Source organism: Numenius arquata, chromosome 6 (assembly GCF_964106895.1).
Source record: "Numenius arquata chromosome 6, bNumArq3.hap1.1, whole genome shotgun sequence".
NCBI lineage: Eukaryota > Metazoa > Chordata > Aves > Charadriiformes > Scolopacidae > Numenius > Numenius arquata.
The window spans coordinates 35,889,648-35,961,736 of record NC_133581.1 but is presented as its reverse complement, the minus strand read 5'-3'; the positions used below and the strand labels follow the sequence as shown (position 1 = coordinate 35,961,736).

Here is a 72,089-nt window from a genome sequence, read left to right as displayed (position 1 = left end):
TGGTCTGTTCTCGTTGGGCACGACTTGAGTTTAGAATTAATGATCCAAGGCCTAAGTGGAAAATTCAAGAACTGAAATAGATCAGGATTGGCGTTTTGTTCTAAAAATGTCTTTCTTCAATATTTTTGCTGGAACTGTCAAGCAGCATCTTTTCTAGAGTAACCCAATGGAAATCACATCCCAGGTACAGTGAGAATGATCACACATAGAATCATAGAATCATTCAGGTTGGAAAAGACCCTTGGGATCATCAAGTCCAACCATCAACCCCACTCTACAAAATTCTCCCCTACACCATATCCCCCAACACCACATCTAAACGGCTCTTAAACACATTCAGGGATGGTGACTCAACCACCTCCCTGGGCAGCCTCTTCCAGTGTCTGACCACTCTTTCTGGGAAGAATTGTTTCCTAATGTCCAGTCTAAACCCACCCTGTTGCAGCTTGAAGCCGTTCCCTCTTGTTCTATCGCTAATGACCTGTGAGAAGAGACCAGCACCAACCTCTCCACAACGTCCTCTCAAGTAGTTATAGAGAGTGATGAGGTCTCCCCTCAGCCTCCTCTTCCTCAGACTAAACAGTCCCAGCTCCTTCAGTTGCTCTTCATAAGATTTATTCTCCAGGCCCTTCACCAGCTTTGTTGCCCTCCTCTGCACCCGCTCCAGCACCTCGATATCTCTCTGGTATTGAGGTGCCCAAAACTGGACACAATACTCCAGGTGTGGCCTCACCAGTGCTGAGTACAGGGGGACAATCACCTCCCTACTTCTGCTGGTCACGCTATTTCTAATACAAGCCAGGACGCCATTGGCTTTCTTGGCCACCTGGGCACACATGATTACCTTTAAGGCATCAGTGACGTTTTCAATCATCTTCGGCACACTCTTCTGTTTTTCAGAGGGGTTGGGTCTTGGCTAATTGTGATGCTGATCCCAGCAATAATAGAGTTCCCAAACCATCTGTCTTTACCTTTCAACAAGATGAGAACTTTTTTTCCCTCTTGATGAAGAAAGCCAAACATTAAAAATAGAACCTTAATGCAATCAAAATACAGTAGTGTGAACGCATTATGGTTTTGCTATTTTTCACTTGGGTGAACTAAAAAAGTACATAAATGCATGGCATTTGTGATGATATTTAAAAGAAAGACATTTAAACGACAAAAAAGGGGTTTTTTTGCATAATCCCTGTTTATGGGAAGGTAGAGGGCTACACTGGACCAACACTACCACAGACACAACAAGCAAAAACGTGTTTGTACCAGGAGTGTGGAAAAATAATACGTTTTCTTTCTCAGATACATTTACTGAATGCAGTGAGTTAGTTAAGCCTGATGGTCACAGCCATGGTCACTGAAGCTACTGTCCCCAGCTGGTCCAAAAGGCTGGCAGGTACCAGCTGGGACCAGGGAGGGGCAGGGACTGAGCCCTTCACCGCATTGGCTCCCCCAGTGAGCCACAAGCAGATTCGAAACCTGTCCTCGATAAAGTCAATCGTTAGTGAATTAAGTGGTGCAAATTGCACCACTCCACCTCATGCCAGGCAATGTCACACAACCATTCTGGTTACTGGCTCTGCCATTCCGGTCAATACTAAATATTTTTACTGGTACACAAGTCTAGAGAGTGCATCTGACAGTGCTCCTTGCATACTGATGTTTTCCAGCCCAATTCTGTCACAATTCAAAATGCTGGTTATTAAATCCAAGACTTCTAATTAAATTAAATCTCTAAATAATGTAAAATGCACTAGTTCAGAACGTACCAGTCCTGTGGTACGGCACTCACAGCGAGGATTCTGCCCCCCTGACATTGATTCTAGCACAGATTCACCTTCACACTGCTGCCAGAAAGCTCCCTCTCCCATCTCAAGTCTGCCCCTAACCGTAGTTACTAGGTTCCTTTTATAAAAACCCTCACCAGTCGGCTCTTCTCTAAGAAATCAGAAAGAACAGAGAGCGTGTAATGTGAGCATTGTTCCTCACTTGTACAGATTTTATTTGTCATTGTTTATGGCCTTGGGATATTAGAAAAAATGCGTGATAATATTTTATCAGAGTTTAGAAAGCTATGAGTGAATTCATAAGAGAGATTCTCTGCTGGTGGATTCTTGCCTTTATTATTCAGCTCTTGGATATTTGATTCTAAAACTCACCAGGAAAGACCCAGCAGACCCCAGTATGAAGAGCACGGTGCAGGTGAACACATTCCCAACAGGTGAGATCCATCAGAGGAAGTGACATGACGAAGCCCTACCGGTTCGGCAAGACAAGAAAACGTACGTTATCAACGGAGACAAACCAACAAGATCATTAATATTGTTTTCTTTCAACAATATAATGAAACATCATTATACAGAACACACATTACTTGTAAAAAAAAAAAAAAAATAGAATGTGTTGTTTCTAGTTACATTTAGAACATTGGAATTAATACTGTCATTTAAAAATCCTATTCTCAGCAAACACAACAAATGTAATTGTTTTTGGCTAAGACCTTGAGGCAAAAATTGGTGCTACTACAAATTCGGTATTGATAGTTCCTAGCTGCACAGGAGTTTGAGGATCATCTGTCAGCACATGACACACAGAATCTCTTCCACTCCTCATTCCAGCCCAGGACCAACAGAAAATAGATCTGAATTCTGAATGTTTCCAAAGCGGGTACTGTCATAGGGGGGGGTTTAGTTCCATCCCCGGTGTGGGTACAGGCTCTGAAGTTTAGCTCAGATTTCTCCAAATTTTCGACCAGAGGAGACATTTCAGACTCTTCACCGAAACTGGCTTTTTGTTTACTCCATTTAGCCTCTCTTCTGTATAAAGGGCCCTTAATAGCTTTTATGTCACATGCTCTGCAGTGAATGGATAATTGCGTCAACCCAGCAAGAGCATGACTCACTAAGTGAGCAATATCCATTTTCAACAGGGCAAAAATATCGGTGTAGGCCCACTTAATTGTTCCATGATACAATTTAGCACTGCTATAGCATGTATTAAATTAATTAAAAGGCTTTCCTTCCCGTCAAAGGTATAATCAAGGCAATATGCTTCCAAACATAATCAAGAAACTATGCAAGGAAAGCTTAGCAATATGAGCTATTTTTTCATGTGGAAAGTTAATTGATTTTCTATCATTTTTCCCCTCTGGGATTCAAATGAAGCTTTACAAAAGCTGTTGTTCTTTTATGTGTAATTGGTCCACTTGAACTTTTAGAGGTTACTTGAAACTAGGCCAGCAAAGTACTTTTTTTCTCCCCTTCTTCTGAGAGATTGTATCAACCATCATGTGAAAAAAAATGACCTAGAGGTCACAGAAAACACCTGGGTGCTTAGAACAATTAACATTTAAAACAGAAAAACTTCACTGTGAGGTAGCAATCAGCTTCCTCTCCCACTGGATACATCAGCAAACATCTTTCTGAATGTTAATAAGATGGGGGTGGTTTGAAGAAACACACAGTTTCGTTTCTCCATGCTTGGCACCAGAAGTAAAATCCCATCTGGCAAAGAAAGGCCAGGGGAGGGGAACTGAAAAGCCAAGAGCTGAACACTCAGTTAAACCAACCAGCGGTGCCCAGTCCGGGCACTGGTATTCTCCATTAGCCGTTCCTTTGGGGAGGGCAGGAGGGTGAGGCGGCGTGACGCAGAGGCATGCTTCGGAACAGAAAATGAATAAAAATTGCATTCTTCCCCTGGGAGCCCCTTGGTAAGCTGCAGCTCCCTGGAAGCGTCCCCAGGGACGGGCAGCATCCCACGGGAGCCGGCAGGGAGAGGCCCTGGGTTTGCCGTGTTGGTTACGACAGAGCCACGGCGGGGTGGGAGTACCCAGAGGGGTTCACAGCCACCAAAGGACAGACCACTTCGAAGCTGATTGAACTGAGGAAATCCCTAATTTGTTAGGAATTATTTCAACCAGCAGCACCTCCCTGATCTGGGTAACACAAAGGCTTCATAAAAATATGGGCTGAACTCAACACATGTCTATTCAAATTGACAAGCGGCCAACCAAAGGCTTTCAGTGGCCTCATCAGCTCCCAGTAAGGAGAAGAGTCCCTCTTCCTGCTGAAAAATGTAGCAATGCCATACCCTGTTCTCTGTATATCACGTCATATTATATTGATTGCTGTATAACGTTACAATTAAGACCAATAAAGGCAAGGAGAAAAAACAGTAAAAGAAGCATGCCCTGCAAATACAAATTTGACAGTGGTTCTGGATTCTGGAAAAAATTAACCTCACATATTCCAAGGTAAGATAAAATGTGACGTCATTTACTTTGGCAAAGAGATGGAGGCTGAGCCATGAAGTTATGAGGCACAGATCTACTCGCAGACGTAGGTTTTCTCAAAGCCCTAAATATGGTTCTGATCAAACATTCCACTTCAAAATTCTCATCTCTAAATTAAGCTGCTTTTTTAAGAGCAGGGGAAAAAAAAAGCCTTCGTCCTATCTTAGTGTGCAATTGTAACGCAGCCAGACTGTTCGGGAAAGCAGAATATTTAAATAATACATCATTTCTCATTTTTGCCAATGCCGGCAGTGATGCTGGGTGTATGGGTTACCAGCCTGTGCACAAACCAAGGGTCTGTGGAGACGCTCTGGAACCACAACACCCAGGCGGAACGCGCATCACTGCAACGGAACCATCCCTTTTTCCATCATCAGAGTTGGAATCCCAAGATGATAACATTTCTAACAAGTAAAATTCTTCACACATCAGCCATTCATTCTCACACACTTTAGTCTCAGAGGAAAGCTATTAATCAAATCCAGCTCCGGGTTGATCCAGTATTTTGTTCCTACAGCATATTCACCAATACTTTTTTTTTTTTTCAGTTTTCTTCTAATTGACCTTAGCAAATCAGCTCCACTCACTTCCCTTGAGGCACTTGTACACTCCAGTACATCTGAATTTCAGCAAGTTGTTTTTCCTAAACTTAACATTACTTAATTTTACTTCATTCTCACTTTCATCATTTCTGTTCAGAGCACTCCAAGTTATGTTTTTTCAGAATCACCTTTGAAGGATGACTTTGCTCTGTTGGTTGTGGGGCAGCAAGTGAAAAGTATCAACGGAATATACACTTGACAAATGAAATTTTGGGGAGTATAGTATTACAAGCAGGGCCAGATAAACACTCATTTGAACATGTGAACATGAACATTGTGAACATTGTGATCAGAGTCCGATTCTGTCAATGAGTAACTGCTCTCAGTCGCAAGCACCTTGTAAAACACACCCCAGAATGAATAATATCACCCGTGGAACAGTAGCCAACTGAATTGGGATCCCTCATTTGCCAGCACGTTCATCCCTGTGGGTGTGGGGTGGGGAGGGGTGTTATTCAGCCGGCTCTTCCAACAACCAAGATTCTCATACAAATATTGAAAAAGAATCAAAAGCAAGACATCAAATATCACGTTCAGAGCACAGGCAATATTTGGCTGCTCGGCCAACCTCCCTTCCCACTAGCTCCCTCCATCCCGCTCGCACCAGAGAGATATCCACGGGGCCATTCTTTTCTGTACAGTTTAGTTGATTAATGTTTATGAATGGCAAATAAATCTGTGGAATTCAGGAAGTGTTTCGCAACCCGAAACAAAGAGCCTTAAATGGATCATGATTTCATTGGGGGACACGCTATTCAGCCAGCGCGAGCTGCCAGTGCTTCTGACAGTCTGGGTTGTGAATATGTGAGGCACTGGAGTCCTCGGTGGGCAGAGGAGCTGGGTGTAAGCAGCTGACTTAAATAAAGACAATTTGGAATTAAATTTTCATTCAGGAAGCAGGCTGACCATCATTTCTATTTTCCCGATTTTTTGTTTTTGAAAGCTTTGCAAATGCTAAGCTCGTGCCTAGCACGCTAACGGTGCTTTGATGTTCCCTGGCCCAGACACCAGCCCGCCGTCTTCTTTACTTCAACATTTTATCCAGCATGAAAGGAGCTCACAGGATTAACGTAGTGTCTTGGCGAGTTTGGGAAAGCTAATTGCAAATCTGACGACAAAAACAAAAATAAGGAAAAGAGGGTGATAAAATGCATTTCGAAATTTCTCTCTCAAAGAACCAATGGGCAATCTGCAGCAGATCTGAATGGCAGAGTCAACGCTTCGAACTAATCAGTAGAATTTGGCCTCCAGCTGAGTTAGTCTGAGGAGCATGAGCAACATAACAAATGGCATCCTGGGGTGCATCATGAAGAGTGTGACCAGCAGGTGGAGGGAGGTCATCCTCCCCCTCTGCTCTGCCCTGGGGAGGCCCCATCTGGAGCACTGTGTCCAGTTCTGGGCTCCCCAGTTCCAGAAGGACAGGGAACTGCTGGAGAGGGTACAGCAGAGGGCTACGAAGGTGATCAAGGGAATGGAGCATCTCTCTTAATGAGGAAGGGCTGAGGGACTTGGGTCTTTTTCATCTGGAGAAGAGGAGGCTGAGGGGGCATCTGATCAACGTCTATAATTACTTAAAGGGTGGGTGTCAGGAGGATGGGGCTGGTCTTTTTTCAGTGGTGCCCAGGGACAGGACAAGAGGAAATGGGCACAAACTTGAACATAGGAAGTTCCCTCTAAACATGAGGAGGAACTTCTTTCCTGTGAGGGTGGCAGAGCCCTGGAACAGGCTGCCCAGGGAGGTGGTGGAGTCTCCTTCTCTGGAGACATTCCAAACCCACCTGGACAAGTTCCTGTGCAGCCTGCTCTGGGTGGACCTGCTCTAGCAGGGGGGTTGGACTAGATGATCTCCAGAGGTCCCTTCCAACCCCATGTGATTCTGTGATACTTGCTCTTTCTAAGAATCATGCATATCATATTCCATATTACAAGGTTTTATACATATGGACAGAAAAGCAGACGGATTCAAGAAAACTTATTAAACTTAAGGCTTACTTGCTACAAGTACACACCTGCAGTGCAGGAACAGTGTCAACAGAGCCCTCAACCACAGCAGCCACAAAAGAACAAACTGTTGTAACAAATGACAGAATGAGGCTAAAGCCTTCATTTATGGTGTTAGCTCTGCCACAAAACACACTGAAGAATCCCACACGATTTTTAATCTCATTTTAATGGCTCAAGAGATAACCGTGTGGTAAATCCACATGAATTACAAAATGATTACACTAATTTTTCAGTTGGGCATTCAAAGGTTCTCAAGAATTGTATTGAGTCAACAGAATATTTTAATATGCTTCACTCTCTACAAAAGTATCATTTTCCATTTAACTATACTATCGTTAAGAGTCCTTTTATAGAATAGCATTATCTATAGAGATAGACATTGGCATTATTTCTAATGATAGAGATAGCATTGTCTATAGATATAGAGAGCAGTTATTCCGATCTATAGGTTCCACAGGTTCTTTGTATATAGGGAGGTCCCTGACAGCTTTGTTTTCTGTAGTCCAACAGGTACTGTGTGGTTGCTTGAGAAATGTTTGGTCAAAGATTTTTAAAGTAGAGTATCTACTTCCCCAAAGTTCGGGAATATTCAGATTGAAGAGGGATTTGAATATAGAGAGAGTTTCTCTGACCTGAAATTTGGTGAGAAGTTAGATTTAGGGATTTTGCTCAGATCTATCTTTGCTAATTATTTCGAAGCGTTTATGTGGATAGATGTACTGAAAAAGACACCACAGAGCATGTAAAATTATAGAATCGTTAATCAGGGGGATTTTATGATCTGTCTTTTTTTGGAAGTGCTGTAAATGAGACAAATATTTCTGCATTTTCATAAGGCATTACAATTGATTTCCATTTTAACTGTGGGGCACTGCAATTGCAAATAAAGTAGCCTGTCTATAAAAATGACCGCTTGCTTTTCTTCTTGCAAACTCGTCATAAACAAGCACTAAACCGACCTCCAGTCTAACTCCCTGGCATTTTACAGCTCAAACACCTGCAACGCTGGTTTACAGTAAAACACAAGGCGTCACCTCCAACAGTCCGCAATCACAAATTCACCAAACCCATCATCTTTTGAGATGTTCCACAACTCAATGCCATTTCAGAGAAACCTGTCTGTCTTGCGTTCCCAAGGGATGGGCAGACATTTAGCACCTGGGAGAACTACACGTACCCGAGACTGGCAAAGGACGCCTCTCGGTGAGAGGGGACATCCCCGCAAGAGGAGCCCAGGGCACACGTGGCACCTCGCACACACCTGTGCCAACTGCCACCTCGCCACAAGAAAGCACGTGGCTGTGGGAATGCCCTTCACCATCCCTTTGCAGCACGGGGAGCTCGCCCCCCCAAGGCCAGCCAGAACCCTCAGCGTTGGTCTCCTCACTGTGCTGGGCAGCTCAAACACCCCGAGTCCTTGTGAAGGAGGGCAGTAAGTCACCCGTTCAGCACGGCCCCAGTGAGTGAATGGGGTCTAACGATCCATACTGGAACCAGTGCTGTTTAATATCTTGATCTTAATCAATGATATAGACAGTGGGATTGAGTGCACTCTCAGCAAGTTTGCCAACGACACCAAGCTGTGTGGTGTGGTCAACACGCTGGAGGGAAGGGATGCCATCCAGAGGGACTTTGACAAGTTGGAGAGGTGGGACCATGCAAACCTCATGAAGTTCAACAAGGCCAAGTGCAGAGTCCTGCACTTGGGTTGGGACAGTCAATACAGGCTGGGGGATGATGTGATAGAGAGCAGCCCTGCAGAAAAAGACTGGAGGTACTGGTGGATGAAAATCTGGACATAAGCCAGCAACGTGCACTGGCAGCCCAGCAAGCTCCCCACATCCTGGGCTGCATCCCCAGCAGCGTGGCCAGCAGGGTGAGGTGGGGGATTCTGCCCCTCTGCTCCGCTCTGGGGAGACCCCACCTGGAGTACTGTGTCCAGCTCTGGAGTCCTCAGCACAGGAAGGACATGGACCTGTTGGAACAGGTCCAGAGGAGGTCACAAGGATGCTCCAACGGCTGGAGCACCTCTCCTACAAAGACAGTCTGAGAGTTGGGGTGGTTCATCCTGGAGAAGAGAAGGCCCCGGGGAGACCTTAGAACCCCTTCCAGTCCCCAAAGGGGCTCCAGGAGAGATGGGGAGGGACTGTTTGCAAGGGCATGCAGCAACAGGGTGAGGGGCAATGGTTTTAAACTAGAGCAGGGTAGGTTTAGATTAGACATCAGGAAAAAGTTCTTTACAGTGAGGGTAGTGAGACACTGGAACAGGCTGCCCAGAGAGAGGTTGTGGAGGCCCCATCACTGGAGACATTCAAGGTCAGGCTTCATGAGGCTCTGAGCAACCTGATCTAGTTAAAGATGTCCCTGCTTGTGCAGGGGGGTGGGACTAGATGACCTTTAAAGGCCCCTTCCAACCCAACACGTTCTATGATTCTATGAATCCCTGCCCCAACCCTTGATATCACTTTCTCATTGCATATCTTCCGGAGTATCGCGTTCACGATGGCTGTAACACAAACCTCGGCTGAGCAGAGGTGAACAGCCCCACTCAACTAAATCATTCAGGAGGCTGGAGTGGGCATGGAGTCCCAGCACTGGACTGAGAGGTTTCTCTGGTCAGAGTCACTGAATTGTCTTGCAGTCTCCTCGCAGGGCTCTGAGAACTCACACCCAGGTAGGACCAAGCTACTGCTGAGACTCCTGAGGAAAACTGAAAGTCGAGGACAAGGGGAGACAAGCCAGCCTGTTCTCCACGCAGACACTTTGATCCCAAGTGGCTGTTTAGTCACACCATGACGTACATGAAGTTGCTGAATAAGTAGGAATTTGGGCCTATTTTTATTTCTGCACTTATCGTTGCATCACTAACAGAGTCCGTCTTTGTAACAAAGTGTACGTTTCTACAACCGATGTCAGATCTTTTTAAAACAATTCCAAGATAAAGCAAAGTCCATTTCCAATCCTTGCCAAGATCCAAAAGGAAAAAAAAAAAAAAAAAAACAAACCAAAACACCAAACTTTAAAGGAGGTGGGAATTTTTGGTAGTTATGTATGTAATGAAGTTTCACGTTTTGATTAGGACATTTGAAAATGCATGCAGTATTTTTGTTAAAGCAAAAAGCAACGTTCCGAGCACACACCACCAGAGAAACTCCATAATGCCCTGTGTAAATTAGTAACTGAACAGTTAAAGATGTTTTTTTACATTTCATTTGCATTAGCTCTGCATTTAAATATTTTCCCATAATGATAATGGGTGACATACATAGCTTTATATTCAGTAAAGTTAAATCAGGAATTGATTTGGCTCCGTATTCTCTCAGCTAAGACTGTAAATACCGGGGCCCTGTCTGCTCTGTATGAATATAAATGGCCTCAGTGGAGTTCTGCCAGTTTAGAGCTGCAGAAAATCAAGGCCAGAGGATCAAAGGGTCTTTTCCATAAAAGCAGGGATTTGTTTCCATGCCATCTTCTTCAAAAGGTTCTGAATTATCTGGTGAGCACTCTCCATATTAGAATTATTTTCTTTCAGTGGCACTGTGTGTATACAAGTGTATATAATGATACCTTTGTGCATTAATAGAAATATATTTAGAACCATAATAATGTCTGAGTCAGATTTGTCTGCCTCTCTTTTCATTTCTTCAATTTTTATCTTATTCTTTCACAACCATTATCTCAGCAGATAATTGCTCTTCCTTTTACACCCACAAGGAGTAACTCTGAGCATTCGTAACATCTGAGCTTACACCACACCAGCCAAGGAAACAACCCGTCAGATTCCAGCCCCGGTGGAAGGGCTGCTATACTCCCCATAAAACGCAAGGAGTTTCTCCCCATAACTCAGGATCTACCAAGACTGTGGAAAGAAACAGTCAATATCCTTCTGGCAAGACCTAAGTAAGCAACAAGTTTCACAGAATCACAGAACGACAGAATGCTATGGGGTTGGAAGGGACCTCTGGAGATCATCCAGTCCAACCCCCTGCCAGAGCAGGTCCACCCAGAGCAGGTTGCACAGGAACGTGTCCAGGTGGGGTTTGAATGTCTCCAGAGAAGGAGACTCCACCACCTCCCTGGGCAGCCTCTTCCAGGGCTCTGCCACCCTCACAGGAAAGAAGTTCCTCCTCATGTTTAGGTGGAACTTCCTATGTTCAAGTTTGTGCCCGTTTCCTCTTGTTGTAAGTTTAACACAGGTAAGCCCCCTGACTGGTACGGATGCGCATCTCTGTTGGTTGCACTTTAGACATCAAGGAAGTCATGAATAGAAAGGCATCAGAGAGACACATCACAGAGTTCTTCACTTCCAACAGGTTCACACCACATCAGAGATTTTGCAGTCAAAATCCTCGTCATTGTGGAAGGGAGACAATGCCGTTTCCTACTGCAGGAGCCCCAAGTCGATTCCAAGCAGCACTCAAAGTTTCCTGTTCCATGGGTGAGTTTTGCCTTTAATTCTTTTGGAAAACAAAAGAAAGTGTTTAGAAAAGACCATAAATAGAAAAGGATAATGTCCCTCACCAACCCCTGCTGAAAATATTAAATATTAAAGAGAATACAAGCTACAAGAGGAAAAGATATATATTATTCAGACTCTAAACCACCTCACAAACACTGAAACAATTCCAGGTAACTAACTCCATGTACATGTATAAAATTTAACACGCACATAAAGTATGTTCTTAAAAATGACAACCTGGTAACGGAGAAGAGAAAAATATGCCTCCTCTTTGAAGGATAATCAAATGAAAGGTACAAGCCAGAAACAACCACAGGGGCAGGCCAATAAAGTGTCATGTTCAGAAAATGTAGCCTACATTGCCTAATCTCCACTGTGAGATCCATCTCCGTTAACAAAGAGCAAAAATCTAACTGATGAGTGGTGTAAATGTAAGTGAATTATTCCCATTTCTCCGTGTAAGATGGATGTCACTAAAGAGTTCCAATTGTGTTGGGCATTCTGCAGCAAAGTGTTTCTTTATATCAAACGGAACCATATAATGGCTATGCTGAATGACACTTATGGAGCATAATAGGAACTCTGAACATTTGCTAAGAGAATCAGCTGCCTGGGAGAGAAGAAACTGAATGGCTGGACGTATCCCTAATGTACAGGGAAAAAATGGTAATGAAATGAATAGAAAATGCACTTAGAGATTCCAGAGCCGATTTGACCTGAAGATCATTATGAACCCCTGGACCAGCTTTCTCATTGACTCCACTGGCAACAGGATTCCAACAGGACTGATCTGTAGTTTGTGTGTCTCATATCCTTCTAAAAAAACACACAAAAAAAGTGTTGAATTCATCATTCCACAAACCCACTGAAGTCCACCTTTATTGACATTTGATTCTTTGTCCACAGGTTAGCAAGATCCCTACACAGAGGTCTCTTAGACTGAAGGTTCCTTACTTTATCTTTGCTATACATATGTTCATGAGGTTGTCTCCCTCATTTTCCTGTTGAGGCTTTTCAAGGCTGACCTTGCTATCTTTGTACAGCAATTCTCAATTTCTTCCTCCCAGATTTGCTGGTGGAGCTCTTCCAGAACTTACTTTTTATCCCTCACATTTATACACATTATCCGTGTCCTCCAGTCCTCCTGAAGAAGATGAATTAATAAATAGATCTGCTTAGGCCAGCTCAGGCATCCTTTTGATGTAGACATAAAAAATAAATTTCTCATTACCTTCTACCAGCAAGGTCCTATGCAGACCAGTTTCACTATACAATATACTTGTAGTTTTATATCACTCTCCTTAAACATCTTAGACGCCTGAGACCACTTGCTTTTCTGTTTTTTGTTAATTCCACTCTTAAATTATGTCCACCCAATCGAGGTAAATACCGTTCCTCAAAACAAATGCTATTAGATTTCAGTGGTGTGTGATTATGTTCTACAAAATTACCGATCCAGAAAATTTCCTTTGGAGCATCAAAGCGCCTTTCTTTGCTTTCATAAATTGCTGACAATGGAGCAGCCAACCAGCTACAGGGACTTCATCCAGAGCCTTTAAACAACTTGTCGTTCCGTCCCAGGCACCCTTCCCACATTCACCACGTTAATCACCCACCTCAGAAATAATGGAGATAGGCCAAGGACAAAATGTTGGTCAATAAACTTTAGCTAATGCAGTTATACCAGAAAAAGACCAATAACGCAATTCAGTGTTGTGATGTTAAACTGTCCCGGTTTGAAGTAAAACAGAACAACTTTCCATTCTGTAATTTTACATCTTAGCCAGGCCTCTTCTAACTCTCTGAAATTTAACGGTGTATTGTGGAGAAAACTGCTCGTTCTCAGAGTGGTAACACCAATGTTTGTGCTCCGTGCCAAGGAACGGTGTGCAGAGAGGCCCTTGCTTATACTTATTGCTGTAACAACCAAGGGCAGCCAATTTCGTTATTTGCCCCCTTAGAGGGTCGGAAACCGAAAAGCCTAGAGGGGTCCCACCTGTGGGGAGGAGGGGACAGGAGAGGTGACCCCAAACCTGACCAACTGGGTGTTCCATCCCATCTGCCCCACGCTCAGTATAAAAGCTGAGGGATCAAAGGGTCAGCTCCCCTCCTTCAATGGCCGGTGTCCAAAGAGGACTCTGTCTGTTCGTCTGCCTTTGATCTCGATCTGTGTGTTCCTGACTCCAGAGCTGGAACCCAGTTCCCATCCATCGCTGAGTCCAGTCTGGGACTTCCCCAGTGCCCGCTGGTGACATGATTGTCATCCTGAGAGCTTGATACGGTTTTGTATATATTGTATCTATTTCATTATTTTCTTCTTTTTGATTTTAGTATTAAATTTCTTCATTAAAGTAGTTTAGTTCGTTCTAAACTTCTAAGTCTCCTTATCTCTTCCTCTCCTCTCTTTGGTGGGGGCGAGGGGAGGCAGGGGGAAGGGCCTCTGTCAGTCTCGTTTTGGTAAATTTGGCCAAAACCATGACATAAACCAAGCGTCAATAGCAAAGCTTCTGCAGTAAGCTCAAAAAGATGGATTCTAAACACCTCACAGCAAAAGTACATCCTACCTGGTGTCAGAGATGCACACTCTTCTCTCCCACCCATTTACCTGACCTGTACTCAGCTCCAGAGCTTGCAGTACTGCAGTGATGCCGAGTGTAAGCGGTGCATTTGGAAACATCTCCTGTAAAAAATGTCAAATCTGACAGCCCTTCAATGCCAATTCCTTTAATGGGTGAGATCACTATTTTTTCCTCTGTGTGGAAGGCTTTTTGTAGCAGTTCATGTTTTAATTGTTAGGAATTGCACCACATCAATTTTGACCAACTCAAAAAGTTTATTGGAAACAGGAATATTTATTTCTCTGCAGAACTGAGGTAACCCAAAAGACAGAGAAAATAACCCAACATTCCTGGATTTATTCATTCACATAACTCTGTATATTTAACTCTTATAATGATAGGGAAAGGGTTTATAGACTGATTTGTCAGCTGCAAAAAGCACTTACTTGCACTACTGAAAGAACCAGGTAAAAGGCAGCTTTAGGTCTGGCTTTGCACCAGTCAGGAACTGAGTCAGTTCCAAATCTAAGCCGCAGTGCTATCCTGAATTCCACCAGCTTGTTTTGGTCCTATGGAGCAGTTCGTCCAGCATACCTTGCCTGAGCCAATACAGGATTCACCCCGCCCAAGGGTTTTCCTACAGAAGGGAATTTATGACTGTCATTTGAGACGTCCTTCCAACTGCTTCGTACCACCTGGAAAACAACAAAGTAGCTGAATACTGGGGCCTAAAAATATTAAAGGTCACTGATCTATACTAAAAATCCCATTGGGTTTAGGGACAAATACAGACATCGTTAGCCAACCTTAACGCCTAAGCAAATCAGCGTACAGACTTATAAAGAGGATGGAAACACCTCCTGGCTGAAGGGCTACTACACAAGCAACTCTGGGCAAAACCATCTTCCTATTCTGTGTTTTCCTTAGGATGAGGAGGAGGTTCAGCAAAAAGCAACCTCCGGCTCCAAGGCACCTTGGTAGAAGAAACAACCAAATCTCCAGGATGTCATTTACTGGCCACAGAGATAAGAACATTAATTAAGGCTACAATGAAGAGCCAGATTTACCCAATAAAAATGTTATTTCAACAGCACCACACGGAATGCCTTTGACTTGGTCTTCAGCTCATGCTGACTTGACATCAGTCCCCGTTTTCTTCTCTTCAGACAGCCCCATAATGGCCTTCAGCTCAGCTTCAGAGAACTTAGGGGTCAGTGCCACATTGTCATAATCAAATTCTTCATCGAGTGAGAACGGTTGAACATCATCCCCTAGTAGCTGCAATGAGGAAAGAGACACATAAATAATATTGCTGCAAGTGATGATAAGGAAGCTCAAAATATAAACTTCTAATTAATATTTAATTAAACTATTTTTTTCTGACTCTAGCACTCTCAGCTGATTAAGCTCTTTTTAAGTAAAAGAATAAATTCAATTATTCAATTTGACCTAATTTAAGCCATTTAATGTGCCCCATTTGTACTGTATCTGAATTAATATCATTATCTAATTTTGCTCAAGGCAAGGAATCTAAAAACCTCCCTTGCACACATCTATTACATTTCTGCCACTTGTAGCAGCAGGGCTACAAGTTGACAGGGACAAGTTATGTACTGTGTTACATGCTGTACATGTATGTACAGCTGTGTTAAATTTCAAAGACAGATTCCATATCCTTAAAATTTGGGCTAGTATTGCATAAAGCTTCAGCGTACATGCATCTGATACTAACGCCACATGCTTCCCAGAACAGTTTCAGCAAAGGAAATGCCTGGAATGAGCAAAATGACACATAACCAATTTTCAGACTCTACCAATTTCTTTTCAGCATCTCGGAGGTATGCAGCTGGCTGGTTTGGATTTCTTGCATGATGACTCTTACTGGATTTGACAATATTTCTTTTGTGGACATAGTGTATAGCATTTCTGTACTGTTTTCGTTGAAGTATCTTAGAATAAATGCTCTGCCTATAAAATTTCACTGAATTTCACTGAATTTTTAGAGTCGGAAGGGACCATAAAGATCATCTAGTCCACCTCCCCTGCCAAAGCAGGATTGCCCAGAGCATGTCAGAGCATGTTACTCAGGACTGCATCCAGGTGGGGCTTGAAAATCTCCAGAGAAGGGGACTCCACACCCTCCCTGGGCAGCCTGTTCCAGGGCTCTGGCACCCTCACTGTGAAGAAGTTTTTTCTCATATTTGAGTGGAACCTCCTATGTTCCAGCTTGTGCCCATCAGCTGCATGCTGATGGGGCACTGCAGAGGGCCGTGACACAAAAGGCTTATGGTAACCAGTTACATAAAATGAATTACAGAGCTACACAGGAGAAACACCTTCACTGCCCAAACTGCACAGGAATGCTCTCTGTCCTTTGAGAAGTTAATATAAAATGTCTAGAAATTTCAATCATCACAAATAGCACAACTCCTCAAGGGCTCTGTGTTTCAAAGATTTAAGTACTTGAGCATCAAATCAGCAAAACCTTTAAATATATGCATATTTTTTTAAACTTCTGATGAATCCTCAGTGAAGCCAATGACTACTGAGTTATTTGAGGATAAGAATATAGTTATTTTGCTGAAAGGGAGGAAGAACACAGCACATCATGATCACTGCTCAGTTTAGAAGGCACAGTACCCCACGCAGTTTCTGGTAACGTGTTGTAAGAAGCTGTATTGACACAGCTAATGCTGACAACTCAGAGAAGTGGTAGCTGGATTCCTCACAGCAGCAAGTATCATGCAAGTATCTACACCTTCTATTAATAAACTGTAATATTCCCTGATTGATCAGGAAATATTTTTGCTGGTTTTGTATAATTTTATTAATCATCCGTATTGCTTAATGTTCTAGGGCCTGGCTTCAATAGGTGCTGCAGCATATAAATCATCTTAGATGCAGACCTGTAGGGCATGGGCTTTTATAAATGAGGAAAACACACTTTGTAGATAGAGCTGGTCCAGAAAAAGGCATTCATTCTGCATGCAAAGATTATCTTGCTTACGTCCATAGACCATCCCAGGTAAACCATCATTAACTTTTATAAATAGCCCATTCGAGAAATACATTTACATGAGACTCTTTACCTGAGCCAGAGCCTGTCCACAAGCTCTCTTTCCCATTAACGCTAAGGTCAGCTCCTTGACCTCCTCACCATAGTCATATCCACTTTCATCTGTTCCAGAGGCAAAGCCTCCTAAAATTCCATGCCAGTAAGGGTACCAGCAACTGAGGTTCATTATTACCTGTCTCTCCTTTGCAGAAATACAAAGCACTCCTCTAAAATATGAGGCAAGGTGAAAATATTTTTCATTTAGTTTGGTTGTAACAATATTTGTTACCACATCTATAGGTAACGAAGAGTTTCAATCACAGTGAGCCTTCATAGGGATTCTACAAAAACAAATCTATTCTTCCTCTGCCAACATAGCTATGGACATTATACACACACTCACTACGCCCCGGTGTCGACCACGTCATTCCAGGAACATTTTATGCACGTGCAGAGAAAATCTGGAAAAACTGTTGTTTGAAAAACCTGACCCCAAAATGCCAACTGAAATTAGATGCCAAAGTAGAACATACCCAACTTCACCGTTAACAATTTTTGTTACCCACTCATTGCACATTTGAAAAGTTTATTCACATTGCATATTTATCAGTGTGCTTCAGCTCTCAAAGAAGTACTCAAAGCACCAGAGATTCTTTTTTTGCTTCCTCTCCCAAGAAGCCGTTCACTTCAACATTCCACGCAGACAAGCAATCTAAAATTTTTATACTGCAAACTGCAATTTTGATCTATTTCGAAAGGAAGACATTTTGCAATAGAACACTGACTCCTCTGAGCTGATCAAGTTATTATCTTGTTATTTTTGCCTAAGGACCTGAGAGAAATATGTGGATTTCAGGTGTCTAATTTAACATCTAATTGAAATCCTTTCGAGAGCTCTCTGGGAATAGAATTTTGCTCTATTAGAAAACTGCCAGTTTGCTTAAGAATGCTCCTGTGATTCACTCTCTGAAGAAAAAATTACTTTCATTTACAGTTCCTGCATGTCCAAATTAAAGGGGAAAAGAATGTAATGTTCATATTAATAACTGAAGTATTTTGCTAGAGGATGTGTTACAAAGTAATGTTGTAAATAAAATACCTCAAAGTTGAGACTTTCAAAATCTATTAATAATTGGCAGCTCAGTTCTTTTTATTAATCTGTGTGGAGTTACAGCTGAACAGCTTGTCTCTGATCTTTTAAAACCTTTATTTCTGTATAATGGCACTCTATGATTCACTTGTTCAAATTATGTAAAGGATGCGCATACACTCACCAATGATTTGATTGTATACTCAAGGGAAAACTTACTAATTCAATAACAATAAGTAAAAGGGTGGGGGGAGAAGCATGTATCCTATTATTTCATATAAGCTTAATATATAATGGGGTACTTGGGAGAGAAAAAAAAAAGTTTATCTTGAGCTCAGGGCACTGGCTTGGGAGTCGATAAATCTTGACCAGTTTTCCACTTCTGTTTCATCATTCTGGACAAGTCACTCAATCTCTGTGTCTTTACTGGCCTCTGTAACCCTTCCATCTTCTTTCATTTAGTCAATCCTCTCTTTAAGTTCTTCCTGGTTTTTTATGCATAGCACTTCGCAGAAACAAACCTCAGTTGACACCTATTAGTAAAACCTTAAACCAAAGGAACTCAGCAGAAGCTGTATTTTAAGTTACAGATGCTGCCATTCCATAGCTAAAGATAAAATGCTAGGCACGGTAAATACTTTTTTGAATGCTCAAACTAAAGACAAACAATGGAGAAGGGTAGAATTCATCTTTCCTAATCCCAGCCATATAAAAATTAAGCTTCTAGATTAAGGTAGGCAATTAGCTAAAAAAGACACCAAGGCTGAAAGTCAGCCTGTGGACAGAGGCTATTCGTCTTCGGACAAATGACTACAGCAAGTGGGATGAATTACGTTCTGGTGGTGCTTGTCTCCCCCTCTTGATGACAGAAGGACTAAATTAGACTAAATTTAAAGCTGAAGTTAGATGAGATGAACCCCACTTTGAATGCATGCTTATAGTCAGTGAATAGAAAATATGCATTCAAGCGCACTCATATGTATGCAGGGGGGGAAATAAGAACACATAAAGACCCTCGGAAGCAGAGATTAGGACATAATGTTAGTAAAAAAAAAAAAACCCATTATGTCTTTTATGAAAAAAAGTATTAAGAAAATAAAGAAGAGAATAAGTATCTGGGTAGGGAAGGTAAATGTTTTACGATAATGTACTTCAACCATGGAGTGAATGTTGTTTCAATTTGCAGTGGCCTGTGGGATGCCATGGATGCTGCCCTGTCAACACTGAAATCCAGGAATATATTTATGTCTAAAACCAAGAAGAAAGATGAAGCAACATTGGTAGACAACACAAATAATTTGCTGTGTCATTTGCTAAGTCTCTTCCTAACACCTTTTGACAGAAAAATATTTTCAGAGAGACAAGTTGTCCTCTAACAATTAGCCAAGTTATACGCTGGGTCTTAGCAGAGCTTATTTTTCTAAACTTTCCCTAGCAATACGTTCAGAGATATACACCTTCCCCTGATGTCCTCCACAAATATGTCCATAGCATAGACATTTGACATCATACATTGCACTATTTCTTTTTCATAGAATCATAGAATTGTTCGGGTTGGAAGGGACATTAAAGATCATCCAGTTCCAACTCCCCTGCCATGGGCAGGGACACCTCCCACCAGACCAGGTTGCTCCAAGCCCCCTCCAACCTGGCCTTGAACCCCTCCAGGGATGGGGCAGCCACAGCTTCTCTGGGCAACCTGGGCCAGGGTCTCACCACCCTCACAGCAAAGAATTTCTTCCTGAGATCTCATCTCAATCTCCCCTCTTTCAGCGTAAAACCATTACCCCTCGTCCTATGGCTCCCCTCCCTGATCAAGAGTCCCTCCCCATCTCTCCTGTAGCTCTCTTTAGGTACTGGAAGGCCACTATAAGGTCTCCCAGAGCCTTCTATTCATAGGGAACTTCTATTCATAGGGAATAGTTTTCTGTTCTCTATGAAGACTGACCAGGCAGCCACATTCTGTTGCCTTACCCTAACAGATTTGTTTTGGTGGGTGGAGAGCAGTCTCATTTCAAAGCAGGGATGCCTCCAGGACTTTGGCCTGTTCAGGAGCCTGACTGACAGAGTCCCTTGGGAGGTAGTCCAAAGGGCAAAGGAGTCCAAGAAGGCTGGACATTCTTCAAGAAGGAAGCCTTAAAGGCACAGTAGCAGGTTGTCCCCATTGCTGAAAGATGAGCCGATGGGGAAGAAGACCAGCCTGGCTGAACAGAGAGCTCTGGCTGGAAATTAATCTGGCTACTGCAGTAAAAGACAATAAAAAATGTTTCTATAAATGCATTAATAACAAAAGGCAGACTAAGGAGAATCTCCATCTTTTATTGGATGCGGGGGGAAAATAGTGACAAAGGTCGAGGAAAAGGCTCAGGTACTTAATGCCTTCTTTCCCTCAGTCTTTAATAGTAAGATCAGTTCTTCTTGGGGTACCCAGCACCGTGAGCTGGAAGACAGGGAAGGGGAGCAGGATGAAGCGCCCATAATCCAAGGGAAAATGGTTAGCTACACCACTTAGACACGGTTAGCTACACCACCTAGACACAAACAAGTCTATTGGGCAAAGGTACTGAGGGAGCTGGCAGAAGTGCTCACCAAGCCACTTTCCATCATTTACCAGCAGTCCTCGCAAAGTGGGGAGGTCCTTGTTGACTGGAGATTAGAAAATGTGACACCCATCCACAAGAAGGGCTGGCAGAACAATCCAGGGAACTCCAAGCCTGTTGGTCTGACCTCGGTGCCTGGGAAGGTCATGGAACAGATCATCCTAAGTGCCATTATGCGGCGCATGAAGGACACCCAGGTGATCAGGCCCAGTCAGCATGGGTTCAAGAGGGACAGGTCCTGCTTGACAAACCTGATCTCCTTCTATGACAAGGTGACCTGCAAAGTGGATGAGGGAAAGGCTGTGGATGTTGTTTACGTGGACTTCAGTAAAGCCTTTGACACTGTTTCCCAGAGCATTCTCCTGGAGAAACTGGCTGTTCACTGCAAGGCCTACTCTTTGTTGGGTAAAAAACTGGCTGGAAGCCGGGCCCAGAGAGTGGTGGTGAATGGAGTCAAATCCTGTTGGCGGTCAGTCATGAGTGGCGTCCCCCAGGGCTCGGTATTGGGGCCAGTCCTCTTTAATATCTTTATCAATGATCTGGACGAGGGGATTGAGTGACCCTCAGTAAGTTTGCAGATGACACCAAGTTGGGTGGGAGTGTTGATCTGCTGGAGGGTAGGAAGGCTTTGCAGAGGGATCTGGACAGGCTGGATGGATGGGCCAAGGCCAATGGGATGAGGTTCAACAAGGCCAAGTGCCGGGTCTTGCACATGGGTCACAACAACCCCAGGCAACGCTACGAGCTTGGGGCAGAGTGGCTGGAGCTGCCTGGCAGAAAAGGACCTGGGGCTGTTGGTCGACAGCAGCTGGATATGAGCCAGCAGTGTGCCCAGGTGGCCAAGAAGGCCAACAGCATCCTGGCTTGTATCAGGAACAGTGTGGCAAGTAGGACTGGGGCAGTGATTGTCCCCCTGTACTGGGCACTGGTGAGGCCCCACCTCAAGGGTTGTGTCCAGTTTTGGGCCCCTCACTACAGGAGGGACATTGAGGGGCTGGACTACGTCCAGAGAAGGGCAACGGAGCTGGTGAGGGGTCTGGAGAACAAGTCCCATGAGGAGAGGCTGAGGGAGCTGGGGGTGTTCAGCCTGGAGAAAAGGAGGCTGAGGGGAGACCTTCTCGCTCTCTACAACTCCCTGAAAGGAGGGTGTAGCTGGGGAGGTCGGTCTCTTCTCCCAAGTAACAAATGAGAGGACAAGAGGAAATGGCCTCAAGTTGCGCCAGGGGAGGTTTAGTTCAGATATTAGGAAAAATTTCTTCACCAAAAGGGTTATCAAGCATTGGAACAGGCTGCCCAGGGAAGTGGAGGAGTCACCATTCATGGAGGTATTTAAAAGATGTGTAGACATAGTGCTGAAGGACATGGTGGACTTGGCAGCGTTAGGTTTACAGCTGGACTTGACGATCTTAAAGGTCTTTTCCAACCGAAATGATTCCATGATTCTATTCCAGGGAAAATCTTTTTCTCTTTCTAAACGACTCCTGCCATAAGCAGTGCAAGACTTAATTTTCAAGGTAATGAAGGATTTGAAGCACTGAGGGATTTTGAAGTGTTCAGTCTTGACAATTCTAAATATCAGGCCACAGTTATATTATCTGAATGAAGGCACAAATAAGTGTATAATTTACAGGAAAGACTGCCTTAATTTTGAGTAGCCTGGCACCAACCAAACGGTTGTGAAAATCATAAGTCTTTCTTCTTGAAAAACGCAGGAGAAAAAAAAAAAACTTTAACCAATGTAATAATACTCAATTTCTCTTTCATAGCCCAACTTTTCCTCAAATGTAAATGAATTTTGCATGCAGTGGGATCTTCATTTATTTTTCATGAATCATAGTTTAAAAAGTCATACACAAACACTCCAGGCTGCCTCAACACTCCTTTTTCTTTGGTTTTACACAGAAGTTATCAAATGAGAAAACTATAAAGCTTCATTTTAGTTGAGGGGGTTGTTTTTGTACCAATGGATATTTCTCAAGGCAAACCCCTGGAATTATGTCAATCCTTAGGGAAAAGAGTGAGTATTGTATTCACAGAATGGTAGGTATTAAAGCTTGAAAGGTCATTTTAGAACATTTACTTTTTCCCAAAGCAGACCTGTTCCTCACAGTAAAGAGTTTACTGCAAAGAGCTAAACACAATTGAGCTCAGGAAAGGAGGCACCATATGCACTGCTATAACATCAATCCTTCGCTGGTCACGCGTCATTTATAAACTTGACTTAAGCCTCCCGGGACATCAATAAGCATATGAAACAATCAAAACTGGCCCATTTTAGCCGGAAGCTAACTTCAGCTTCTGTTACAATCATCAGGCAGGGGAAAAGAGTGGTGAAGAATTCTCTGCAATAGAAACATTCCCAAAAGTTAATGCTCACACTGACTATTTGGATAGGAAGCTTAATGGCTTAAAATAAGCCTGTGAGCAATCCACACCTTCTGTTCCAGTTTGAAAAGAACTGAAACTCTGAGGGAAAAATGACAATTCTAAATTAAAGCTTGTATTGATTCTGTCTGATTAGAAGACTCGGACTCCATAATGCAAACCTCTCCAAACCAGACCTAGATAATGCAGATCCTCAGCAGCATCTTGCTGCTACTCACCTCCAAGAGGACAAATCCTGATTCTGATCACAATATATTGTAAAACCTTTTTTAATTTTAAATGTCACGTTAAAGGGATCATTCACTGCCTCCTTGTTGCAGATGATTCTTATATTCAGCCCAATGAGAACTGCAGGATGGTGCAAGATCATGAAACCACTGGAAAATTAACTGGCCCATCATTCCACATAAGTAATGATTTGTTAAAAGGTTAGGAAGTGCAAGAGTTTACTCGAATATTCTGTGAGTTACACCAATTAAATATTAAGAAGTCCACATACAGTTTGAAGTACTGAAGTACACATTTTGAAAATACAGGATTACATAGTAGCAGTGTGCAAGACAAAACAGTACCTTTCTATTAGAGTGTTTATCTCAATTCTTAATGTATTTAAGAATTCATTAATAATTTAAAAATTAATAATGTGATGTTAACTCACAGCAGTTTCACACTATATCCCTCTGTTCTTATGGAAATAACATTAGAAGCCAACAGGTAAAAAAAACACCCCAAGCCCTCAGTGTTGAAATAAATCTATCTGACCTCATACCTCTTGGGCTTTGTTGTCCGATGGCTGTGGAACTGACAAAGTTTTGAACTTCAGTTGAATAGGCTTATCCAAAAAGGGTGTACAGTGAGTCACTGGCTGTTCCACCTCTCCTGGAAGAACGAATGACCCTGATGAATAAAAAATAATCAACTTTACCCTTCAATTCATTGTATAAATTAGCAAAATCCTGCGTAAAATCTCGTAGTGCTCAGACACACGCAGAATCCTGTTAGTCAAAGTGTGCTGTACTTATTGTTGCATAATATATAATATAGGCAGCTATCTTTAAAACAGATCCATGCAGTCCTGAGCTAAAATCTAGATAATAAAATGTAGTATACTAAGCTAAAATCTAGATAATAAAATGTAGTATACTAAGGAAACATCAAACCTGGTTTAAAACAAACAGGTAGCTCTTCTTTCTTGAGGACACTGAATTAAAAATCTGGATGTAGACACCTCTGACATCAGAGAACACCTGGGATTAGATTCATCTCTTTCATTAAAGAGGTGGGAGGTCCTGAGCAGAGATGTCTGCAGTAGGAGTTATGTAAAACCAGACTGAATCCTGGTCTTGCCATTGATTAGTTGGGCAGTCTCATTCAATTAGCTTTTGTTAGAGTTTCACCACCCACACATTTAGCATAAAGAATCCCTGCAAAGCATCTTAACGTGACTCTTCTGAAACATTAAGTAAAAATACCTGGTAGAAGTACTAATATTCCGCAGTACGGTGCTACATGACTCCCTTGACTAAGGATATTTCATGGATGTTTGTTCCTGCCTGACCTTTCCACAAAGAGGTACCTGAAAGGACTTCCCTACACCTGGGACACAGGAACACGTAACCTTTCCACATGGGCAGGATTTGGTCCACAGTTCACAAATGCACAGACTTTCTCAATCGCTCTCCCTTTACACACTCGAGCAAAAAGTTCATACTGGGAACAGCGGGTTTGCTTTCTGTGACAGCTCAGAAGGATATGCCTTAGGTTTAGAAATATCTTTTAACATGAATCAATCTCAGCTCTGCTACAGCACAGATGTGTCCATCTTGTCTCAGAAATGTTTTTATGAAGGAATTTAAGGGGACCATATGTCTTGCAATTTAGTCAAAGGATTATGTAAATCTACCTACTATTTTTTCTGGCTGATACACAAGGTTCTTTACAGCTTTATATGACATTTTAGTAGCTTGATTTCCTCTTGAAAGCTCAGAATAAATTTTCAAAGCATTGCTTAAATTTTAGTCAATGGAACCAACAAGAGGGTACATAGATACAGGGTGAAAAGGAAGAAGTGGTGATTTATCTCCACCTGCACACTTTTACCACAGTGGTGGAGTTACAGACCTCTCACTCTCCTGCAAATCAGCATTTGAAGCTAATGCCTTTCTAGATAGGCCTTCGTAAAAAATCCATGATCGAATTCTTCACTTAGTTTTCTTCTGGGAATTGCATACTATTTCAAAGCAAGCAGGGCTTGGGACTTGTAAAGTAGAATGTTCTTTAAAAATGAGCTTAATTCATTCCCTTGGGTATCTCATTCCTGGTTTTTTTGGTCTTTTGGTTCATGATTCACATATAAGTGTTTTGCAGTTTTAATCCCTGTTCTTATATCTGTCTCTATGTGCTCTCAGTACTTGTTCTCAGCACGGCATCTGATCTGACTCTGCATCAGCTACATGAGAAAGCTTTCTGAAAAGAACAGTGCAGTCCACAGATGCATATGCTATGTCTTCACATGCTCTGCAATTGCTTTTTTCCATCTTTCATAACCTGGGTCAAAACTATCTGTAGGACATAATGAAGATGTTCACGCTCATTTAAAGGCAATGGCATCTTTCACTAACGTTTCAAACCGGCACCCTATATACACACCAGAATCACAGAATCACAGAATTACATGGGGTTGGAAGGGACCTCTGGAGATCATCTAGTCCAACCCCCCTGCCAAAGCAGGTCCACCCAGAGCAGGTTGCACAGGAACATGTCCAGGCAGGTTTTGAATGTCTCCAGAGAAGGAGACTCCACCACCTCCCTGGGCAGCCTCTTCCAGGGCTCTGCCACCCTCACAGGAAAGAAGTTCCTCCTCATGCTCAGAGGGAACTTCTAATGTTCAAGTTTGTGTCCATTGTGCGGCCGGTCACCAGTGGTGTCCCTCAGGGCCCAGTTTTGGGGTCGGTCTTGTTTAATATCTTTACTGATGATCTGGATGAGGGGATTGAGTGCACCCTCAGTAAGTTTGCAGATGACACCAAACTAGGTGGGAGTGTTGATCTGCTGGAGGGTCGGAAGACTCTACAGAGGGACCTGGACAGGCTGGATCAATGGGCCGAGGCCGATGGGATGACCTTCAACGAGGCCAAGTGCCAGGTCCTGCATTTAAGCCACAACAACCCCAGGCAACGCTACAGCCTTGGGGAAGAGTGGCTGGAGAGCTGCCCAGCAGAAAAGGACCTGGGGGTGTTGGTGGACAGTCGGCTGAACATGAGCCAGCAGTGTGCCCAGGTGGCCAAGAAGGCCAACGGCATCCTGGCCTGTGTCAGGAACAGCGTGGCCAGCAGGAGCAGGGCAGTGATGGTGCCTCTGTACTGGGCACTGGTGAGGCCTCACCTCGAGTGCTGTGTTCAGTTCTGGGCCCCTCACTACAGGAAGGACATGGAGCTGCTGGAGTGTGTCCAGAGGAGAGCCACCAAGCTGGTGAGGGGTCTGGAGAACAAGTCACACGAGGAGAGGCTGAGGGAACTGGGCATGTTTAGTTTGGAGAAGAGGAGGCTGAGGGGAGACCTCATTGCCCTCTACAACTCCCTGAAAGGAGGGTATAGAGAGGTGGGTGTTGGCCTCTTCTCCCAAGGGAATAATGACAGGAGCAGAGGAAATGGTCTGAAGTTGCGGCAGGGGAGGTTTAGATTAGATATCAGGAAAAATTACTTTGCTGAGAGGGTGGTCAGGCCCTGGAACAGCCTGCCCAGGGAAGTGGTGGAGTCACCATTCCTGGAGGTATTTAAGAAATGTGTAGACGTGGCACTTCAGGGCATGCTCTAGTGCCCGAGATTGTTGGTTTGCGTCTGTTTGTGAGTGGGGTGGGGTGTGGTTGTGGGTGTTTGTTTTGGTTTGGTTTTGGTGTTCTGGGATTTTTTGGGTGTGGTTTTTTGTGGGGTTTTTTTTGTTGTTGTTGTTGTTTGGACTCGATGATCTCAAAGGTCCCATCCAACCAAAAATATCCTGTGATTCTGTGATGCTGTGATTTCCTCTTGTCCTGTCCCTGGGCACCACTGAAAAAAGACCAGCCCCAACCTCTTGACACCCTGCCTTTAAGTATTTATAATCATTGATCAGATCCCCCCCTCAGCCTTCTCTGCTCCAGACTAAAAAGACCCAAGTCCCTCAGCCTTTCCTCGTTAAGAGAGATGCTCCATTCCCTTGATTACCTTTGTAGCCCTCTGCTGTACCCTCTTCAGCAGTTCCCTGTCCTTCTGGAACTGGGGAGCCCAGAACTGGACACAGTGCTCCAGATGGGGCCCCACCAGGGCAGAGCAGAGGGGGAGGATGACCTCCCTCCACCTGCTGGTCACAATCCTCCTGATGCCCCTCAGGATGCCATTGGCCTTCTTGGCCACAAGGGCACACTGTCGGCTCATGGTCATCCTGTTGTCCACCAGGACTCCCAGGTCTTTCTCCTCAGAGCTGCTCTCCAGCAGGTCACCCCCAACCTGTCCTGGTGCAGGAGGTTATTCCTCCCCAGGTGCAGCACCCTACACTTGCCTTTGTTGAAGTTCATCAGGCTCCTCTCTGCCCAGCTCTCCAGCCTGTCCAGGTCTCACTGTATGGTGGCACAGCCTTCTGGTGTGTCAACCACCCCTTCGAGCTTTGTATTGTCAGCAAACTTGCTGAGGGTACATTCCATCCCTTCATCCAGGTCATTGATAAATATATTGAAGAGGACTGGACCCAGTACTGACCCCTGGGGGACCCCACTTGTTACAGACCTCCAACTGCGGGGAGGAATACCTAGACATCAGGGCATTTGTATCCCCTCCTGACATAAAGACTGATTATTTCTGTCCTAAGAACTCCACCCCACAGACCAACCTGTGGAGAGAAGATGAGGAGGAAGTACTGTTATGCAACAGTCTTGCAATGGCTCAGAAAGACAACTCTTAAAAATTAGGACAACAGAAGGAAATTTATTTTTGCTTTTAGCAACAAGTGCTTGTCATACTCAGAATGTCAATTCCACTATTTCAGGGCTTGTTAGTAATGCAAACAATGTTTCAAATTCCCTTCAATCACCCCATAAGAATGTGGCAATCAACCTTTGTTTGCCAGCAGACATGCCAGAAATGAGCTTTGTCTCTCTATCCTGGCTGCATGACAGCATATGAAAGTCTAATCGGTAAATGCTGCTTTCCCTGATAATGTTTAATCAAGAAACTCCTTCAGAGAGAAAAATTAGCGAGTTTTGACAGTCCTCCTTCTCAGTGGGAGCTCCCAAAGGAACTGTAGGCTATTGTAAGTTCTAGCCAGTACCTCACAGCTGGTTTAGGCTGATGTTACAGCACTAGTGGATGATGATCCTAATTAAGCTGCTAATTATGTTCTCTGTGGAGGTGATTAATTAGCAACAGGGAAGCCTTGGATACTGCTAACGGCACCATTTGTAGAGATAATGGAGCAGGCAGTGATATCAAAAATGTGAGAAGAGATTTTGAAATGCACCTCTGCTCATAGCATGAAGGATCAGCTTCCTGGACATTGGCAGCGAACACCAGTGATTTTACTCAAGTCCAGCACACTTTAGTGAGGGTATATTTGGAAACCCATCCGTTGTCTTCTCTTTAGTACCTTCCCCCTCCCCCCCCCCCCCCCGCACACACACACACACACCAGACCCACAGGAAGCGATTACTACAGCTTTGAACACTGCTGAGTTGGGGTGCTTTGCTCACTGTGCGCCGTTGACATGAAAGAATCTATTGGTACAAACCTGATTTGAACTTTCAAGAGTGAAGAAGTTCAAAGTGTTGTCTAAATCTTTAGCTTTACTGTAGCCAAACGATGCCCAGGTATAGATGCACTAACACAGGTTTTACCACTTTCAGACACAACATTTCACAAAAGTGCTGTTGATGGGGAGCTGAGGAGGGAGGTAGTGATAATGAAAAAAGCTTAAAAGCTAAATTTTGCTGTCTGCCCTGGTTCTCAGGCTTCGGGCTGTTAGCCATGAAGAGACGACTAGTGTAAAATCATCTCGAGGCAGTTGTTAAATGGATTGCAGAGACTGGAGTAGAAAAAAGGAAAGAGATTAATCTGCTGGGGGGAGCCCCACACTTGAAAAAATCCACATAAATTAACTCAATCTGATTTTTCTGGACGTAAATACAGGCTCAAAATATAAGTGGAAAGGCATAGACTATGGAAAACAACAGAAATTGATATAGTTTGCCTAAAGAATTATTTAAATAATCAAATAGTTACATTTGGCCTCAGCTTCAAAGTAACTGAGTCACTTGGATTCTGCTCAGCTTCTGGGGGGTTACAGAGAACTGGGACTTTGAAAAGACAAGTTTATGGTACCTCAGGGCTCCAAGCCAGGTTAGGATGAGACTCTGATATCCCTGTCTATGCAGCCTCACCAATACATTTAATTAGTCCTATTTTAATTTTCTCTTGCATTTAAAAAACAGCACATTCACGGTCTCTAGATACGCTTTTTACGTATTTTGTACTTTATATAAATATCACTTCTTATTACCTAACTATCCTTTGAGCCCTGCAGCAAGTTATTTATCACCAGTCCTGGAAAGTCATTCTGTTGCCAAAACACAGATACCAGGCATTCTCCATCCGTCCCTGGAGAAAGCCTGATCATCTCTATTGTTGCCTTAAACTACTTACAGTTACAGATTAAATTCAGTGAGAAAGAGCGATTAAACAGCCCACCATACGCACGCTGTCTCTACAGGATGCACTAAAGCTATGGTTTAGGGCAGCAATTTTCCTTTGCCAGTCACGGTTTGCTGTGCCAAAGGCCCACAATGCAAAGCACTGCCCTGGTTTCAGGCTCTCAGCCCGGTGCCGTCTAATGAAAACAGCTACAAGGAATTTTCACACTGGCCAAATCTATGGGCTGCTTTGATTTTTGTAAGAAGCAGCTGTATTCATTCACACCTTAAAAGACATTGGACTTGTACTGGGCACTGGTGAGGCCTCACCTCGAGGGCTGTGTTCAGTTCTGGGCCCCTCACTCCAGGAAGGACATGGAGCTGCTGGAGCGTGTCCAGAGGAGAGCCACCAAGCTGGTGAGGGGTCTAGAGAACAAGTCACACGAGGAGAGGCTGAGGGAACTGGGCATGTTTAGTTTGGAGAAGAGGAGGCTGAGGGGAGACCTCATTGCCCTCTACAACTCCCTGAAAGGAGGGTGTAGAGAGGTGGGTGTTGGCCTCTTCTCCCAAGGGAATAATGACAGGAGCAGAGGAAATGGTCTGAAGTTGGGGCAGGGGAGGTTTAGATTAGATATTAGGAAGAATGACTTTACTGAGAGGGTGGTCAGGCACTGGAACAGCCTGCCCAGGGAGGTGGTGGAGTCGCCATCCCTGGAGGTATTTAAGGAACGTGTAGACGTGGCACTTCAGGGCATGCTCTAGTGCCCGAGATTGTGGGGGTCTTGTGTGTGTGTGTGTGTGTGTGTGTGTGTTTGGACTGGGTGAGCTCAGAGGTCCTTTCCAACCATGAAGATTCTGTGATTCTGTGACTTTGGAAAATAAATTGAAAACAAAAAATATAGAAAAAAATCCACTAGAATGATTCTTACAGGACATCTCCCAAAAAGCATTGGTTTAGATGGGATGTTTTAACACCTATGTTCTACTCTGCTTTTCATACCGTCAGCTTTGAGCCACTTCCCCTTTCGGGTGAATATTTATTGTATTAATGTACAGTTGCTAACTCAGCTGATGTGCCCCTTGAAGCTGAATGAAGTATGGAGATACTGAACTGTTGCCAATAAATATTAGAGAGAAAAGCTTGTTGTAATCCTACCAGCAAGGTATGACGCTTTTCACTGGGTGCCCTACCTTGTTCTGCCAATCCAAAGTCTTAAATCTATCATTTGTTCTGACATACAGGCGGCAGCATTTAAAAAGGCCAGCAACAGAACACCTTTCAGATTTGTGTCACATTTTGCCTCACTTATAAACTAACTGGAATTCTTCAGAATTAGTTCTTTATTGGTGTTCAACAGGGATATTATTTTATATTACTTTATTATTACAAACAATAGAAGTGACACCATTTTATATTTTAATTTGGATTTTGTTGCTATGGTTTCTACAGGAGCAAGATTACACCTCTCTTATTATGAATCCTATCAAGTGCATTTTGACATGTAAGACAACTGTTAAAGTCCTATTTTCTGCAGTTAGGAGTCAAGAGGAAATTTTTCATCTCGACTCAACAACTATCTCCACTGAAGAAGCCTCAGGCAAGACCTATGCTGTGGGTTTCCCAGGAATAAATTTGGATGCTGTTGACTTCCCTTACACAGTTTAGCAGGAATAATTAGCTTCTGGCTATGCAGTGTTTTGATGCCATAAAACACAATCCAAATGCTTCCTATTGCTAGTGAGCGCTGTTGATGGCTTAGGAGCTGACGGGACTTCTCTCTGCGCTGAGGCAGGGTGTGCAGGGAGTGCTGCCCATGAGACGAGCTCAGGAGGGCAGAGACCGAAACCCAAACCAAATGTCATGTAAAAAGCCAGTAGTTAAGCCCCACTGATCATCTACAGTAGTGGCAGTATCATGTTATGTTTATCATTTTTATAATTGCCGATAAAAGCACTAACTGAAAAGTTTTCCCAACGTGGCTTGCATAAAGTGCTATCCAGACAGTCCAAGCAGATGATCACTTCTGTAATTTTACTAGGGGTTTCTAAACGTATGTGATTAACATTTACTCTTGCATACAAATAGACAGAGAAGCTGGAGAGAGGCAAGGGCTGGCACAGTGCAGAAAGCAGTGAGCTATCCCCAAGCTCTGGCTGAGTTCTTGTTTCCTCACTGCCCTGCTTGGTATTTTAGTGTCGGGCTTATTTCTTATAATCCTGGTTTGAACTAGGGATATCTAACAATACTTCCATCAACCAGATATAGACAATTCTCATTTCGTTAGGACACATGTGAAATATGGGTTTAGGCTTCCACCAGTGAGCCCTGGGGTTTTTAATAGATATTACCAAAATTTAAGACATAAACACAGAACCATGTCCTACCAAGGAAAAAATAGGCACCAATGAACACTGCACTCAGAAGAAACCTTTGATGTCTGTACGTGGTACAGGACTGTCCTCTTACTCCCCCTTCCTGAAATGCCCAGGTTGGAGAAAGAATATTTGCTGTAAACCTGGCTTATGTTGGTTTATTATTTACTTGTGAGTTACAGCCAAGCTCCAAATAGCCATCAACTGGAAGTCTCTAAGCCCTCTGACTTGACAGGAATTCTGCACCTACAGAAAAGACTAATGAAATCTTTAATGGATTAGACAGACTAAACAAATGGCAATACCCGAGGAACCGAGAACCAAAGTCCTGCTCTTTCAGTGACCTCAGGAAAATCCTGTAATCTGTGTGGCTTGGTTTCTTTGTGCAGGCACAGGTGTAGATGAGGAAAATACAATTAATCACTAAAAGGTCGTCAATTCCGGTGGTAATAAAGACCACACATGCACCTATGACAGACAAATAACTACGGACACCAGGTTTCTATTTACTTTTTAGAGGTGGGAGAGTTAAAATTATTATAGGTGGATGAAACAGTTCAACACAACTCAAAATGCTCATAATTGGAATTCTTGAAGAAGTTCACTGTGAATTAAAAATTAGTCTCATCAATTTGAAAACCAGGATGAAATCATTTTAATAGACAGGGACAACATTTTGATTAAATATTTCCATTTTATAGAACTCTCTCTTAGCACCCACATTACTTTGTGGAGAAACTTCTGTAATTAAATTAATTTCAGTACAAGTGCAGAAAAATGTAGAAATGTTGCTAACAAGAAGTGTTCTGTAAATTCCAGAAAATCTTGAAAAAACAAAAAACTGTTGACCAGAACACAGTATAATAAATATTCTTTATAATTTATTATCTCATTACCTCTTAGAGTGAGGAAATGAGTACTTTAATTTGAGGAATTTGGGCAATTTGGGGAACTTTCTAGCAATAGAAGAACTGAGTAAGACCATTTTTTTTTTTTTAGAGAAGAATCATTGCTTTACAGAATCACAGAAAGCTATGGGGTTGGAAGGGACCTCTGGAGATCATCTAGTCCAACCCCCTGCCAGAGCAGGTCCACCCAGAGCAGGTTGCACAGGAACATGTCCAGGCAGGTTTTGAATGTCTCCAGAGGAGACTCCACCACCTCCCTGGGCAGCCTCTTCCAGGGCTCTGCCACCCTCACAGGAAAGAAGTTCCTCCTCATGTTTAGAGGGAACTTCCTATGTTCAAGTTTGTGCCCGTTACCTCTTGTCCTGTCACTGAGCACCACTGAAAAAAGACCAGCCCCAACCTCTTGACACCCTGCCTTTAAGTATTTATAATCACTGATCAGATTCCCCCTCAGCCTTCTCTGCTCCAGACTAAAAAGACCCAAGTCCCTCAGCCTTTCCTCATTAAGAGAGATGCTCCATTCCCTTGATCACCTTCGTAGCCCTCTGCTGTACCCTCTTCAGCAGTTCCCTGTCCTTCTGGAACTGGGGAGCCCAGAACTGGACACAGTGCTCCAGATGGGGCCCCACCAGGGCAGAGCAGAGGGGGAGGATGACCTCCCTCCACCTGCTGGTCACACTCTTCCTGATGCACCCCAGGATGCCATTGGCCTTCTTGGCCACAAGGGCACACTGTCAGCTCATGGTCATCCTGTTGTCCACCAGGACTCCCAGGTCTTTCTCCTCAGAGCTGCTCTCCAGCAGGTCACCCCCAACCTGTCCTGGTGCAGGAGGTTATTCCTCCCCAGGTTGCAGCACCCTACACTTGCCTTTGTTGAAGTTCATCAGGCTCCTCTCTGCCCAACTCTCCAGCCTGTCCAGGTCTCGCTGTATGGTGGCACAGCCTTCTGGTGTGTCAGCCACCCCTCCCAGTTTTGTGTCATCAGCAAACTTGCTGAGGGTACATTCCATCGCTTCATCCATTGCTTTAAACAATGTCCACACACTTGCATCCGAAGGCAGACAACGACAGTGAATATGAACAGGGGGGAAACCTACCATTGCATGTCTCTTCATCTGTATCTACGTCTTCCAAATCTAAGTACTTGTCCACCTGCTGTAAAAACCCCGAATTGGAAAATTATTAAAATGTATTAAATCCATTTCTTATACTACAATCTAGAGCAAAGCAAAAAATCATTACTTTGTCTCCTTCATCTTCTCCATTCTCCCCTGCATTTTTCCAAGAAAGCAGATGAGTTTTCTTTGAAATGTGTAACCCAAAGGAAATACTTTCAAATATGGGCAAAAAATTGCTGCCAAAATTGCTGCATATCAGCTACAGTGCCGGGAAAGAAGCTCAAGCTGTACAGCGACTTTTTCAGGAAGTTAGTGGGAAGATGGAGAAGTAAAATATGTTCACAGGACAAAGATACACGATACGCTACTCTGCAGTTTTGCAAGCTCACTGCATATGGCACAGGGACAATACATGCTGCAGGCAAAGTAGAGCTTCATCCCTCTTTTTCTTTACTAATGGGGAACTGAATGGCAAATAAAAAAGCAAAGAATTATTACATTTGCTGTGTTTCATCTGGACATTGCACTACTGTTTTTTCAGGCTGATGTCCCTTCAAAATGGTCTAAACCGTCTAAAACATGCCACAAGAAAAGACATTTCTTATTTCAGGCAGCACTCTGAACAGAGTCACAGGGTGAGAGTGAAAGGCCCATGTGCAAATAGTGTTACCATGGAGGATCTACTCTACACACTGGGTAGTGTTCTGCGTTTCCATGCAGTAATTAGAGATGCTCTTAGCTAATTTTTCCAACCTGATTTGGCACCATTCTCATCAACAATTACATAACCTTTACACTTTAAAAGTACATACTCATTAACACTTGAAAAAAATGTTGGATGTGATGCTCTCATCCTTCTTTCCCACAGATGGGAAAGAAATACATCAACAAATCCTAAGTACTTTGTAAATAAATAAAGCAAAAAAGTCTGTCATGTTCTACCCATAATCCCCAGTTACAAGAGAATGAAAGAAGACCTCACCTTCACTGTTTCAGACAGACTGAGATGATTTCCACCAGAGACACCAGCTCTCCAGCTCTCATTCATCACTGTCTGTCAATAGATGGGCAGAAATACTTATATGCGTGAAACAGAACCAAAATCACAGTCAAAGCTCCTCCTGATTTACACATACAGATCCTTTATGGTCTATTTAAAAGTTTTTAAAAATTGAATGCAATGCTCCTGAAATCAGAACGTAATCCTCTGAAAACCTGCATAGGACCACACTGAATCAACTGGAACCACAATGCAGGTGACCACAACATGCCTAAAAAGCAGCATTTAGAACAGCAGCATTGCTTTCAAGAGCAGTTTTTCCCTCTTTCCTTTCCTCAGGGCAGGCTTAAAAGTTACAGTGTCCAACTTGCTGCATTACTGCCTCCTCCCGCTACCACACTAGCAATTTTTCTGATGCATTCCACTGTTGCTGGATTTGTTTCTTAAACTGCTGACATGACGAAAATGTGCAGCCATGCCCAAAACATATTTTTTTTTCTATAGCAACAAAACAAGTATTAAGATGTTTCATTAAATAAAGGATAATGGAAGTTGCACGTGGCTTTATGGGGCAGAAAACCAAGTCCAAGTGGCTACAGTGAGGCATCCAAAAGCAATCTATCCCAACGAGGCAACCACATTCTTCATGGGGAAAATGGCAAAAAGATTCTTGTTATTATTATTGCACAAACAACTGACAGAATGCGATTGCTTTAAAAGCCTTGCTCGATTCCCCATCAAAAGCATGTGCTAATAGGGAGGAAAATGACAGCTTGTGCTCTTTGACTGAGGCCTGGCAGGCCCATCATTTGACAGCACTTCAGCGTGTTGCTCTGTGTATTGCACAAAATGACCTGCTGCTTCTTTTTTAATAAAAAATTTAATGAAGGGAATTTTTGAGTACAGCCTAGACCACAGCTTAGTTATTTGCTATTCAGGCAGGAGGGCAGAAATTCTTAACAAGCGGACTCAGATTTCCATCTCACTCTCTCCAGATGATGTCTGTTGTTTTCCTGTCCCTACACATTAAATCCCTAATCTCATATATTTCAGAAGATTAAAAATGCCTCTGGCCTGCCTACTGTTGACTTTAGCTAGTTGAAGCAATCTAGCTGCAGTAACACAGGATTCAGCACTTGCTAAAATCCCCAAGAAACAAAATAAATCTGTGGAGGCTGGCGTTCATACTCCCAAGACTTTTTCCTTTTTGCCAACCTCTGCTGTGAACTGCGGCCGTCAGGGAAAGCATTACAAAGGTCCTTGCAGGGGGCCTTATTTATTAGTCAGATTAGGGAAGCTCTTCAGCAGAGCAAATGCCACTGCCAAACGTGATCCCTACAGGTGCCTCTGTAAGCACTGCACACTTAGGTAGTATTTTAAATATTTGCCTCCATTGGGACAAATACCACTGGCTTCTAACATTTGGACAGTATATCTCCCCACATTTTCTGTTTGAATGTGGTGCTTGTCCACACAGACAAATGTTAACTCATTACCTCACTCTCATCTGACATCTGTGGTGGAAGAGACTCCCACATTTCTTTGCTTCTTCCAGGTGAGCCAGCCTGTTTATTGCTGTCTGATAATTCAGAAGTAGAAAATGTTTTTCTTAGGGAGTCCACTTTACTTCCTTGAATTGTCTTCCCCTCTTCCTCTGCAAGGAGAATCACAGCAGATCAGATCACATAACGCACTATCCAAGAAAAAGAAAAATGTGAATTTCATTAGATCTAAAATTGACTTATTTTACACCTTGACTTTTCCTCTCATGCTCAGAGCTCCCATGTGCATCACACACAGGAATTTTGCAATCTTTATCATAAAACCAAATATGCAGTTTGAACTTCAAGTGCACAGAGTATCACCTGTTCCTCAATTCTGAAGAATTCATTGCCTCAAAAGCTTATACAATATACAGAAAACTTGATAAAACAAACCCAGAGCTGAAAATACCCAAAAAGGCAAGAGCAAGGTTACACCTTAGCTTTTATTTTAAAATTTTGTTTCAATGCTCTCTGAATGCTGCACAAATCGGCACATAACATTTGTGCCCACGCCTTCACCTGACACAGCAAACACCAACACGTGTGAAGGGTCTCTTCCCCGCGATACCACGATAAGCCCGCACTCCGCCGAGATATTGGAGATGTACACTTTTAGAATGAAAAGCAGAAACCCCTCCTCATTCCCCAACACTGACACACACTCCCAACGCTCACAGGTCCAGTTTTAAAAGCCCAGCAGCTGTGCTTATGTGAGACTCGGGCTCACAAAATCCCCTGGTCCCTGAAGCAGTTCCAGTGCACATCTTCCCGACACGCCTGACCGAGGGCGTTCCTTCTCACCAAGCAAGGGAAAGGATTCTGATTGTCATGATGATGAGCAGTGATGATCTGGTCCAAAAATACAGCAATGATCTGGTCCAAAAATGGAGTAGTTCTTGTATTTTCTGCCTCAATATCTCAGTATCACCTGTTTATAGTGACTATCAGCCCAAACGTGTGCAACGTGTGCGGTTTCCACAACCGTTTGAAAATGCCCGTGTTTTCTCATCTAAAAGCGAGCCCCGGCAGCTCTTGTCAGAGCCGATGCTGGTCCTGGCCATGAGTCACCCCAGGCCAGCACTCCAGAGCTCTCAGCTGTCCATGGGCACCACTGCCAGAACCTCCACCAGTGCAGACCATGCAGTGAGATGCCCCGACAGGCCCTAGAACCTGGCCCCTGGGTCTTTAGTCAGTAAACACCTAATTCCACCTGATTTCTTCAGGCGCTGCTGCTTTCAGTGTTTAACAACTACAGTATGGTCTTGACTTACCTTCTGACCAATTTGATTTCCTCCCTACATCAGCAATTTGACTGTGCAGGAAACTTTTGTAAGTATTTTTTTATTGGAATCGGAATCACAAACAGCAGCCCGCCAGTGATATTTAACTGCCAGAGCTCTAGCTCCTGATATTAAAGATTAAATACAGATATTCAAGCAGGGTTCACTCCCCAAGGGGATTCCTTTGGGCTTGAAAGACAGGCTGGAAAAATGTTTCGCCGGTGCACTGATGGAAGGTTGGAATAACTTCTCTCATGTTTATTTTATGCATTAACAGGGGCTAATTGGGCCCTCACTGAAAATAAGGAAGTATTCAGAAACAGAGGTGAGTCTTTCAATGACAGCTTGTGATATCTTTAAGACCTTTAATCACTCCTTGGACAATAAGTGCAAAGTTAAGACAATTATTAGGGCTTCTGACTGTCCTACCAGCCAGGTCCATGGAGCACGGAGCAGAATTAGATTGCAGACAGGTGACCATCAAATGAAATCCCAACAGTAGACGGGATCCAGGAGCCGATTCCAGACCAGTACAGGTACGTGCAGGGAAGTATGGACTTCTGAACCCATGATGAGTAGTTTTTTTTCCTTCAACACGGCAAAAAATAGTCTAATCGTGGCCAAAATAAAAGTGCAGGACTTTTTATTTTAAAAGTCCCATTATCAAATACAGAGCAGCTATAGGACAATCAATTCCAATAAACTTCACACCGCATGTTCTTAATGAAAAATAAATGCTCATTTAACAGTTTCCTGGGTTTAGTTTGAAAAATCTACTTTGTAAAAATAAGAAGCACTTCAGTGCATTTCTAAAGCATAATTACATGTTACAGGCATTGAAGTTATTCTTGTGGAGAGTTTTAATGATGTCCTTGGGGTTACTACATTGAGCCATCCACCAAAGAGTTATTAATCCCCAGGGAGAGCTGTGTGCTGCAGTGACACACAGGAAGGGCTGGCAGCCTGGGCACAACCTAAAGGCCACACTCACATGAGTCAAGGTTCACAGAAAGTAAATTGCACCAGACCAAAGCAATTAGCAAATAGATTTTAATGTTCAGACCACAGATGGATCCTCTGAATAATTCCTAAATCCCTGGTCTTTTGCTATAATATCTGGCTTCTCCCTGCTTTTTCAGCAAGTACTTTCCTAAGATATTATTTGGAAACAGCAGTACCTATGGGCAATCTCTTCTTCCTACACAGTCTCTGTTTCACACCATGGAAATGCAGCAGGATCTCATAGGAAACCCTCTTTTAAGTTCTTGACAGGTAAAATGGTCATCCACTATTTGAAGATATTTTTACTGTCACCCTACTTTATAGGAAGAACTAGATGACCAGCTCGAAAAGCTTCAAGCTTTTGTTATTGTAGTGGTAAAACAGGATGGGCTTCCTATTTTACATTAAGAATTGACAAGTTTTATACTAAAGCCTGACAAGCCACAAAAGGATATTAATGCATTTCAGAGTTTGTGTGTACTAGCAAATTATGCAGCCAAACACATGGAGACCTAAAGAGTAACGATAAGGACAGAGGACCCGGTATCCTCCCTGTGCACATCAGGAGCCTTTATGTATGAGGAGAACAAGCTTCTGGAAGCCATGCACTGCTCTCAGCCAGATCAACGGAGATTCAAAAGGCATCATCAACTGGTATGAGCAGCAACACAATTCATACCACCGACCGGCTCTGAATAAACATGATCATCTTGAACCAGCCCGTGCCTGTCTTGGATACCGCTGTGGTCGTTCTTCTGGGATATGAATCAGATCATCCCTCTCTGAAATACAGGTTCTGAATTCTCCAAATAAAATAACGTAATTTTTAGCATCAAAAGACCTATGACACGTAGTTGGACAGTTACAATTAGACAGCACACATGAGCTGACAAACTTACTTTATTAGGTTATAGACTTTCTGGACAGCCGAGCTATTGTCACAGTTAAAAAGCTAGATAGATTAAATGAGCTAATAAGAAATCAAGTGCATTCATGCTATTTATGTGCCATTTACCAACCCTAGACTGCAGCTAGAAGCGCTACCCCTTTTCCTAAGAGATCTGTCTAAACTACTGTCAGAAGCTTTTTTCTGGTTAAAACCATTGGAGCGTTGTTGGGTTATACACTATTAAACATTACATTTGATAAATGCTCACAACTGCAATGAGTTGTCATACTAGATTCAGGACCGCAAGTGAAGAAAAATTTAGAAAGGAAAAAAAAAAAAAGTCTAAGCAACCCAGAGCGGTTGTGACATGCCTGAATGCGTGCTGCGGAGAGAGTATCGGCTGTGCCACAGACATTGGAGGCGGGAGGTGAATCAAAGATTGCGTTGCTGGCCTCAAGCACCGTCCCCCAGGGCCAGTAAGATCCACCTTCAGATGTCCAAAGTAACTACTGACACCTATAGCTTCTCAATGTACGCATCACATAACTGGCTCTCTTGGAGCAGTAACAGTCATGACCTCAAAATATATTAGTAAAAACAACACACACAAATTGTTCTAAATTTAAAGAAACTACAGTCTGCAGAGAAATATCACATCTGAATTCCTTTGGCAGTGTTCTGAATTTAAACCGCTCCTGTCCTTACTTTTGAAAGAGAAGGGGAAGGAGGAAGGATCACATTCAAGCCAGCAAGAGGATCACTCTGCCTTCCCCCTGACTAGGTGATAATTGGCTAATTGATAACTCACAGTCACAGTTCTCAACCTGCCAAGACCCAGATGTACAACACTGGCCTTTACAGCACGTGACAAAAGTCCAAAATAAGGGATACAAACACAAGAAAAAATAGCAGAACCAGAAGGCTGAACTGATGGAAAGAGTCACATATTCACTCTGCAGACAGTTTTCCAGTCTTACTTTTCAGAAATTCCACTGTCAGTACCTTAACAATCAAATAACAAGCCAGCTTAGGTCCCTAGGAAAGTAAATCTGAGCCTCTCAAGAGCAGTATCCACCATAACTGTGTGGCACTGGAAAGGGTGTTGCAGACTCGTCCTGGTTCAACCCCAGCCAGCAGCCAGGACCACCGCGCCGCTCGCTCACTCCCCCCAGCTGGGAGTAAAAGTGAGAAAAAACTCCTGGGCTGAGATAAAGACAGTTTAATAGGTAGAGCAAAAGCCGTGCACACAAGCAAAGCAAAACAAGGAATTCGAATTCATTCCCTGCTCCCTGTGGGCAGGCGGGTGTTCGGCCATCCCCAGGAAAGCCGGGCTCCGTCAGGTGTAATGGTTACTGGGGAAGACAAACACCATGACTCCAAACCATAGAATCATGGAATCATAGAATGGTTTGGGTTGGAAGGGACATTAAAGATCATCCAGTTCCCCCCCCTGCCCTGGGCAGGGACACCTCCCACCACACCAGGTTGCTCAAAGCCCCGTCCAACCTGGCCTTGAACCCCTCCAGGGATGGGGCAGCCACAGCTTCTCGGGGCAACCTGGGCCAGCGTCTCACCACCCTCACAGCAAAGAATTTCTTCCCCAGATCTCATCTCAATCTCCCCTCTTCCAGTGTAATACCATTCCCCCTCGTCCTATTGCTCCACTCCCTGATCAAGAGTCCCTCCCCAGCTTTCTGGAAGCCCTTTCCTGGAAGGGGCTCTAAGGTCTCCCCGGAGCCTTCTCTTCTCCAGGCTGAACCCCCCCCAACTCTCTCAGCCTGTCCTCACAGCAGAGGGGCTCCAGCCCTTGCAGCATCTTCGTGGCCCTAAATGTCCTCCCCTGCCTTTATACACTGACCATGACATTCCATGGCGTGGGACATCCCTGGGGTCAGTTGGGGTCAGCTGTCCCAGCCGTGTCCCCTCCCAGCCCATCGCTGGGGTGGAGTGAGGAGCAGAAAAAGCCTCGAGAGCTCAGAGACAGCCAGGAACACCAGTGCCCTGTCACACTGTTCCCATCCCAGTCCAAACCACAGCACTGCTCCAGCTGCCAGCAAGAAAGTCACCCCCATCCCAGACGAAACCATGACAACACTTCAGAAACATGTTTCTATCAGCAAGTATATCCAGCTTGGTATTTTTTTTTCTCCCCTGCTACTTATCCTCTATATTGTTTAAAATCCTCTTTGTCTTCCAATTTGGAAGGGAATCATTTGAAAATATCCACTGATCACTTACATATTTCAAAGAATAATGGAGTCACTGATCACAAAGCCAGAGAAGAGAGTTACCAGGATTATCAGGAAAAACTTCGCATCAGTGAAATCTGTTATGTGAAACAGTAGCCCCAAAATAATGATAAAAGTCTCATGGTTTTAAACATTTCAACACAGCAATCAATAATATACCATGTAAAGCCTGACTTGGGATAAGACACTGGACAAAACAATACAACTACCAGGTATTTCCCTCCTTTTTGCAATTCAATAAATTCACTCCAAAAACAAAAATCAAGTGAGAATGATAAGCAGGCTTCTTTAATAATAAAAAAAAAAGAAAATTAAACAGCAAAGCTACTGTTCTAAGTTCCAGTTTACTTCTTTTGTCCTCAAAATACTGGACTGAGGGCCGGCAGAAGGTCTGTGAATCCCTTAAATCCCTTCCAAGTTATGCCTTGATGGAAAACCTGGGATTCAAATAACACAGTGACTTTTTGCAGGGCTCCTGAACACAAAATAATTTTACTCCCAGTAGCACGATAACTGTCTCGCACAGAGGTCACAAGTACAAATTGCACGTTCGTTCACCGTCTCCATTCTTCAAACACATCATCCTGGCAAACAGCCACATTTTAAAATAAGAACAAACCCCCTCACTGAAATGTTTCCACAAAATATCCTTTGGAGATGTTCAAAAGACCGCAGCTGTAGGAAAAGTACCAGGATTTACCTACTTGCAAGTATGTAAACCACTGTATGGTGCTGAGTTCGTTTACCCTAAATGCCAAGCTGTAAGAGGAAAAAACAAATATCAAGGCCGAAAATCCAATTTGTTGGGGAGATAATTTTTTAAGCCTTCTATTTCTTTTTGATAATTCAATCAAAACAGCTCCCAGATTTTCTGCACTAACCCAATCAAAACTCGCAGCCTCCCTCTGCTCGTACATCGCCCAGCTGAGGACAGGACATAGTGTTTTATTTTAAAGTTGCTTAGCCTGGAAAACCTGCTCTGATTTACATTCTTGGGCTATCTTCCCCTTTCCATGTATTTAAATGCATGGAAAATCAATGCCGTTTGTCCAACTTTTCACGACAAAAAGCCCAAGCATCCCATCCGGTAAGTACCTGAAGGATTTCAGCATCAGGGACCTATACGCCTGTTCATAAGGTGCAATTCAGGCACCTCAACTTTATTAATATAGTGGTGTTTTAAGAGTCTTAGGGCCTCCTGCCCGGCCCCCTGCTTCCACCCAGAGAGGCAGTGGATGTTCCATAGACACTATATCCTATCTGCATCTCAGCATCTGAATTGTATGTCCCCTGGGTATCTGATTTCCTAAAGTCCCATCCCAATCTCACTCAATCAAAACCCTCACTGATTTTGATGGCAGCGACTTCACACTGAGCCATCGGAACTCTTTTGTCAAAGCAACTTGATGTCTACAGCAGAGAAAATAACAGCTTACTTGCCCAAGTGTGTAAATCAATATTTGTAACACATCTTGAAAGTCCAACATCAAACATTGTGATCTTCCATTTCTAAACTTCACCTCTAATTAACAAGGGCATTTTTTGCTGTCAAATCCCTTTCTCTTCACGGCAGTGAGAGCAACTCGTTCATGCCCATGGAATCTTCCCTCTCTGCATCAGCTGGGGCGGCCTTTTTCCCTAATGTCGTTGATCTTACCCTGATTAAATGACAAAAAATCAGCAAAAAGTATCGTCTACCTCTTTTTTCCCTTCGAAAAAGGTCAACTTCTACTATAATCAGTAATATGGGCTTGGTTTGATTCTGAGGAATGCCAATTTTCTAAGGAAATTTCCCTCCCCCACGTCCTCAGCTAGGATAAATACATATCCCATGGGCTGGGACAAGGAACTTCAGTGGGACTGTTCCTGACTTAAAAGGGTAAACTCTTAAGTCCCAGTTATGACTTTGACTGCCGGTTTTGGATACTTGCTTTACCGCAGTATGTTTAAAAAACAGACAGGAAAACTTTTTTTTTTTGGTATGTGCACCTTCAGGGGAAAGACAAATGACTGTTACCCTCAAGTATATCTCAGCCGCTCTCACACACCTGCTTTAGCTTAATGCACAGCAATACTTCTTCAAAATTCACTCGGCTCTTAGTTTTCAACAGTTTTAACTATTCTTTTGCTGTATCAGTATCTCTCCCTTTTTCCTTACTGGAACCTCTGTGTTCTGGCTTTATGCAGTGTTTATCTGCATCGATATCTACGTCTCTTTTGTGCCGCAGACTGTCAGGGTAAGGAAAGGGGCACTATTTCCTGTTTGTACCACACTCACCCCAGCAGATAATTTCAAAATATGTATTATTCTTCCACGGTTCAGCAGTGTTGTCGCCAGATACCTTCTCCTTTTGACTATTGTAATGCAGTCAGTTAAATAACAAGGTAAACGTGCATTTGACCATTTCATCAGTGTGCCATTAGCAAAATCCTGCTTATTCCAACAGGTGATGACAAAAGCCGTACTTTGAACCTTAGCTAAAAGAAACAGAATGTATTTGAGTTTATTACTTAAATAAGCACTGTGCTTGTTACATTTGCTTTTATTTTTTTTCTTTTTTACAGTCAAAGCAACCACAAATGTGCTTAAATTCATCCTCAGCACAAGGAGACTACATTAAATACTTATGTTGAGAACACTTTAAAAGAGCAAGTGATATACTAATAAATCAGGACAGAATTTATATTGAAAAACTTCTGTGTAGTTGTGTTCTGGAAGAATTCAGCACTAGCAGGTAAGTAGATCAGCGCTGTGAGAAACAAGTGAATTGTATAGAATTAAAAGCATCTGACATGTCCATACAAAGTACTCCTTTCTTAACAAATAATATCATAAAAAGATTACAGCAGGTGGGAACAAATTAATAAAATGTCAGAGAGCCCAAGAGTTTTAAAAATGTTCGATTTTGGATATTATACTTAAGACATTAATGCATCTTCAAAAATACATTAGTTTTTTTAAAAGGCAAATATCTACTTTCTCAAAATTAGGCATTTCTATGTGATTTTATATTTTATACTGGATATGTGATCTATGATTTTTATATTTTATACCGGACACAGAAAAGCACACAATACTATAAAGAGTTCAGCATTAAATTGGAAATGAGGTCACTCCATTTTTCTTCCTGTCGAGCCATTATAAGGCTCTGATCTCTGACACTATTTGCTTTGTGTCATCTCCACATCTGGAAAAAAGGGCTAACAGTGCTTCCTCACCTCACTGCAATGACAGGAAACTTGGCCAACAGCTGCATTTAGCAGACTTCGATGCCTCTCAAGGCAAGGTGATGAGCTAGAGCAAGAGTTCCTTCTGTGTTACTGTACTTTATGGTACTACAGAATTCAGCCACAGCCAGTATGTAGCTACAGGATGGAACCTGTATCAAAGTATCAACAGAAAAATTATTAAGTATTTTTCCTCTTCTACATTCTAGAAAATCTAAATTATGTAACAGAATGAAAATACATTTTTCTCCACCTGAAACAATCTTTACAAAATCTTTATTAATAAAGGTATCACAGAAAAGAACAAGTAATTGCTATTAGAGCAGCATTACTGTTCCAGGCTTGTTGAACTTCCCAGAAGTCCAAGTGCCTCTGTCCTTATCTGGTGCTGCCAGTGAGCGACTGTGCAAACACACACTAGTCACTTCCCCTCTTTACGCCTAATTTTGAAGATGAAGATGAAATAATTCTGAAGATGAAGATGAAATACTTTCCTTAGCAAATACCAATGAGATCTAAGGCCAACAAATATCCATAAACCAGATCCGCTCTTATTATTTCAAAAATAATCTATTATGTTTGCATCCCTATTTCAGGGGCTCTGTACAATGTTTGATTTTATACTCTATTGAATGAAGGTTACATAGAGATAGCTACCAAATTTATGATCAATAGAAAATTGCAATTTTTTTCTCCCAACCAATTCTTTCCAATGATTCAGCACAACACATCAATAAAAAGCTCTGAATTGATGCCATTTCCCTATTTCATGCCCTGTTTAAGTTCCCTAGGGATGACAGATTAATTTAATTAGTTTTACTGAACTGCCAAGTTCCTTTTATTGGCAAATCCACTCATAGGAAGAAGGCTTCAAATTTCTCTTGGGGTCAGCGTTGTCCTATTGGTCCATTTTTAAAATTAAAGTGAATTTACTGTCATTTCTTATATAGTTTTCTGCTGCTAAGACTCACATTTGTAAAGTGCCTCCACTTGACACTTATGTAGGAAGTTTAAAGTTGTTTTTCCTGAAAGTGGTTAAAAAGGAAGCAGACAGCTACCCTCAAATGGACTGTGAACTAAACACATCGCTCAGCTCTCACCGGGGAATGGAATCAATCCACTCACGACACAGACGAGGGCTCTCGCGGGCCACCTGGAAGCAGAGAAGTGGCCACTTTACAGCTTCCTCCGTTTGACAGCTTCTTTGGCGCAGAAGCATCTAAGCAGCAGCACTGAGGCTACCAAGTGTGTTTCCAAGGTTCAGTTTGCTTAGAGAGGGCTCTGATCAAAGTCCTCAGGCGACAGTGCAAAGCCAGGCAGCACGAGGTATATGAAACAGAGCAAAATTAACAGCAGGAATGGACTGAATTTAATCCCAGTGGCCAAATGCCCAGGACCATGGAAAGAATATGAACCTAAACTTGGGTTTGGATAAGAATTTTATTTATGGCAGCATTTTTCTGTGCAGCTGACTGATCCAGGATCTCCTACTTTCAGAAGTGGGAGAGGAGTAATTTGTAACCTAGATGAAAAATTTGAAGCTTGGACCATTTGGGGCTCGTTTTTTCTGTATTTTTTGTAGAAGGTCATAGGAGATATTTCATGCTCCAGTGCATTTCCCAATCTTCCTCTGAGTTTAGAAAAATGAGCAGATGCTGCCTTCTAATTCCATGCATCATAGTTCTCTCTACCAGATTTCAAACACTTCCTAAGCTCTGAAAGAGCCTCTTGCCCTGTGTGGCACTTTTTCTTTTAAAGCAGGGATTGGGTTTATTTCCATGAGATTTCGTCCAAAGTTCTTCCAGGAAGTGTTTAGTTCTGAAGAGACCACTCATTGACCACAGCTACAAAAATCTGTGTCATCGATTCCTTTTGTAAATCCAACTCTTCCGAGGCTTCTTCAACTGCACGGTCAAGAAATCACTGTTAAGATTTTTCTTTGGACTTAACAAACGCAGTGGGGTTGTACAACCTCAGAGCACACACCCTTTAGCTGGTTTATTATCAGATTGTTTTCATACTCAAAGCTTGGCATAAGCATAAGGGGGTTCAGTGATGCTAAGAGCAGCACAAATGAATGTATTAAAATAAACGACTAACAAAATGATTCCTTTTACTAATATCTTTGCTTTGGATTTGCACAAGAGATGGTCTTTTTTTTTTCTAGATGATGAAAACTTTGGAAAAGCTTTACAGCAAGCATGAAGAATCTCATCACCTGGACCTTTGCTCTAATTACTAAATTATATTCCCATGGGTCCACCAGCCTTTTCACCTGTCGATCCATTTTGTTAATACAACCCTTTTGACAAAAAACACACTTTGGATGCTGTATGAAGGAAAACTAAGAGACTTACTGAATCTTAACCTGGCCCCAAAGTGTTCATCCAGTACAGAATCAACACAAAGGGTTATAAGTGTTTCCAGTTATGGCAGAAGTGCTCCCATACTCCTTAAACATTATGCACAGAATAAGTATTTTTAAATATTATGCACAGAGTAATTGTTTTTTTAGGAATACTAAAATCAGGAAGATTAAATTCCCGTATCAAAGGTCTAATTTTACGGTCCAACTAAATTATAACGTATCTGTGTGCTATTTAAACCATACACATATCACTACATGAATTACACGGAATTTAGAAGGACCTTATTTTGACTCCAAATCTTGTTCTACTTGAGCTAAGGGAGTATCTTTTCAAATAACACACAGAATAGGATCTCTATTCTTACTCTATAGAGCAGCCACAGGTAATATCACACATTTAGATATAAAAAGACAACATTCTAAAAATGCAATTTTCTTGATTAGGATATTTGTGATCTTAAAAAACCAATGGAAGTCACGAACGCAAAAATTCATTAATCCTGTTTCCCATATTTACAAGAATGGAACCATTCTCTCAGCAGCAGAACCAAATGTTTGGTTAAATGATGTTTATAAATGATAAATGATGTTTAAATCATATAAATGATGTTTATAGCCTAAAGGGTTCTTTTTAGACAGGCCAGAACAGTCAAGGATGCTTGGGGTTTTGTACTCCAGGTACATTCTTTTTAATTTCACTGTGTGCAAATTTAACTAATGAAGAAAAATGAAACATTAACTAGGAAATCAGATTCTTATGAGACACTTTCAAGAACAATGAAGAAACTCCTGGTGAAAATACTCTTGCAATAATCCCAACTACAGAGCTAGGATAAATCCACGGGCAAGTGAAAATCACCTTGTATGGTACCCTGCCAAATACGGTACCTGTGAAATCAGTGGGACCCAATCCATCAGAATCCCAATCTGTCTTCTGTTTCCAATGGTGTGACAGTCAAAAATCTATCAGATGGGGATGTTTTTCAAGGAATTTTCTCTAAAGAGCTCCCACATATTTTTACCCACACAAATGAATGGGCTTGGTTATTTATGCATCCAAACAGCTGTCCCCATATCTAATGGAGCAGGACTGCAAATTTTGACATGAATGCTCACTGTACAACAATTTGCTGTGTGGATCAACGCCATCATCAGGCCAAACTCAGAAAAGTAATCTCAAAATGGTCAGATTTTACTTGACAGTAACCACAAATATATCTCCACAATAAATATCGGAACTCATACATAAAAGTGAAAATTTCTGGAGCTTATTAGCAGATAGTCTTATTAAGCTACCACAGTTGGTTGTTTTTTTGAAAAAAAAATTAAAGCCAAATGACTTTTTCAAATGCAAAATTAAGAAACTAAGAATGTGATATTTTATAAAGTATTTAAACGCCTTTTGAGCTTTAACTGGAATTTTTGCAGGTTATTAGTTTCTAATGCAAACCAGCACCTTTGGGTATTTTTAAAGGAAAATGAAGACAGGAGGAAAACAAGCTGAGCTGTTTTGTCTACACCAGCATAGGAAACTGCATTTCTTAGCATTTGATTCAGCTGAAGCTCTACCTTTTATACAGTTTTAATGGTATACACTATAGTGACAATGAAAGTGACTGAAATACAGGCTGAGGCTTTTTGCAAGTAGCATCATGATATGCAGTATGCTTCTAAGATAGCAGCTATCCCCAGTGTATCAATCATACATAAAGAAGACCAGAATCTAATTTTCAATCCTCTTATCTCATCCCCCAGTGTCTCCTTTCTCTTCTATTTTTCATTGGGAGGAGACAGAAGGTTGCCACAAGATTATTTCTGTGGCAGCTCCCACTCCCCCACTGGTTTTCTGCTCAGTGCCTGTGACTGACACTCACTTCTGCCTGAAGGACAAGGACAGGACAGATTCTGAGTGCCAGCCAATGGAGCATGCCACACACTGTAATTGAAAAATACAGTGCTTCTGCAAGAAGATGAGGACATCGTTTTTAGTGCAAAGCTGTGGTAAAGAGAATTGTGAGCAATATGTAGCTTGCATTTATTTTTATGGCACCTGACTTAACATGGCCAAAAGAAATGAACCTGAGCTACAGAATTTGGATCCAAATCTGAACCGGCTGCCATTTAGCAATGCTCAGATCATGGTTAGCCCCTCCTTTTATTTCATCTGCAAAGCACAAGACCTTTTCAGCCTAATCATTCTAATTGGATGTTCTGATGTGCCTTCACCCAACTGACCTGTTCGCTTGGTGCACAGCACAGCACAGCAAGCCAGTGTTAGTAAATCTGGGAACTTCTCCAAATTGGACACCCCTTATTTTAGGCGATCTCGTACTATCACATACTTTCCTTACACTCTTCTTCTTTTAGGGAAACTTCTCTAGCAAAACAATGCAGGATGTAGTTAGGAAAAGCCTATCCTTCCAAAAAGTGCACGCTGGCCCACCTCCCTAAAGTGAGCAAACCACGGTTAAACACCCATGAAGACCAACCTGAGCAGCCTCTGAACCAGGCTGAGGAAAGCTGTTCTCAGGGGTCCCACTGCTGATGTAGAAACAAAAGCATCACAAGGATTTGCCAAAGGTCACAAAGCACGTAAGTACCAGAACAGATACTAAAATACTACTGCTTCTCTTTTTACCTTCCCTTCTGGCTGGGATTTCTAATGGGAGATTTGGGAAGTTACATACCTTTCAAAAGATAAGTGAATGTATTTAGAAACTCTTCATATGACTGCTCATGACTGTTAATAAATTGATCAAGGACGCTGTTGTTTAGCAGTTCCTCTCCCATGGTCCACACCTTGACTGTATATCCGCTTCAGTAGGCTGCTTCTGCAAGAGAAGGAAAAGAGCCATATGTATCTGTAGGCAGAAGAGAAACTAACTGAGAGTCCCCAGTACACACAGATAAGCACCAGAATGTCAACTTCTTCTTCTCTCCTTGTGAAGCCCTGATCTTGTCTGTGGGACTTTACACGTTTCCCCCCAAATTCAAGCGTACGTTGTAATTTTAAGCACAAAGGGAGAGACTGTGATCACTTATGCCTGAAATCTAAATCCTCGGGTAATAGGGGCTGCAGAAGTGCTCTCAGTGGTGTTCACTCCCCCCTCACTTTAAGTTGTTCAGTCTTACAACCCCCCGAGTGACACCGCTCCCGAGCGCGTTGGATTTAACAGCTGGGACACCCGCACATTCTAAACGTACACCAAGCCCATCATTCTGCAGGCTCGCTGCTCACAGGACCCAGATTTGGGAGGGCACGTTCGACCACTATGAGGTGTGTGCGTGCGCTGAGCCAGCACACGGGACAGGGAGGGTACAATGGAACTGGGCAGCCACGTAGGAAGGCGAGGACCGCTCTCAAGATGGGAATAAATGCCAAGAGCTGAAGGAACCCCACAGATACTTTTCTGGACTTGAAAGCTCCTCTCTTCAGTGGCACGCAACAGCTTTCCAGCCCATCTTCATCGCTCTACAGAGCCTAAAGGAAGGAATGGCCCTGAAGCAGCTCTCGGGGAACCATGGAGTTATCCTTGCCCCTCACTTATAAAAGCTGTGTCAATGCATTTTAACAGCGGTGTGACGATAACTACTTAACAATATTACTAAATTTTTTATACACATAGGATCAGACTACTAGAAGCAGAAAAACACAGGCGAGCACACGGACACACATCTCACACGGTGGCAACAACTAAAAAGTGTAAATGACCAGTTTGCATAAATAAATGCAATAAAGATGCAAGAATGCATTATGCACTCAGAGCTTGATCTTCACGTGTTCCCGTGTTTCTTCTCTTGATTTACCACAGTATTGAGAAGTGTCTTTTGGGAATGAATGCTTAATTCTTCAGCAAAACTTCAAATCAACTATATTAAGGAAAGGCTGCCAAACCTGATTGTAAAGTTAAATAAGACCAAACAAGAATTGTTCAGAGCCCAGCAGGAAAACAAAGCATGATTTCTAATGTCAAACTCTAATTTTGTTGGATTGCCAGCTCGTAAAGAAGACTAATGTTCTGAAGATATAAACACACACACGCACAACCTGAAGTTTAAGTTTTCTAATGTTTTAAAAAAAAAAACAAACCAGTATTAATCTCTCTGTGGACTGACCAAGCAGAATATAATTTACCAGTCTCTCGGAGTGGTTTATGCAAATTACAGTGGTTTCAGAGGGGAGCAATGCCTTCTATTCCTCATTATTGTTCACTTATTACAGTCATTATTTGAGGTAAATTTCATTATATGAAAGACTGCAGTGATTTGTAAGGCTACTGTCAAATCGAAAAATAATACATACATTTAATCAAGAAAATGGTAATAACAACCTTTTGTTTTTCTTTGGCATCTGGCGTCTAGGATCTCCACGTCCTTTACAAACACTAATGGAATAAACTTCACAATAGTCCCGTGAGGAAGAGCAAACAAATATTATTCCAAGTAACAGATGAAAAAAAAATGAGTCACCAGAGTTTAAATGACTTATTAACAAATGAGAAGAGGGCTGGCAATAAAGCTTAGATTCCTTTACTCTAAAATGCTCCAGGAAGCTAGAAAAATTGATAAGTAACTTAGGGGACCAGTTGTATCCCTACACAGGCTGAGTGGCAGCTTTCTCAGCGAATGCCATGTCCTACAGCCACCAGCCCATCAGCCTGAGATTAAGCTCCCAGACCAGGTGTTACCAAAATGTTATAGCTCAGTTCTTACTCTTTTGCACAACCTCTACTTCCTACAGAGCTTGGGAAACCTCTCTTAATATTTTAACCTCCTCTAAACTGGAAAGGAGCAACAAGACTTTGGATAAACAACAGGTTGTGACTCATTAGAGTTAGCTCCCAAATGCAGGACTGAATTCAGCTTGACAAAGTTTTAGCCAAACTATGATTGCAAAATCCTGAACCTCAGCCTCATGAAAAAGCAAGCACTGGATGCTGTTAGAATATAATCTAACATTTAATACCTGAAATCTCCTGACGTCTGGAGATTGGGAAGTTATTCCTAAAGGTTTTAAACATATATTTCACTGAGTCTATAAAATTTTCATCTAACACGCACTTCAATATGTATGCACTGGGAGAGGCATCATAAAAACTCTATTACTTTAAAAAAAAATAGCAGACAAAGTTCCCTGGATATTCCAAGCATGGGAAAAGATTACTTTCTCAAGACTAACTTCTTTTTTTTTACCAGAAAATGGACCAAATTTTTACCCAAGTCAAAGCAGTAAACCCAGAGTAGCTCTCCTATAGCCACTTAGTTATTGCAGGCGTTAGCATAGGAGATCAGCTATCAATTATGTCAAAGGTATTCATCTTGGGTTAAGAAAATAAAATAATTTGAAATTCATAGGCCACTTTTCCTTATTTTTTTCTTCTGAAAAAAAAAAAAACTACCAAAGAATATATTTTGGAACATGAGTTCACTAAATTATTCCTATTTTAATAAATCCTAAGTTGGAAAAGAGGGGAGAAAACCCTATTTGTCATTTTGGCATCCATCCTCCATTGCTTTTTATAAGAACTTCACAGTTTTACTTCAAAAATCTAAAGGAAGAAATAAAATGCAAAATGGAATACAGAGGTGACAGTCCAACACAGACCTAATCTCCCATTGCACACCTGGTATTTACACCTACAGAATCATCCCCACATGGAGAGGAAACAGCAGATAGGTCCTAACGAAAGCCCAGGTTCTGTCAGACGAACAACCACTCACTCACTCAATGGAGGGAACACTCTGGCAGCTGCAGCTACCTGTCCCTCCCTGTTTTCCATCATTTTGAAGAACCGCGGGGCGCTATTGCAGCACCCTAAATGAAAGCAAGCATAGAGGATGGCATTTGGAGAACATCTACCATCCCTGAAACTGAACATACGGTTAGGATGGATGGTACCATAGAGGTGTTCAGAAACGTACCTCAATCTATCAAGGGTTTTATATTTTTCATTTTCATTCCACTCTGGTTTTCTGCTGCTTCCCACCTACTTTGCTCCTGAGTCTCTGTCAAATGAACACCATCCTGTGTCAGCTGCAGAAAAGTTCTGTGATGTGAAGAGCTGAAACCAGGCTGACCAGAAGACTCACTTTAGCTAAGGAGCTAACAGGTAGATTCTACGTAAGTAAAAGGCTTCAGCAATCATCCAATTCACAGCCTCAAGGCAATGACTTCTTTCAACTGTCATGAAAAAAGAAAAAAGCGTACAATAATGGATTGGAATCACTCACAATTTATGAACTGGATACAATCACACCTCTACGAATAAAATGACTGCATTGTTCTGCTAGAGAGTAACTACTACGGAAATCAAACCCTTATCTTCTTGTTCCCAAAAGGCATCAAACTAACTTGGAGGTTTGAAGGCAAGTAAGGCAAGGATATCTGAGCCTTTCCTCGTGCCGGCTCTGGGCGGTTTCAGAGTCAAGTATGAGAAAGTGATGCATTCAAGCAGCAACAATACTTTGTCTTTTTGCATTTCATTCCTGCTCATCCATCCAAATTACTGTAATGATGTTTCTTGAGGTGATCATTCATTAAGCCTTGGTGATCATCAGCAGATTGTGCAAAATCAATTTTATTTCTCAAAATGCAGTCTTCTTCCCAGCAATTTTAAGCCAAACCAGAAATCTCTGCGTTGAATCACAGAGGCGGGTCAAGTGAGTATTAGCATGATTTCAATTACACCGTTATTAGTTCTATTAAACAATAAAAAATGTGGTGAAATACAGACTTCCTGTTTTGTGCTGCATTTTTGAGTGCTTTATGATGTTTAAGTATAATATAGGCAATGAAAGAAATTAATCAAGAGTCTTAATTTTTAAATGGAAAGAGCAATAAGCTAATCGGCTCTACAAGGTGGAGTTATGGATTAGGTAGGCAGAATTATGACACTCTTTTGTGTATAAATACTGGGTGAATGTCCCCAGTAAGGCGTGCTAGATTTGTGGATTTCCACCTAGCACCCAACGTGGAATAAAGCAACATCTTCTCTCTGAACTACAGGCCCCATGGCGCAGAGAGGCATGCAAACTGGAACTCAAGCCAGCCCTTAAGAAATGTTTGTTGTTAGCTATGGACTGTGGTCACTGCCTTAACAAACATCCCAGGATGGCACTTTGAGAGTGCACCAAGTGAAAGGAGTGATTTCGCGACTTCCTGCCCTGAGAAAGATGCAGAAGGTTTTCAGTGGGGCAGCCCAGGGAGGTTACCCACTCTCCAGAAGACAGTCAGCTGTTTCCTTCTTCTCTCGACATCTGCAAAGCTACGGTTGCAGAAGGAAGCCCTCCCTGCTCTACTGTCCTGCCCTACTTTTCCCCCTCCTCCTCCTCCTCACTACCCACCACCTGCGGGGGGCAGAGCCCCAGGAGCGAACACCTCAACCACGGGAACAAACCATGAGAAAAAGTTTCAATTACAAAAGACAAAACCTCTCAGATGAGGCTCCTCGCAACATCTCTCAATTCAAGGTGATCTGCACCAGCTAATGCTGTTTAAATCAACGGGGTGTCTGCCACTGCCGTCAGCAGGAGGCATTAAGGGCACAGACACTGGAAGCACCAGCAGCCGGAGCAGATGGGAGCCGCATCTGCCTGCGCAAGTGCATCACCGAGCCTCAGAGCCAACCTCTGCGATGGTCACAAACATGTGCCTCTTGTGCCCAGCTCCTACGAGCTATTATTAGGGGATATATTAAGGGCTTTAATTGCAAGCAAGCACATTGATCCTGTTTGATTTCAGTGCTGTTATGTCAGTCCTGTACGTGATCAGATGGGTTTTTTTAAGGAATTTTCAATGGCTTCATAGAATCATAGAATGGTTCAGGTTGGAAGGGACATTAAAGATCATCCATTTCCACCCCCCTGCCCTGGGCAGGGACACCTCCCACCACACCAGGTTGCTCAAAGCCCCGTCCAACCTGGCCTTGAAGCCCTCCAGGGATGGGGCAGCCACAGCTTCTCGGGGCAACCTGGGCCAGGGTCTCACCACCCTCACAGCAAAGAATTTCTTCCCCAGATCTCATCTCAATCTCCCCTCTTTCAGTGTAAAACCATTCCCCCTCGTCCTATTGCACCACTCCCTGATAAAGAGTCCCTCCCCATCTCTCCTGGAGCCCCTTTAGGGACTGGAAGGGGCTCTAAGGTCTCCCCGGAGCCTTCTCTTCTCCAGGCTGAATGGCTTCACAAGTGCTGCTCCCTTTAAAGATCACCTGAAGGCCTATGACAAGGGTAACGTTTCCCGTGCACCAAGCACTCCTCAAAAACATGGTAGCCACTGTCCCCTGGAGTGCCATCGTCCTGGATTTGACAGTCGAAGCACACACAGCTGGATTCAATCAGCTATTTCAGATGAGGCCACTAAATAAAGCCCTGTCCCTTACATGTTAAATACTGTTTACTGATGTCTTCTGATGAGACAGAAAATCGCAGACCGTAAGACACTGGACTCCCTGTGCCATTTTTTCACAGGTTTCAGCCTGAGTCCTGGCTCAATATCCAGAATATTTGCATCCTGGCTGGGTAACTCTACACAAATGAATAAGGTGGCCTCCCCTTTCCCTGCTGAGCCTGAGCCCGCGGGGAGCCAGCCACGTTCCAGCTCAGAAATGATTTTGTTTTACTGGCAGAAAATATGCTGAAAAGCCTGGAAATATCTCTATGCAATTTGGAATTATTTGAGATGAAGAAGATATAAACCACATATTATTTTAAGTGATTAGTTGTAGAAGAAGAAAATGAAGTGAAACAAAAGTATTTTCATAACAGTGAGCAATCTGCTGAAAACATACTACCTAGGTCAATGGTATTAAAACAGAAATTGTGAAGGAAAAGTCTATTTATTCATTTTCACATGGTTTCTCTGCTGAATAAATTCAGGATGCAAATCCTAGATGTTCTTGCTACGACCTGGATGGTTCTGAACATGATTTTCCTGCCTTTTAGATAGATTATTCTGAAGCCACTTACTGCCGCAGTTCGTCACTGGCAGTTAGAGAAGACCAGCTTGGACAGACCTGGCTGTTCTCACCCAAAACTGACATGCTGCTGCCAACAAACTTTAATTTCTCTGTCTTCTCAGCCACAGTAATTGGAAAAAGAATTTCTAAAGATAAGGCATGTCAACTGGCAGAAGGAAAATAAAATTAATGTAAAATATTAAATGAGACACAACTGGGGGTTGGGTTTTTCACTTAAACATTTGCATCTCTCTTGCCAGTAGATCTTTGATCACAGACCCAAACAAGGGTCAGACTATGTCAAGCACTTGGATAAGAAGCTGTCAAATACCATCTAGGCACTACTGAAAACAGAAATAAATTTGATCTGAATGCCCTTAAATTTGGGGGAAGTTAATTTCTTCAGCACTCAGCTCTTCAGCAGAGTCTACTTTTATCTTTGTTTTAGAAGTAATAAGCCCGTCCGGACAGCACAGGGCCCCGTGCCTTAGTGCTGCTGGATTTCAGTTGAGAAACGTCACCACATCCCACCTGCATTACAGCTATCCAACATCTCAAGACAATTTTCACAAGCATTCAGTATGTTTGCTTTGCTGTACTAATTAAATTCCATTTCGAGCTCTTTCTACTTCTATTCTCACAGCGGTTTCAAATGGGAGATGAGATATTTCTAAAATACTGTGCCGCAGACGTTGTAACCCAGGAGTGGATGAAGTAGGGCCAGGAAAGCAAAGGCAGGGAGCTGAGAGGGGTGAATTGTTTTCCAGGTTTTTCTGTTTATTTGCTGTGCTACGATATGCAAGTGGCTTATCCTCTGTGCCCCAGCACCGCTGGCTGTTGAAAGGATACGATACCAGAGGACTTCCCAGAGTCTAATTATTTTTTGTTGGAGAAAAGCGCTGTGAAACTGAAGAAAAATGCCACAGAAGGGTGCAAAGTTTTACCAGTCTTTTAAGGTCTGATCAGAATGCCACTGAAGTAGAAAAAAGACATTCATAACGACTTCAGTGGACTTCGAATCGGACTTTTAGCCAGCCGTTGCTCACTGGGTTGCACGCATTTGTCATGTCCTTTCCTCTGTATCATTGTCACTACCCACTCACAGTGGAGCATTCCCAGCGAAAGTGGTAGTACACCAATCAGCAGGAGTTGTTTTCTTTTACTAGATATTGAAATTATTTTTTCTTTGAACTCAAAAATTACTCTAGACTATATTTTTATGTTCCAATAGCACCGAAAAATTCCAAAAAAAGATCACGAGCTTGACAGGTTTAGCAGCGTAAAAAATTAAACTATACAGGAGTATACGCTGCAAACATTTACAGTCTAACAGGCATCTACCATCACTCCCGTCTGGTTCTACCGCAAAGAGTTAAAGCTTCTGGAGGCTGGTGGGTTTCTTGTTGTGCCATCTGAAGACAAGAGAGGAAAGAAGAAAAAAAAAAACGGTCACAGCCAGTTAGCCCCAGCAGACCCAGTTCTCAGGGGCACATCTGCAAATTCAGCAGATAGACTCCCCTCCACCGAGCTGTCTCTCCACGCCACAAGCCCCCTGTGCTGTCCAAGAAGATTCCTCAAAGCGCTCCCATTTGAATCCCAATTACATAGAAAGATTTCGGAGGACGCAAAAAAACCTCTATCAGCCAGGTATGTCTAAATTATTGTTTTGCCCAAAGCAAACTTGGTTGATACACTTAGCAAATGTTTTGAGAAATACTCTATAAAGATGTCCTTCCTTAAGCCTGTTTATAGAAGACTTCAAAGTTCTGTGGGTGTCTGGATATGATTTTGTTTGTGAAGAATTTGGGAACAGCATTTGCTTTCCAGGGTTATGCTTCTTCATTTTGCAAAGGGAGAGGCTGCAGACCAGTCAGAGAAAAAAAAAAAAAACAATATACAATATTACAAAATAAATGTAATTGTACCGTCGGTATCTGTGTTCATGCCAAATTAAAAAGAACTGCAAACTAATGACAGAATATAATGGTCAGCGATGAGCATTTACTAACTCAGACTCCATGCTGTCCTGCAACCTCTTCTCTCTGTGTCCAAGCATCACTGTTCCAGTGCCTTGTCTTAGTGTAAATGAAAGGGGCTTTGTGTTTGCTACCCCTCATCAGATCAAATCATTCACTATTTGGTAATTACTGTGAGATTATTATGAATATACTATTCTTTAATGTTGGCAAATATTAATATGAAAGGTCACACTACACAACAGTACTCAGTATTCATTGTTCTCCTGTTTAAAATGTTTTTGTTGCCTGTTCAGGTAACAGGCACAGCGCACAGGTTAACTAACAGTTACAACACAGGGTCAAAGAGAACAATAAGCAGAAAACACAGTTTGGGAGTGACTCGGTGCCTAACCATAGTAATCTTGTGACATTTTATAACTTACCAGGACCTAGGACACAGGACCTATGGGAGACTTGCTGCCTTCCATAGCAGAAGTTAGAAGAGAAGAACTTCCAAAGGCATATGAAAAGTCACTTGATGTTTAGGCGTCTGAATCCTGCCCCTTTTTTCCAAAATACATTCACCCTATACTTCTCAGTGAACACATAATATCCTTTCTGAAATAATACACACACCCCCAAACTGTAACTATGTCCACCTATTTCCATACTAAGCACATGTCAAATTACATTAACTACTGCTTTTAAAAAGCACCTTCTCCCTTCATTTGAGCCTTCGGTAAATAAATTTCCCAATGGATCTATCTAAATCTGAGTTCCTTGTAATCTCTTCTTGCCATACAAACAATTATTAACTGAAAAAACCCAGCCCAAAATCATAAATTTGATTTTAAAATAAAATAGGGGAGAATATTAGTTTTCTTCTTGCTGTTAGCTTAGCTCCGTTCTCTGCAGTTCACTTCTTAAATACAGGCGCTATAAAAGTAACACCGAGATTCTCACTTATTTGTGTAATTCTCGGAGCTTAATCTTTTATAAAAATACCAAATATGATGAAGCATGACTCAAGTCGCCATAACTGGTAACTGTTTATGTAACTCCACCCTTCTCTATTTATCCACCTTTACTTCTCCTAGTGTCTTCTCCCCTCTATCTTGTGCTGTACCACAACGCTGGCATTTCTCTGTTTCCCTCCACACCAGCACTAAAGCCAATCCACCTCCACAGTGACATGGTTTTGAGCATAAAGCCACAAAAAACACTTTAAACTCTTTGGTTACGAAGTTAGATTTCTACCTTTTGGGTTCCCTGAAGCTGCTCTGGGTCAGCTGAGTGTTGGCCGAAAGGAATCAGTGGTGTTGGAAGGTTAGAGGTGGAGGTCAGCGTGGCCCAAGATCAACCACACTGAATTAACACATCCTAATTAGCATGAAACAACCTGGAAAGCCAAAGAAATTCCAGCAAGTGCCTCAGGAGCTACTTTTGTCAGAGACTCTAGGATAAATACTCTCTCCGTTACTCACTGAACTGCTCGCTTATGTAAAGCTCAAGAAATATTAAGGGATGACCAGGAAGAAGTGTTTAAGTGTTTTTATTTAACCACTAAGTTCTGTGTGTCTATCAATCTCACTTTTTATCATTTTCATTGGTCTTTTCTCCACTCTGTACCTGCAACAGTCTCTTCAGACAGTGTACTCCTCAGAACTGAGTACTGCTCGACATTTGGGAAATAGTTTGTGACACTGCGGACACTAATAATTGTCATATTTGGAGATTCTTGAAGTATATGTAAGACTGTAAGGTGAATGCCAACATTTCAATTAAATTATTAGCCATTTTTAATACTCCTGTTAGACTGCAAACATAAACCAGCAGTTAAATGTAGAACACTAGTGTTACAAAATACAGAGCACTAACTTACAGATGTGCTCATGGCATCTTCAGTATGGGAGACATACTACTTTTCCAAAGATGATGTAAACACACGGAAGCTCAGTAACCACACAATATGAACAGAGACGAAGGAAATCTAACCCAGTAAATCCAACATAGTGCAAGCTCCTCTAACACCATTTTTGAATGGCTATGAGAAACAAGCGGCAGAGATGCTTGTTTAGCAGATCACCCGAAGGTAAACAAACCTTGTCAAATGTTTCTTCATTCAAATAATAAGAACAAAACCTGCTGTGTATACTGACACGCTCAGAAGAGGGTTCACTAATTTAATTAACTCGTAACTTAAAAGGAATCTAAAGATAGAATAAATTCCCACCTTCAGGGCAGAGGCATTAGGACTGGCTACCCAGCAAGCAGAACCTGACCGTGATCTTAGGATGATTCCAAAACATGCAAATGGATAAGACAGCTATTCCATGGATTATTTTCAAAACAGACTCAGTAGTGGCTACGCCTACCCTCTTGTGGGCTCCGGCCTAAGCACATCTGACCAGCCTCACCTGCCTTTGAAAGCTTTTAGTGGCAGATCTATATTCTAGCCCAGCAGTTTGGGAACCAGAAAGTGGGGCGGGCAGGCAGTAGAGAAATGTGGTACAATAGTTCCTTCTGTGCGTGAGAACATGTGCTGATGGCAATTTGATGTAGTGTCATCAGTTCCCATGATTTTACAGTGACTTTCACTGTACACTATGTTGTTCCCGAGTCCCCAGGCTTTGATGTCACATAACTAGAAGATACCGATCCTTCCTTAAAAAAGAAACCCTATGTGTCTCGGTTGTGTTGTTACAGCAAAATGAAAAGCAGGAGCAAGGAAAATATGAATCCTAAAGATTTCCAAACAAGGGATTATATTATAAAATGCAAAGGTTTTCTTTTTTTTTTTTTGAATCTTGTATTTGAAAGCTAGTTCACACCTTCAAATTCTGGGGATTGGCCAAAGGCTGGGACAGAGAACTTGGACACTTACTAAAAGGCACAACTCTCCTGTCACCAAAGGGCAGTGCCAAAGAACTGGGCAGCTTTTCCCTCTCTGGTGTCTGTGCTCTCCAAAGCTCCTTCAGCGTTATTATCCAGGCTGACTACATAAACTCCTTTAGGTTTTTGAACAAACAGGTAAAAAAAAGTGAAAGATACCCCTTGAAAGCTATTCATGAAATCATGAGCAAAGAGCAGACATCAAAGATAAAGAATTCGATGGCACTCTGGAAACACCTGGCAGCAAGACTCCCAAGCCACGCAGTTACCCCCAGTGCAAGATTCACCCCGGCACCAACAGCTTCTACCTCTGCTGCTGCTGCTGCAGCGTGGCCAGAAATGCCGCCAGCACCGCCTGCTCCCAGAGGCCTTCAATACATCTTGATGTTTTCCTTGTAAACCTGCAAAACGTTCACCTGCAGTTTGCATTGGGCTATGTAGGCCCTCACTTCAGCTGACCATAAAGGCGCGGGCCGGACCCCGGGGCCTGCAGCTCCCAGCCCTCCCCGCCAGCGGGGCCCGCTCTCGGGGAGCAGGCCAGCCCCCCAGGGCGGTGCGGGCAGGCGGCCGCCCCCGGCAGGCCCGCGGAACCCCCGTCCCTTCTCTGCAGGCCCCGCCCGGCCCTCTGAGGCGGCCTGCGGCACCCCAGGAGCTCCGGCGCCTCAGCCCCGGCACCCACGGCCGCCCCGGGGCGAGAAACGGGCAGGGAACAGCCCGCCCCGTGCCACCCCCGGCGCTGGTCCCTCCGCCCCCGGGCCCCTCGGAGCCAAAGCCCCACGGTCCCGCGGCCCCACTCACCCGCTGCCTGCCTCCTCCTCACGCCCGGGGACGAGCGGGGCGGCGGGCAGGCAGCCCCACGCCGGGCCGGGCCGGGCCGAGGCGCCGGGCGAGAACTACAGGCCCCAGCAGGCCGCGGGGCCGCCGTTGCCATGGGAGCGGCCGGGCCCGCAGCGGAGAGGCCGCCCCAGCGCAGGGCGGCGGGAGGCGGCCCGGGCCCGCACACAGTGATGCGTGGTGACAGGCCGTAGTTTGTACAAAATCCCGCGGATCTGGTGCAAGGCCCTTTCATTTATGCCTTGAGTTGCAGAAAAGGGTCTCTTTTGGCGTCTCAAAGCGTGAACTGAAATGCAGCTCTAATACGATTGATTGGAGCGCTGTCAGGCCGCTCTCATAGGGTCTAAAGCATGTTTTCTTTTGTTGTTTTTTTTTTTCTCAGATATCGAGCACAGTATGGCCCAGTCGGCAGACGAAATGTCACTGCAGGTGGTGTCAGCAGTCAGTAACTCGTCCTTGCTGCAGCCGGGCTTCTCGCTCCTGAATTTTGGTGGGCACGTTTTCTTCTTTGGGCAGAAAGGCTGGCCCAAAAGATCCTGTCCCACTGGTGTCTTCCTCCTGGATGTAAAGCAGCATGAACTCAAAATGAAACCTGCCTTCTTCTCTAAAGACTCCTGTTACCTCCCCCCTCTTCGCTACCCTGCCCTTTGCATACTGGGAGGCGACGCGGAGTCTGATGAGTGCCAGTATGTCATCCACGGTGGGAAAACACCCAACAATGACCTTTCTGATAAGATTTACGTTATGAGTCTGGTAAGCAAAAACAGCAAGAAAACCACCTTCCAGTGCATTGAGAAAGACCTGGGTGGAGATGTCCCTGAAGCCAGATATGGGCATACAATTAACGTAGTTCATAGCCGGGGAAAAAGCATGAGCGTTATATTTGGAGGGAGAACATACACTCCTCTTGCACAAAGGACCACTGAAAAATGGAACAGCGTAGTTGACTGTTTGCCATTTGTGTTTCTTGTTGATTTTGAGTTTGGATGCTGTACATCATACGTACTTCCAGAGCTTCAAGATGGACTTTCTTTCCACGTTTCAGTTGCCAGAAATGATACAGTCTACATTTTGGGAGGCCATTCGCTTCAAAATAACACCAGGTCCCCCAGCTTGTACAAATTAAAAGTTGATCTTCCGCTGGGCAGCCCAGCCGTGACTTGCAGCATCTTGCCAGGGGGGATATCTGTGTCAAGTGCTATAGTGACTCAAACCGGTGATACCGAATTTGTCCTTGTCGGGGGCTACCAGTCTGACAACCAGAAACGGTTGGCATGTAACACCATAGTTCTGGAAGACAATAAGATAGAGATTGTTGAAAGGGCAAGCCCAGACTGGACACCAGATATTAAACACTGCAGGATGTGGTTTGGCTGTGATATGGGCAAAGGGTCTGTATTGCTGGGCATTCCAGGAACCAACAAACAGTTAATCTCAGATGTGAACTACTTCTACATTTTAAGATGCAAAGGAGCAGAAGAGGACAAGGAGGAAGAACTGGCAGCACAAATTTGCAGTCAGACATCGACCGAAGACACTGGAGACTCCACTCCATTTGAAGATTCGGAAGAGTTTTGTTTTAGTGCTGAAGCCAATAGCTTTGATGTTGACGATACGGACACCTACAATGAAGATGATGAAGAAGATGAATCAGAAACAGGCTACTGGATCACCTGCTGTGCCACTTGCAATATTGACATTAACACCTGGGTCCCTTTCTATTCAACGGAGCTCAACAAGCCTGCAATGATCCTGTGTTCCGGTGGGTCTGGCCACTGGGTCCACGCGCAATGTATGGATCTCTCAGAGACCATGCTCCTACATCTCTCAGAAGCAAATGTCAAGTACTTCTGCAACGAACATGTTGACCTTAATAAAGGGCTACAAACTCCCAAAAAGGTGGTGCGCGTGAAAAAGCAACCCATGAAACCATTGCGCAAAAAGACAACCATGAAGTTATCAACGCCCACGAAAAAGTCCTTTCTTCGGAGATTGTTTGAATAGATTCAGTCTGCTGATTTAGTCATCTGGGAGGAAGGAAAATCGCAGTCAAAGGCAGCTAATAATGGTTGAAGCAGAATCCGTTATTGGAGCTCAGTGAGATCTTTTTATTTAATTGACTTCAATGATCTCAATATTTCAGTTACATGTCAAAGCTCATGGATTTTTTTTGTCTCTTATGTGTCTTTATGTAATAGCTGGTTAGGAGCCCCATCACAGAGGGCATTGTCAAACACGCAGCCAGATACTGGTAACTTTGTGCCGTATTTTGTGCTATAACTTACTCCCTGGTTATCCCCAGTGAGTTTTATGGAACTGCTGGTAGTGTAAGACATTACCCCGTGTACTCAGTGGTGTTGGCATCTGCCCACGAAGAGCATTCTATTACCCATTTTTATTTTTTGTCTTAGTGAGTAGTTCTAGAAATAATTGGCCTAATTTATAACAGCATTGCTCCCATTTTATGTTGGTGTAATGAAATAAAATTAGACTAATTACTCCTGTTTTAAACTGAAGTGGTGGCTTAAGTCCCTTGTGTCAGGAATAATGAAATACTCAGACGCTGAAGGTCAGTTTTGTTCAGGGACTTCCGTTATGGAAAGCTTACGTATGGAGCATTTAATTCTGGATAATTAATTTTTGATTTTGAGGGGTACTGAATGTCAGTATGTCAGGTTTGGCTACAGTTGTGGAATATCATCTCATAGTAGAAACCCAATTGCTTTTTTAAACCTCTGAGCTCAACAACTGTTTTGTGTTTGTATTTTTAAAAATCTAGTAAGGTAATAAAGTTTATAATAAAAATGAGTGCATTTGTTTCGCCTACTCACAGCGTAAATCAAACACCGTAAATCCCAAAGTCTATGAAATGACAGCGCGTGTGCTTGGGAGGTCCACCCGAGGGCTGGTGAGTGGTCTGGCTTCACGGCTGCCCCATGCTGTGAGCCCCCATGGGCTTCAGAAGAAGTTCCTTCTGATGAACAGGACTTTTATCATTTACTCTGAGTCCTGCACTACCTGTTTCTTTCTCTGCTCTCACAGGGTGGCTCTGTAGAGTGTGAAAGCTTGAAAGCGCACGCTGTAGCTCAGAGTGAGTCGGAGAGCCCGCGGAGCATTGTGAGGGTGGAAACAGATGCAGCTGGCTGCTAAAGCACAGGGAGAAGATTGGATTCAGATTGAAAAGGACATTGTCAAGGTTGAATGGCCCAAGAGTTTACTAACTTTTTTGTGGATTCTTTTATTGGCTATTTGTAAAGCCTCATCATTCCTGACTTTATTTTTGATTTTTATTACTGCTCCAGACATCTTTTCAAAAAATCAATACCATCAGCCCAACACTTGTGAGCCAGCAATAACAGCGCAGTGCTCACAGCCCAGCTCTCCTGCTGGACCCCTGAGTGAAACAGAGAGTTGGGGACATCGGCCAGCCCTTTGGTTGCTCCGTGCAGACCTCAGCCCCCACAGCTTCACAGAGCAGCATGTGTAGCGCAGCATTCCTCTCGAGGCACACAGGGGTGCACAGGACCCCCCCTTAAACCTTCACAGCGCAAGTCAGCAGCAGAGGAAAGTGAAGGGCAACCACACAAAGTTTGCATTTCCACCCTTTACGTGTGCTGAGGGAGGTCATAGCTTGGGTAGAGCTTATAAATGGGAAGTACATCACCCTGACTCCCCTCGCACCAGTTTGATATGGGTATAAATTTCAGTGCCAGCTTCCCGTTTCCTTTGTCATGCTACTATGCCTAAGCTCAGTATGTTTTTCCAAGGAATAAATTAATATCGTGCCCGTGTAAGGTCCCTTCAAACTGGTGAAATTCGATAGTCAACATCCCCTTTTGTAGGTTAGTCACAGCTGAATTGTCATTAAAATATACATTCATCATGCACTCTTCATAGACTTCATCGACATCAACTAAAAGAAATCCACATCAAAATTAAAGCCACCTCATCAGAATAGCAACCATGGGGGACAATATGTTCACACAACAGAACTCCACCCCTTGTCCCTTCACTGCTTTACAACAACAAAAGACTCCCCACAATTCCTGAGCTCCCTGGCAATGACCAGTCCAAGTTCTCACCTGTCAGCCTCTCCCAATTACTGTCATTCTCTCAAATTCCACAGACCCCACAATTGTGTGATAAATCCATCTGCTGGTGCAGGCAAATAAAAGGATGGAAACATCTTCCAAAGGGAAAGCTTGATGCTGGCCTAGCAGAGGTAATGTTCAGCCTGAGATGAAGCCTGGTGGCCCAGCTCGGGCACCGGTGGGGCAGTTGCAGTACGTTGTGGCGGAGGTGACTCCCTGAGCCCTGGGAGCCCAGAGCAGGGATGCTCAGCACGTGGCAAGTGCAAGCACACATTGCGGCCCCTTCCAGTCCTTCCCTGAATTGCTGTTCTTGGCCTTAAGGCTGTGGCTGTGAAAAAAGCAATTCACAGTCAGACTTTACGATGTTCCTCTTCAGGCCCGTAATGTTAGTGTATTGTATGTTTGAGCTAGGTTTTTTTGTAAATTTATGTTTTGCTTGAGTAGGAGGAAGAAATTGCTTGGTCAAACCATGTCCCACCCTCACAGTGAAGGGCGGTAGAAGCAGCATTAAATCACAGCTCAGAGACGGTAGCCACTGCTGGAAGAGGAAGTCAAATATAATATTCCAAAGGACTGGAACATAAAGAGGTACATCAACACCGGCCTGTAAGAAGCCACTTGACATAGCTTTCAAGACTGCAGAAATACTTAATTCCCTGATAATTCTGATGACACTTCTGAGTCATGTACTTGTTAGAGCATTGATTGTCTTCAAAACCAGCTAATCAATACAAGATGTTTCTTCCTCAGGCAGGTTAGAACCAGGAGATAAAATGAAGTAGATTTGAGTGCAGAAGTAAATCTCTGTTGTCTCTGCATCCATCTGACCTATGTTTTGTAACCACAGCAAGCAGCATCGTGGTTTCCAGCCACATTTTAGTAACACTATGTAGTTATTATCAACTTTTACGAGAATAGTATGTGGATTTTACTGCTATTGAAAGGTGCTTGGACCCTGAAGTGCCTGATTAATCTACAGGAAAGTCACAGCACAAACTTTATTGGTAGCACTAAAGCATGTGTCATAGTTCAGAGTGACTCATTGCACCTATAGAGCATTGAAAGGAGTGGAAATAATGCAACTGGGAGCCCAAAGCAAAAGGAAAAGATTGAATTCAGATTGAAAAGGAATCTGTAAAGTTATTTACCGCTAGACTCAAGGTATTAAAGACAGGATTGGCTTACTTCTCTTTTTTCATGGTTGGTAGCTGTAGCTCCCTCCATGTTTGATTGCCTGCCCTTTCAAACAAGACTAACTTCTGGGAGGGGCTTGAGCAACAGCCGCTGAAAATCAAACTCCAATTCGGTGTCTCTACTTGACCTTTGAAAATTGTGACACCGAAGCCCATTTTTTCTTTAAGAAAAAGCAAGACAATAACTTTATAAACCCTCTGATTTCTCAATACCTAGACATACACGGGAAGAACAGGGCACTGGTCGCTCCCACAGTGTGCAGAACCTCCTTGGGGTGGTAGTTATTGTGTATTCCCTTCTCCACTGGCTCAGAACGCCCATCTTCAGGGGGAGAGCTGGGCGTTGAAAATACACCTCTTGTCCTCTCTCCCAACGCTGCTAGAAAAGGTGCTAGTTTAGTTAAATCCTTTCTATTGTGTCTTTTTGTATTATGTACAATATGAAGCGTGATGCGGAAGGTCAAAAAGCTCCCACACTTGGGAGTTGCAACTGGTCAGCTGTTTGGAAGTTATGCCATATTCAGTCACCTAAGTCAGTACCCTGAAGAGGAGTGGTGACAGGCCTCGTTATTCTTCATCTGGTCCTGATTTTAGTAGGAATACATGGAAAGTAAAATTCAGACAGTTATTTACAAATAAAGGAGTTAAATCATCCTAACTTACCAGGAAACTCTCTGAGGCTTGGTTGTTTTTTTTTTTTGTTTTACATGAGTTCTGTTTCTTCCATCCAACATTTTTGATGCAAGATCAGCCAAAAGAACTAAGTTGGTGATATAAAATCCAGCAATTAGATGTCTAATTGTCTGATCGCACAAAGAAATCAGGTAGCTTAATTTGCTCATCATTAATCCCATCCAACCCAGTTGGTTTGGTTGGATTAGTTCCATCCAAACCAGTTAAGTCTTTCGACCCTGAGATACCATTGCAGGGAAGAAAGAAGGATTTTCTGAAGTGGGATAAAGGGAGGCTACAAATCTCAAACGGAAAGGTAGATTTGCAGCTCAGTCTACAATGAGGAGCTAAAATTTGATGCAAAGGGTGCCCAGAAACCAGTAAAGAGGCTTAACTTATTAGCATGGACATAAAAGCCCAAGGCTGATTTTAAACAAACACTGGGATGGTTATTTGTAAATAAAGCAAAAGCCATTTACAGACTAAATAAAACTGGTTTTAAATTAGTTTAGTTTTCTGTAAAACAGCTGCCCGGGAGGAGAGGTGCTGAAAGAACTGCTGAGACTCACAGAGTCATCTTCATTTGTGTTAATTTAGTGACGTCCAGAACAGGGCTGGAATCACAGTTGTCCCTGGGTATTAGAACAGCCTGAATATGAAAAGCATCCACAATTTGAATGAAAATTAAGAATTTTAGCATGAAATTATGTGCATAGCAGAAAAACTGGTAAGAAACACAAAGCCGGAAACTTAAATATTTATAAGACCTTTATTTTAAACAGGTTTCATGAATTAAGAAACTGTAGTACAGTAAGAAAAAGTAAAATTATGAAGCTGTGCAGTGAGACAAAGCACAGAACTCGGTGTAGTAAGAAATTAGGATGCTGTAAATATCTAGAATTCATTTCTGAACTACCTGACAAAAAGTCAAAGCTGATTTGCTTGAAGTCAATAGAATTATTCCTGTGAGGAGAAATATATGTGAGACCAGAATCATGGCATCTGACATAGTTCACATCATTTCAAAGCATGGCAATTCACAATACTGAGCCTTTGAATAAAGCCAAACAAAACAAGATACATAACGTGATTGTATAAAACTACAGTCAATACAATTTCAGAACAAGGAAATTATTTACCATGAATTATTGTGCTGCACCAGGGGAGAAATAACCCCCTGCACCAGGACAGGTTGGGGGCTGACCTGCTGGAGAGCAGCTCTGAGGAGAAAGATCTGGGAGTCCTGGTGGACAACAGGGTGACCACGAGCCAACAATGTGCCCTTGTGGCCAAGAAGGCCAATGGCATCCTGGGTTGCATCAGGAAGAGTGTGACCAGCAGGTGGAGGGAGGTCATCCTCCCCCTCTGCTCTGCCCTGGTGGAGCCCCACCTGGAGCACTGTGTCCAGTTCTGGGCTCCCCAGTTCCAGAAGGACAGGGAACTGCTGGAGAGGGTACAGCAGAGGGCTACAAAGATGATGAGGGGCCTGGACCATCTCCCTTACGAGGAAAGGCTGAGGGACATGGGTCTTTTCAGTCTGGAGAAGAGAAGGTTGAGGAGGGATCTGATCAATGCTTATAAAGGGTGGGTGTCAGGAGGATGGGGCCGGTCTTTTTTCAGTGGTGCCCAGGGACAGGACAAGAGGAAATGGGGACAAACTTGAATATAAGAAGTTCCATCTAAACATGACGAGGAACTTCTTTCCTGTGAGGGTGGCAGAGCCCTGGAAGAGGCTGCCCAGGGAGGTGGTGGAGTCTCCTTCTCTGGAGACATTCAAACCCCGCCTGGACATGTTCCTGTGCAACCTGCTCTGGGTGGACCTGCTTTGGCAGGGGGTTGGACTGGATGATCTCCAGAAGTCCCTTCCAACCCCATGTGATTCTGTGATTCTGTGAATTACTGAAGGATTTGCACCAAGTAGGAACATCAAAAGAAAACGTGAAGGTTTGAAGGGTACCATGAATGAAAGTGTCTCCATTTTTCTAAAGCCTCTTAAAATCACAAAGCATAACGACAGAGAACATCACCCAGTGATGGTCCTGTCTGCAGCCAGAGTGCCTTTGCCTTCTGCAATTTCAGAGCTCTCAAAGAGAATCTTTTGATTTACAGAAGACATCAACAATTGGGCAAAAAGGTTAAACTAGATTCAAGTCTAAAGAAAAGGAAAAAAAAAATAGCAGTAGTTTTGTGTTTCAGCTATCCTGCCCAGAGCTGGTAGAATGTGAAATGTGGCTTGATGGCTTAATAATATGTCACAAAAGAATACTTTCATTTGCCACTGCATCCCTTTGTCCCTGTCCAAGCTCTGTTCCATCTGACGAGTTACCCCGGGATATGAGCCTCCTCTTCAGAAATCATACACATACGGATAAAACTCGCTCAACCCTTTTGAAGGCAGCGAGATCACAGAATCACAGAATCTTCATGGTTGGAAGGGACACTTGAGATCATCGAGTCCAAACATACACACACACACACATACAGAAGAAAACCCAAACCAACAATCTCGGGCACTAGAGCATGCCCTGAAGTGCCACGTCTACACGTTCCTTAAATACCTCCAGGGATGGTGAATCCACCACCTCCCTGGGCAGGCTGTTCCAGGGCCTGACCACCCTCTCAGTAAAGTAATTCTTCCTAATATCTAATCTAAACTTCCCCTGCCCCAACTTCAGACCATTTCCTCTGCTCCTGTCATTATTCCCTTGGGAGAAGAGGCCAACACCCACCTCTCTACACCCTCCTTTCAGGGAGTTGTAGAGGGCAATGAGGTCTCCCCTCAGCCTCCTCTTCTCCAAACTAAACATGCCCAGTTCCCTCAGCCTCTCCTCGTGTGACTTGTTCTCCAGACCCCTCACCAGCTTGGTGGCTCTCCTCTGGACACGCTCCAGCAGCTCAATGTCCTTCCTGTAGTGAGGGGCCCAGAACTGAACACAGCACTCGAGGTGAGGCCTCACCAGCGCCCAGTACAGAGGCACCATCACTGCCCTGCTCCTGCTGGCCACGCTGTTCCTGATCCAGGCCAGGATGCCGTTGGCCTTCTTGGCCACCTGGGCACACTGCTGGCTCATGTTCAGCCGGCTGTCCACCAACACCCCCAGGTCCTTTTCTGCTGGGCAGCTTTCCAGCCACTCTTCCCCAAGCCTGTGGCGTTGCCTGGGGTTGTTGTGACCGAAATGCAGGACCCGGCACTCGGCCTTGTTGAAGGTCATCCCATTGGCCTCGGCCCATTGATCCAACCTGTCCAGGTCCCTCTGTAGAGCCTTCTGACCCTCCAGCAGATCAACCCTCCCACCTAGCTTGGTGTCATCTTGCTGAATCACTTGCTGTTACATCAGCAGCTTGTTAAAGTGAATTTGGGGTGTGAAAAAGTCAGCGGAGTCACTGAGGTGACACGTGTGGAATGAACACATCCTGGTCTGTCGCTGCAGTGGCCCCTATGGATTGCACGGAGTGGGCCTGGGTTCCCCGGGGGGTGAAACTCACTCCTGTGCAAAAGGCAGCAAAAACCGCCTATACCACTTAAAAGGAGTGAAAATCACCATGAGGCGCGTTGAGATTTTTAAACTGGGCCCTTGGTTATTCAAGCAGAGTCAAGGATAACACACAAGGAAACGCAGTCGTCCCAAATGGACATACAGAGAAAAAAGACAAGTGTGCAACTATTTGCATAGTGAAATATATGAAATATGAATAAATGCAAACTATATTTACATTTACTGCTAAAAGGTGCTCTTTATACCTGAGACATACTCCCTGGAAAACTTCTTGTCTGCATTTATTTGTAAAGAATGATACTTATATATGTATCTCTATATATATGCTCTATGGAAAAT

General features: G+C 43.2%; 2 protein-coding genes across 5 annotated transcripts; one reads left to right on the top strand and one right to left on the bottom strand.

Moving 5' to 3' along the window:
* Positions 1–13,682: 13,682 nt before the first annotated feature.
* Positions 13,683–62,415, bottom strand: IFTAP (intraflagellar transport associated protein). Of its 4 annotated transcripts, none has more exons than XM_074149556.1 (7): positions 62,262–62,415; positions 50,344–50,487; positions 36,593–36,750; positions 35,079–35,150; positions 34,076–34,133; positions 23,811–23,938; positions 13,683–15,189 (listed from the first exon to the last, which is right to left on the bottom strand). In XM_074149556.1, the coding sequence occupies exons 2-7, from the start codon at positions 50,444–50,446 to the stop codon at positions 15,037–15,039; spliced, it is 672 nt and encodes a 223-aa protein (XP_074005657.1). In that variant the 5' UTR covers positions 50,447–50,487; positions 62,262–62,415; the 3' UTR covers positions 13,683–15,036. The 4 variants fall into 4 exon arrangements, with proteins under 4 accessions (XP_074005657.1, XP_074005661.1, XP_074005660.1 ...); XM_074149560.1 differs by having other exon boundaries at positions 13,689–15,189; positions 23,811–23,920; positions 62,262–62,334; XM_074149559.1 differs by lacking the exon at positions 62,262–62,415 and having other exon boundaries at positions 13,689–15,189; positions 34,076–34,130; positions 50,344–50,446.
* A 278-nt stretch (positions 62,416–62,693) lies between these two features.
* Positions 62,694–64,301, top strand: RAG2 (recombination activating 2). The gene has a single exon (XM_074149850.1). The coding sequence runs from the start codon at positions 62,694–62,696 to the stop codon at positions 64,299–64,301; it is 1,608 nt and encodes a 535-aa protein (XP_074005951.1).
* Positions 64,302–72,089: the final 7,788 nt, after the last annotated feature.

Coding starts and splice junctions, on each gene's coding strand:
- IFTAP (XM_074149556.1), bottom strand. CDS start 50,446: ATGGGAGAGGAACTGCTAAACAACAGCGTCCTTGATCAATTTATTAAC. Junction 23,939..34,075: donor AGATGAAGAGACATGCAATG/GTAGGTTTCCCC, acceptor TTTATTCATCAG/GGTCATTCGTTCTTCCAGGA. Junction 15,190..23,810: donor CGGACAACAAAGCCCAAGAG/GTATGAGGTCAG, acceptor TCCTCATTGCAG/CTACTAGGGGATGATGTTCA.
- RAG2 (XM_074149850.1), top strand. CDS start 62,694: ATGGCCCAGTCGGCAGACGAAATGTCACTGCAGGTGGTGTCAGCAGTC.